The 72,089-nt window shown below is 38.7% G+C and overlaps 1 protein-coding gene across 1 annotated transcript; it reads right to left on the bottom strand.

The window, feature by feature from the left end:
- Window positions 1–17,925: 17,925 nt before the first annotated feature.
- Window positions 17,926–60,181, bottom strand: TMEM26 (transmembrane protein 26; the record flags this gene model as incomplete). Its single annotated transcript, XM_079705319.1, has 6 exons — window positions 17,926–18,350; window positions 21,122–21,198; window positions 35,301–35,521; window positions 37,176–37,289; window positions 41,352–41,430; window positions 59,991–60,181. The coding sequence occupies 6 exons, from the start codon at window positions 60,179–60,181 to the stop codon at window positions 17,926–17,928; spliced, it is 1,107 nt and encodes a 368-aa protein (XP_079561445.1).
- Window positions 60,182–72,089: the final 11,908 nt, after the last annotated feature.

The raw sequence follows: 72,089 nt of genomic DNA, 5'->3' as shown, positions 1-72,089 counted from the left end.
AGTATATTTTAAAATATGTAAATCTGGGCTTCCCTGGTGGCGCAGTGGTTGAGAGTCCGCCTGCCGATGCAGGGGACATGGGTTCGTGCCCCAGTCCGGGAGGATCCCACAGGCCGCGGAGCGGCTGAGCCTGTGAGCCATGGCTGCTGAGCCTGCGCGTCCGGAGCCTGTGCTCCGCAACGGGAGAGGCCACAATGGTGAGAGGCCCGCGTACAGCAAAAAAAAAAAAAAAAAAAGTTAAAATATGTAAATCTGTCTGTTGATTTATAAAGGCAGTGTCAAATGGAGATTAATGGAGAGCCCAAAGAATCAGCAAAAACCAATAAGATCAAGATGATGTTTAAAATTCTCGTATAGTTTGATGATATTTTGATGACTTCAGAAATGTTCATCAGAGAATCAAATTGCAGTCAGGATAAAAAGGACAACTCACAAGTGATAATCACTCTTTCCCTGAATTGGGCTTGCAGCCCACCCAGACTTATGAAACTCCTCACTGCATTTATTGTTTGCATGTTATAGAGGATGCTGTTCCTAACACTGTGTACAGTGTAACTTTGTCAGGTGCAATGGGAGAAATTCCTGTCTGATCTTAGTACCAACCACTGTGGTACTTCTGAGTAGTGGGTTTGTTTTTTATTTAATAGGCCCTGGGAACTATGTAATTGACCACATTTCCCTTTTAATAATGGCAGTGAGAGAGCAGAATTCTCATTTATAGCCTTCCCATAGCAGTGTATAGGTCCATATAGGAAGTCTTTTCTCATCATTTCTGAATCCACTTTATGTTACTATAACACGTTTTATTATGTTTAGTTAGCTTTATACATATGGTTAGCTGCCTTACCTAAATCCTTACTGAAAAGAATATGGGGCTTAGGGAGGAAGAGAAACAGGGAGAAAGTTGAACATTTTAAACTTAGACATAAATATAATTTTCTATTACAAATTATAAAATCTAATTTTTCTGTATTTACAAAAGAGATAATTAAATTCATCTTATGGGATTCATATCTCTAATGCTGAATAATAAATAACTTTGATAGTAAATATCAATTTTCATTTATACCATGTTCATGGGTATAACCACATTAATCCACATTGAATATCACCTCAGAGTTTAATACTGTGGGATAGTTGCTTAATAGGTTTGTTCATCTCTGTTTCAATTTATTCATCTGCAAAATGGCAGTAATTGTGCGTACCTTGAAGGCTTGTTGTGAGAATTAAAAAGAATCTCTATGAAGAACAAGTCTTAACCTTCTTGTACCTCAGTGTTTTCATCTGTGAAAGGGGTATAAAATAGTACCTATATCACAGCTAGGTTGTGAGGATTAAACAAGCAGGCATAGTAACATGTTTAGGAAAATTCCTAATACAGTATAAATGCTATTATTATTGTTGTTATTATTTCTTACATTTTTATTTTACAAAGGCTTTATAAATATCCAAAATTAATTTCCCCAACTTAAGGGTTGGAAATATTGGTCTACTGAAACTGAATCCATAGTAGGCTTCTTAAATGGGCTTAAAATGGCCATTTTTTAAAAATCACATGGTCTGCCAGTGCCTCCGTGGGATTCTCTGTTTATATTGGTCCTAAATACCATAAGATTAGTGACTGTAGAGCAGTGGTTCTCAACTGGGTGATTTTGACCCCCCCACTCCCTAATGCTAAATAACTTTGATAGTAAATATCAGTTTTAATTTGTATCATGTTCAGGGTGCATTCAGCAATGTCATTTTGGTTGTCGCAACTGGAGGGGGTGTGCTCATGGCATCTAGTGAGTAGAGGCCAGAGAGGCTGCTAAACATCCCAGAATACACAGGACAGGTCCCACAACAAAAAGTCACCTAGCCCTAAATGTCCATAGTACGGTGGTTGGAAACTCCTGGTATAGAGTTTCATGGCCAAAAATGGAAAAACAGAAGGAATGGTTAGAGAACTGGTGGAAATCAAAATCTTTCTTACTTAGTTGCTGCTGTTTCTGCATTTTCCCCCCAGATTTTAGCTTTCCATTTAGTTTTGTCAGAAGCCTAACAAATATGGTAAGAAAATTAGGAAATGTGACATGGTGTAGTTTAAAGAGTCCTGGAGACTGCCATTGCCCACTTGCCTCTAAATGTACAAATAGTTCTATTTTCAAAAAGTAACTTAGGCCCAAATTAAGAACTCAGGAAGATCTGTCAGAGTCCACATCTAGCACACATCCTAGAGAAACTCTTGTGTGTGTGAGCCTGCGGGGCTGTGCAGAACAATATTTTGGTAATGGTGAAAAGTTAGAGACAATCTAAAAGGCCATCAAAAAGAAATGAATAGAGGAAATAAATTTAAAAGTGAGTGAACTAGATATGTATCAGAGTGGATAGAGGTCAAACATAATTTGAGTAAAAAAAAGCAAGTTGTAAAACAGCTTGTTAGGATATCACCATTTTAAAAATCTTAAAAACAATATATCAGCAGTTAGGATTGTGTTTGGTCGCATTTGAAGAAATTTAATGACAGTGGCTTAACCAAATAGAGGTTTATAATTTTGTCCTGTAAGAGTTCAGCTGCAGGTGATCCAGATGAAGGTGGCTCTAAGAAGCCATCAGTCAGGTCCCACAAAGCGAGGGATGGGCCACTTGTACAATTAACCAGGTCTGGTGGTCCAGAAAGGGGATAGGGTATATAACATGTAAATATGTTTAATTAGTCCATCTCTGGTGGAGAGCTTGAAAATTGTTTTTAGGGGTCCTCAAACCTGCAACCAGGGTTCCTTCCCCAGAGCTCATTCTATCTTTCACTCTTTCATCCTCAAGATGACAAGATGAGAGCTTCCACGCCACACAGTTCATCCACGCGTCAGGTCCATAGAGAGAAAGGGTAGAAGATGAATCTGAACCTAATCTGAATATACCCCCTCTTACCAAGAAAATGATGGTTTTTACAGAAGCCTCATCTTCTGAACTTCTGCTTCTACCTCCTTGGTCAAATCTAGGTCACATCGTTCCCTACCCACCCCTCCACTCTTTAGCTGCACCAGAGCCTGGGAGGGGTGAATGAATAGACTTCTTGCTCTCTGCTTCCTGAACAAGAGCAGGGTCCTGATAGAAGGGAAGAGGGGAATGACAAGGATTAGGTGGGCAAACAGAATCGCCTGCCTCAAGTAGTATAAAATGTTTAAAGATGGGTAGTAAAGATGTAAAAACATGGTCTGGGAGAATATATCCCAAATCGATGAAAGTGTGTGCCTCTAGGGAGGGAGAAAGAATACCATTGAGTAGATGTACAAAGCAGATTTTCCTTAATTCCTATTTTATTTTTGTATTTAATATGAAAAATTTCTGAAGCAAATATGATATGATATTAAATTTTAAAAATCTGGGTCTTCGATGTATGAATCTTTTACTCTGTTCTTTCATGTAATTTTTCTAAGTTAAGGAAAAATCTCATAACTTTTGCCAACTTACAGAATACTTGAGCTAGTGGTATGTGTTCTTTTGTCTCAAGAGAAAGAGAGATATGAATGTATCTGCCCAAATAATGAGACAAGAGGCGACTGAGATGAAAATTCCAGGGAGCAGCATTCCCACCGGCCACAGAGCTGGACAGTTCTTGGAAGCTCTAACTCCCAAACCCATGTTGCATATGGCTTCCCCCAGGTGCATACTCTGAAACAGTTAAACTAGGATTTAAGCAGGACCGTGGGGAAATAATTTTAAGTATTCATGATTCATCTTGTTCTCAGTGAAAGTCAGCATAAAAGCTTGCATGTACAATGTTTCCAAATAGCTGACTGTCCTAACATTTTCTTTCATAAGAAATAGGTCACACAGGATACTCATACAAGAGGTACGTTTATGAAAGGCACTTTTATCCACCCCACCACCACCAAAAAAAAAAAAAGTGTAATGAATTATTTTCCAAAGCTGATGGTTTTGGAGCATTCATTTTCATGAAAGTCAAAGTCACCGCCACTCAGTAATGAATTCCTTTTGGATGCAATTCAGACTTTCCAAGGTTACCAATTCAGGTTTTACAGAAAAAAATTATACTGGTCTGACAAGAGATATGCCTGACAAGTTGAGGAACAAAAAGTTAAGGAAGCAGAAGGCCCAGGATGAGGTGACTGGGCACTTCATGAGCACCTGAAGAACTTATTTTTGTGCCAAAGCAAAGAAGCCAGTTTAGAATAGGTTTTAATTTGTGCAGGTGAAGAAATCAGAGAAAGAAGAAAAAGGAAAATTTAGTGTTTTCGTTTCACGTTTACTTCCTGCAGACTTCTGACCCCCATGACTTAAAGTGCTTCTGTGAAAGAGGAAGAGCTTGGAAGGGAAGAAGTCTGTGTCAGGGAAACTCAGAAGGTCTTCTGTAGAAGAATCCCACATCTTCCCTGTAACGGTGTCTTTTATTAATTTGCCTAAGAAAATATTGTAGGGGTTTCAGCGTGGGAAGGAAGAAAAATGAGTTTTATTTTCCCTAGCTCCATTAAATATAGAAAAGTAGACAATAAACGAAAACAGTCTGGCATAATTAATCTCAGTACCACAGAAACAATGGCAGGAGTTTTCTTTGAACAAATCTGCACAATAAAAGTCTCTCATTGGGAAGAAGCCGTCAAATTATTTTGATATTCCTGAGGATTGAAGCTGTTGGGAACAAACCAGTTTAGGGCCCAAAGAAATAGAGTGGTAATTTAATTCCATTCTGACTATTCTGACAGATATTGTTGTCATCTTATGGAAGTGTCTTTGGACCCACTTCTGGGTACGGCAGGACAATTTTGCTGGTCAAAGCTAAGTTTGGAAAATTACAGACCAATGGGAAAAAGCAAATCTATTTAGATGTTTAAGTTGCTGCTCGCTGATGGGTAGAATCATTTCATAATGCATTCCTGCCTGGGGATCTGAACCTTTGGACGTGAGCCCCTGTTCAGACTGAAAGACATGATCTTTGCCAGTCTTTTGGCCACGCTGAGTGCTCATTTCCTCATTTGTTTAAGAAAAAAAAAACTTGCATCCAGAGTGGTTGTGAGGATTAAAACAATTTATGTGAAAGCATTGCATAAACTCTAAAATGTTGAGCAAGGAAGATTATCTTAAGGGTATTATAGATACTGTGTTATTGGCAGAAAACTTTAGTTTAATTTTTAATTAAAAATGTTTAATTTTTGTCTCTTGTATGTATTTTGCTTTTGTGCACAGGTCATTTCGGTCTTGATTGTGCCATTCACTAGAGTAAAAGTAGGACGCCCCTTCTCTTCTTCCAGCTTTCATCTCTTCGCCTTCAAAGAGGTAAGGAGATCTAACATTCCTTCAAGCTCAAAGGCTCCAAAGGTATGTGACTCAAAGTACAAATAAAGAGCAGAATCTGTCCTGAGTAAAATCCTTGTGTAGGCAAATCTGAAAGGAGATCAACAGCATGACACTAAGTGAAAGAGCATTTTTGAGGCACTTGAAACTGAAAAATAGAAATTATAGTAGTTGATGTTTGCTTTGGCTTCTCCAAGAAGTTGGAGAAATGAGGTCTGTATTCTTTGGAAGATTCTGATTGAAAAGAGGATTTTTATTAAGTTTTAGAAAAGCCATAAGGCAAGGATGAATCCTCTAATAGCTGCTCACACAGTTCCTGCACATTATCCCTTTCGAGGGACTGGAGCTTTGATGAATGTGGCTGTCACCCCCAGAGGTGTCATGCACCGTATAATATGCACCCCGGATCTGCACTGCGGTGTTTAGTCTTCTGTGGAAGAACACAGAACACACAGATTTGAGGGGAAGCTGATTCTGCTTGGTGCTGATTTTACATCTGGGCAGGTAGGTATGCAGTTTTAAAACACAAATTACCAGGAGGCGATAGATCACCGGCACTGAGGCTGTGAACAGGCGCATGTGTGCAGCAGAGCCAGAGATGTCCGTGAGCTCAGTCAGGTCCCCAACTCCACAGTCTCGAAAGTAGAAGAAACAGCAGATCCAGAAAGACCAGCCATTGCCACTCATGCTTCTGCCTCTCAAGGCAAAATAAACCGGGCTGAATAAACTTTTTTGTCACATCTGGTTCAGCAGCATACAGCTTAATGGGCTGCTTCCCCAGAGAGAAATGGTGGACATCTGCTCTTAAATATGACTGACATTTTCAACTAGCTTTTTTTTTAATGCTTTTTTTTTTTTTTTTTTTGCGCGGTACACGGGCCTCTCACTGTTGTGGCCTCTCCTGCTGTGGAGCACAGGCTCTGGACGCACAGGCTCAGTGGCCATGGCTCACAGGCCCAGCTGCTCTGTAGCATGTGGGATCTTCCTGGACCGGGGCACGAACCCGTGTCCCCTGCATCGGCAGGTGGACTCTCAACCACTGCGCCACCAGGGAAGCCCTCTCTAATGCTTTTATGCCATATATTGCTGAAGTATAATCTTAAATTTTTTGAAAAGTACTTGCAAAGAGTTAATGAAAGAGGTTGTAATCTTCAAGTAGAGATCAAGTATGTCTTCCTTCTAAGATTGTTTTTGCTGTGATGGAAATTGCTAGAATGTGATGGGCCCACGTAGTCTTCCTTTCAGCCCAGTGAATCTGTAAAAGTCAATTTCACTGCTCCCTCACATGTGCCAAATGAGCATCTTCTGTCCTGGACATGTACTGGGAACACACTTTAGATTATTCTGTAGGTCCATATAGTGCTTTCAAGTCTTCCATGGTGCTTTCACATGAGCAGTGTCCCACTACTTTGAGCCTAGAAATATGGCTGAGTTCAGACAGAAGCCTCTCCAGAATAGCTGCATCCTTTGAAAAGAAGACAGCAGATTATAGCCAAAATGATTACAGGTCCAGGATGAGATCTTGCAATGTTTGAGGGATCCTACAGTGGCCGTCCCACAGTGATCAAGAGCTATCACCTACAAAACATGTTTTCAAAAAATAAACAACTTTCATTTCATCTAAATCGTCCCTCTCAGATCTCCTTTTTTTTTTTTTTTTTTTTTTGCATCCCCTCTTATGTGTCAAAGTGTATGTTGGGAACAAGGCTGGAAACTTCAGGTCCTACACAAAACCCAGAGAGAACCAAAATGAGCTCTTCACAGGCTTGAAGACAGGTGGTAGGGAGTGAAGTTTATGGAGTTTATAAACATTTTTTTTAAAAAACCATAGATATAAATTTCCTCAAAAGCAAGGGCAATGTCTTATTCATTTGTGTATCTCTCACATAGCTAACAGTGGCTTGTATGTGGTAGGTATTAAAAGGTATTTGTTGAGGCCATTGATCATTCATAGAGCAAAATATTATTCTACATAGACCATGAGAGTCTCCATGGAGCATAGAAAGATGAATAAAACAAGGTCCCAATTCCAGAATTTCCGCAGGGGCACCATTTGGTCCAGGCTTCAAATTCACAAAAACCCTAAAACAGACACTCTTCATTTCTCCACATGAGGTTATATATGCCTTCATAAAGGTAATGCTGACAAGATTGAGAGCTGACATTATTCATCATACAAATTTAAATTAACCCACAGTTTTTGCAACTCTTTTGATGTTTTCTTACCTTTAAAATTTTTATTAATATATTATCCTATTTCTATAAACTCATCTATCTACCTAGCTAGATAGCTGTCATCTATCTGTCTATCATTTTTCTATCTGAAGTAAAAGATTCATGAAAGAATGATTATTATTAATGATGAACATTACAGTAAGGTGGGATCCCACATGATTTTTCCCCTCTTTTCTATATGTTTGAAATCATTGCATTGAACACATATGACTTGTGTAATCAGAGAAAAGCAACAAAATTATATTCAGTATGCAAAAAAAATGAAGTAAGATTCAGCAAATGTGTGAATGAGTAGAGTCAGTCAAAGATGACAACTTAGCTTAAGGCAAAACGACTGGAAGGATGGTGGTTTTGTAGGCATTGAGCGTTCAAGAAAAGGAGCTGATTTGGGAGAGGACACGTTTTGAATCCAGTTTTGGACATGGTGGGCTGGGAGTGCCAGGAGACCATCACCATGGAAACGTGGAGGAGCCGCTTGGGGAACAGCTGGTGCTCTAGACGTAAGGGATCATTGACGGGAGTGGAATTGCAAAGGGAGAGATTAGTCCAGATGGACGAGATGGAACTTGTACATTTAGAAAGTGAAGGAGTAGACAGACCCACGGTTAGAAGGAACCAATAGTGAGAAAAGATGAGAACCAGGAGGTGAGGATTTTCATATCACCATGGTGGTGGCCACAAAAAAAAGGCATTCCAGGCACCCAAAGCAGAGTGCTGAGGAGGAGGATGGCTGGGAAAGCCTTGGTATTTGGTGATGAGGTCTTTTTTTAAAATTAATTTTATTGGAGTATAGTTGGTTTACAATGCTATGTTAGTTTCTCCTGTACAGCAAAGTGAATCAGTTATACATATACATATATCCACTCTTTTAGATTCTGTTCCCATATAGCTCATTACAGAGTACTGAGTAGAGTTCTCTGTGAAAAAGACAATGATATCACTTTTATGTGGAATCTAAAAAAATGGTGTTTAGAACTTTTTCTACATTCACACAAAAGAGTAGCTGGGCATTATATAAAAAATGGTGTTTAGAACTTTTTCTACATTCACACAAAAGAGTAGCTGGGCATTATATTCTCAAAGAATAATTAACATTAGGAAAAGCTCAAGAAATGATAATAAATGAACAAAGCAGAATATACATGTAAATATGTAGTTTGATTTTAGTTTTATAAAAAAAATTATAGGTATAAATACGCACAGAAAAATAATGTACTCAACAATAGTTTTTGAGCAGCTACTATGTGCTACCCACTTGGGACACAGAGATGAACAAGATAGGTACCCTTGACCTTTACATTTTCATTATAGGTAGGATAGACAGTAAACAAATAAACATATAAAGTAGAGATAATTTCCACTAATGATAAGTGCTAGGAATGAAGTAAAGACAGTTGTGATGGAGATTATCGGCAAAGGGAAAAAGTGATGGCCTCTCTGGGGACCTTGCACTTAAGCTGGAATCCAAATGAAAAGAAGGAGCCAGCTCTGGGAAAATGGGAGGTGGAAGTAGGAGTTGTCCCAGGAAAAAGCACCAGCGGGAATGAAGTCCCCAAGACAGAAAGAAGCTTGGTGAGTTCTGGGGACAGACAGACTTCCAGTGTGTCTGGATCTGCGTGTTTATTATAATAGAGTCTAAGACATGGCCAATGCCCTCGGACAGCTCATAGACACATAAACAATTCATTGCATATATTATTGTAACCACTGGGACAGAGACAAGTACAAAGTGCTGTAAATACACAGTAAAGGAGGAGAGTCACTCAATCTGGGAAGCAGGCAAATGTGATCTTTGAGCTAAGCCTTCTGAAGCTTTTGTGGGTTTCTGCCATGGTTGGTGATCGCTAGGTGAGAAATACTGCTAGAAGGAGGACTCTTCATAAGGAACAGGGGAAGACATCTCTGAGGCAATATAAATAGAAGCTGTTAGATTAGTAAATACAGGAGAAACTGACTAGTTCAGCCAGATCTGAGAAGAAGAGGGGAAAACTTCTGGGGACCACTGACCCATCACTTCTCCTGTAGATTCTTCTTCACGATCATGATAAGTGACAAATCCCATAGCTCTGCGTCCATGTGGTCTTACCTGGGGTCCTCATCAGCTCTGCTGCTTCAGAGGAAACTCCAGAAATCAGTGACCCAGGACTGGAGGATGTCTCTGCTCCCAGAGGAGGTCTGTACTTAGTTTCCTGGGTGCTCTTAGGGTGCAGAATAATCTTGGATGATGGGATTGTTCTTCCTCCCCTAACCATTAACTCAGGATGGGGAAATGGGCTGCCCATGAGAAGTGAGGAGTGAGTATACCAAGGTATCAGTAATGGAGTATTGGCAATGGAGAGCATCACTGAAAACAAGAAATAGCATGGTGCACAAATACATAGCAATGTAAAGGATAATGACAAGTTTAGGGGGGCATGAGTAGTATATTATGGTGGCAGGTGTGTTTGTGTGTGTGTGTGTGTGTGTGTGTGTGTATGAGTGCAGTGATTGCTGGTAAAAAAGACTGAAAAGTCAGGTTAGGGCCAGCTTGTGAAAGGTCTTAAATGATTTCCTTGGGACTTTATGCTTGGTTTTGTTGAAAGCAAGGCATCACCAAAGTGTTAAATAGAAGAGACATATGATAAACTGTGCATTTTAGAACAGCTCTGAATTCAGTTTGGGATGTTATTATGGGGGATTAAACCAGGAAGTTGAATGACCAGTTGGGAAATGACTGCAGTCAGTGAGGCAAGAAATGATGAGACACTAAATTAGGATGGTAGCAGTTGAAATAGAGAGGGCAGGTTAAAAATGGAAAGGAATTATAAGCAACATAACTGAAAGAATTTGGAGATCACTTAGGTAGAAAGGATAAGCAAGAAGAACCAAGGGTCAAGGATATCTCTGGGTTTTTTTGTGTTTTTTTTTGCGGTATGCGGGCCTCTCACTGTTGCGGCCTCTCCCATTGCGGAGCACAGGTTCCGGACGCGCAGGCTCAGTGGCCATGGCTCACGGGCCTAGCCGCTCCGCGGCATGTGGGATCTTCCCGGACCGGGGCACAAACCCGTGTCCCCTGCCTCGGCAGGCGGACTCTCAACCACTGCGCCACCAGGGAAGCCCTCTGGTTTTAACATGGGTGCCTGAGAGGCTAGTGGTGCTACTAGCCATTATATGGAACACAGGGAGAGGGGCATATTGCATGTTAAGTGTGGTACAACTTGTACTCCATGTATACTGAGTGCATATGCTTGCAGAATATCCAGGGGCGGGGGGAGATGCAAATCCAGGCATGGAGTCCAGGGAAAAGGTTGACGTTAGAGGCCAATAGCTAGGTAATGGTAGGAGTTGATTATTGATAAAATAGAGAGCTGATGAAATAATTATAGCTTTGACCCAGCTGTTAGCTGTCACTCAGGTCATATGGGAGCCCTTGAATACTAGGGACAAACACTCGTTGCCAGAAGGTAGAAACAACCCCCAAGATCCCAGAACCACAACCATCTGAATTCTCCAGCTACGCACTTGGTAGAAACTGAACAACACCTTCCACAGAGAAAACATATTTTGTCTTGCAGATCCAATTTTCCTTGCCCGAAATTCTTAGTTTAGATACAAAGACTATATGATATCTGACATATAGTTGGTTGAGGAATTTTTGTTTTCCTCAATTATTTGATCAGATTTGCATATGATCCATTTGATCACTTATCACAATCAATTATAAATTTAGTAAATATTTGGCAAAAATCTAAAAAGTTTACATAAACAAATTAGATGGGCTGTAAATATGGACTGGGAAACAGATGCACAGATTCTTTCTGAAGTTTTGTGTTTCAGGGTTCCTTTAGTTCTCTCTCTCTCCTGGGGAAATCAGCTTGACTGTGTAATTCAATATGAAATTCCGCTATGGTTTGTCTTCCTCTATGGTTTTCACACTCTGTGGAGTGTGAAAGTGTCAGGCTGGCTCTTGTAAAGTGGTCTCCATGGTGTTCATCAAGACCCAATGAATCATTTTGGTCAGTTTGATTTTTCCAGGTTCTTTTAGATCTATTCATTATTTCATTTCCTAAGGTTTAACACTTCGTAAGGCAAGCAGAATTTGATATGTTTTAAACCTTTGATTTATCTAAAGCATCCTTAGTTATAATGGCAAAGTCTTTTATCTTCTTGGGTGAAAAAGAATGGTGTGCTTTTCCTTTATTTGCAAAATGATATTAGAGTATCTGTGCATAGCAGCAGGCTCTATAAGTTGGTGAGATTTCTTTTTGTTAATAATTGTCTTTAAAATTACAAAAGTAACGCATACTTAAAACTTTCAAATTATAGAAAGCATTAAGGTAAAAAAAAATGTGGGACTGTCCATGATCATTGGGAATTCGAGCATCATTTCCTCTATTCCTAGCCACCGGACAAGGCATGGATAACATTTATAAAAAGAGTGACATGCTCACCTCATGGTTTTCTCCCTTACTTTGATGTAATAAAGTATCTAAGTGATTGTTCCTTATCAGCATTTATGGACCTACTCCAGTCTCTTTAAAAGCTACATAGTATTATGGAGTATAGATGTTCCCTAATTTAATAATGACCCTATTGATGGAGAGTATGCTGCTATTGTAGAAAATACTGAGAAAATACTGCTCTGAACAGGCTTGTATACATATTTTTGCACACATTTATCTGCAGGCTACATTCTTAGAAGTTGAATTGCTGGGTCAAATGATAAATGTACCTTTAATTCTGACTGATATTGCCAAACTGTCTTCCAAAGGATTGTTCCAATTTACATCCTCACCACCAATGAATAAGTATGCCCGCTTCCCTTGATCCCCTTTAATACAGCATTCTAAAAGTTTTTTGGATCATTGCCAACCTGCTAATTGAAAAATGGTATCTTGTGGTTTAGTCTGGATTTGAAAAATGGTATTTCATTGTGGTTTGATTTCCATTTTCTTAACTATATCTTTTTCAGTAAATCATATATATAACCTCTTCTGCTCCTTTTTCCAGTGGGTATTTTTTTTCTTATTATTTGTAAGTACTGTTTGCTCTGAAAACTAATGCTTTGTTACATTTGTTGCAAAAATATTTACCATGTTCATTGTTCAACTTTTGAATTGATTTATAGTATTTTTAAGATGTAAAATGTTTAGTTTTACAAGTTGAAATGTATTACGGTTACTAGTTTTATATCTTGCTTTGAAAACATTCTCACCATTGCAATTGTAAAAGCAAAGTTCTCTGTGTTTTTTATTTTTAATGTTTAATTCTTTGATCCATCTGGAAATGTTTTGGATACAAAGATTGAAGTAGGGATCCAGTTTGATATTTTTCAGACCTGAAACCACTTATAATAGTCTATCAATTCCAGCCCCATGATTTACCATGTATCAAAATCCTTATGTATTTCAATTTATTTCTTGACCTTATTCTGTTCCATTTTTCTTCTTGACAGAATCAGATTCTCTTGCTTATTGTAGCTCTTTAATATGTTTAAACATGCTGAAAGCACTCTCTAATTTTTTTCTTCCTTTTAGTATTTTCTGGCTATTCTTTCATAATATCTTTAGAATCAGCTTGTGTAGTCATTAAAAATTAAAATCTTGATTCATTATGGAGATGGTATTAAATTTATAGATCAGTTTAGGAGAAATTGATACTTTTTAAAATATCAAGGCTTCTTACCACTCCCCAGTAGAATATGTATTTCTATTTGTTAAATTATTCGTTGATGGTCCTCAAAATCATTTTAAAGTTTTCTTCACACAAATCTTGCACATTTCTTATTCAGTTTATTCCTATGTAGTTTATGATGCTAGTTCGTATTATAATGGAAATCTCTTATTCAGATATATATTCTATGTGATGTTGGTTTGTGTATAGAAAAGCTATTGATTATTGTGTGATTTCAGATTATTTGTAATAGTTTCTTAGGTTTTCCTATGCTTTTCCTGCATATTCAAGACTCAGTCTTCTAGAAGTAAGCGATAAATTTCGCTCCTCCTTCCTAATTTCTTTACCTCTCATTTCTCTTGTCTGAGCGCACTGACACCTTTCTCCAGAAAAGTAGATAATAGTGATGTATTCCTGATACCTTTTGCCATTTCGAAATTTTAAATCTTTACATAAGAAAATGTGTCATTCTTTTCTTTCATAGCTTCTGGGGTTTATATCTTGCTTTGGAAGATATTTCCCACTCCCCAAATGCTAACGAGATATTCCATATTTTCTTCTAATATTTTATAGTTTTCACTTTTACACTTAGATCTTCCATCCATCTGGAATTTATCTCTATGTATTGCATGAGACAAAAATCTAACTTCATTTTTTCCAGATGGTTTGCCAAATATCCCAACATCATTTATAAAATTGGTCAGTCTTTCCTCACTAGTTTGAAATGCCACTTTAGTCATATTCTAAGTAGATCAGTTTTCTTTTTAAACCAGAGCTTAAAAAATAAATAAACTGAATTACAGTAGAGAACAAAGACAGGAAATGCAGGCAAAAAACAGACATTAAGATAAAGTTGTACACAAACTATTTAATGTATATAATACAAATGTCATTCATAGCAAAATAGTATAAATATAAATAATTCACAGAAAATTTTCTTATAAAATACTTTTGTAAGAAAGATTCAGAGAATGGACACCCATGAAATATAAGACTGCAGGAGCTGATTATTCAAACATTGTTTAGAGTTACTCCCATCATATAGAAAGTTATTTAAGCCTCAAAGCCATAAACATCGTCCAGCTGCCTAGTTTAACCCCAAATCAGATGTTTCTGAGAGTGGATCAGAATGTCCATTAAGTAAAAAGCGAAGTCTGAAATTAGAGGAAGAAAAGTAACAGTCTCTTCTGTTCTTATAATTCTAGACAGTTTGATTTTTCATTTACATCTCTCAGGCTCTAGATGTACGTCAGCATGTATGTCACATTCCTGGCACTGGAGTAGAGTGAAGGTGGACATGGCCCTATGCAATCCTTTCTCTCTTTTAACAGGAGAGGTGATTGAGCCATTGAGGTCGAATGCCAAAAATAAGAGTCAGTGTGGATCTCTGAAACCTGTATGGAAATCCTAAAACGTACACTGAAATGCATGCCTTCCCAGGGCTTTGAAAAGTCCATGAAATAACAAGTTAACAGTTAATATTATGATAGTGAATTCTGATCGTTATTGGCCACATCTTTTTGGTCTTAAAAGGCCTGAAGTGCTACTACATGTTAGTGGAACTACAACAGAGCCAATTGATGAATTTGTGTAACAATCTTCATTTTGGAAGATTAGAAAGAATGTTACTGGCCAATAAAAATTTCCATTTTCTTATGTTATCTGTTCCAGTTTAAATAAAAATTAACACAGTAGTCAAAGAGAAAGACAGGGGCTTCCCTGGTGGCGCAGCGGTTGAGAGTCTGCCTGCCGATGCAGGGGACACGGGTTTATGCCCTGGTCCGGGAGGATCCCACATGCTGCGGAGCGGCTGGGCCCGTGAGCCATGGCCGCTGAGCCTGCGCGTCCGGGGCCTGTGCCCCACAACGGGAGAGGCCACAGCAGTAAGAGGCCCGCGTACCGCAAAAAAAAAAAAAAAAAAAAAGAGAGAAAGACAGTTCACTAATCTTGCAGTGTCAAGTCATGTCCTCGGAGACTCCTCTAGTAAGTAAAGAAAGCCCACAAGATAGTTATGAGGTGTGTTTCTACACAGCATCACTAAAACATGCACACTGTGTTTTCTCACAAATGGAATGATAGGTTTTTAGGAAGCACATTTGATTGAGCTTTAATCAAGCAATTAAATAACAACAGTAACAATAATGATAACAATAGCACCAGCAACCACAAATAAGCCACTTTCTTCAGTGGTTGGGGATATGCATGTTCTGTGTCTGTGGAGGCTGGTAGAGAGGTATGGCCTGCATCGCATTATATAGATGATCTAAGTCCATTATGTTATTACAGGTAAAATAGAAGCCAGTCCCAGAATGTCAGCCTCTGGGAAGTAACTACTGTCCAGGGCACTTTATAGCAGACACTTGGATGTTTTCAAACATTACAATATTTAGCAATCTACAATAAAAACATACAATTAACTGAATCGATTTTGAACTTTTCATCAGGGGTCCTAGGCATACAACCTGGACTTAGGTTTTATTTTTCAATAAACTAAATGAATATAGATTTTTTTTTTTCGGCTATGAAAAGGGTCCAAGAGAGTGGCAGTCCTGGCAGTGAGGTTAACAAATGCTGTCCTTAGCAGATTTTCCTGGAAAACCTTGCAAAGCACATGTCTGTTTTGCCACCAGCACTTGCTGAGATGGTCTTGGGCGCTCTTTGCCTTCCTGGCACTATAGTAAAGCTAGACTCTGAACTTTCTATTTCCCAGGCCTTTAGAGGAGTGCTAATTGCAAAATGCTTAAATACTAGAAACTCATTCACAGAGCCAGGCCCAGTCTTGGATTTGAAAACATTTAAAAAATATCCTTGTAACAGCCATACTACTTTATACTTTATCTATTTTTAGAGGCCCAATATTTGTTTGGCTGGAAGAAAAAAATTGGAACATAAAAAGTATGCCCAGGAGCAAATCTGCAAGAATAAGCAGCACATACATGTTGTAGAGGAAAACATTCAACATAAGACAGTCAACATAAAAACAGATTCTGCTGAGGCGTCTTTATAAATAGCAGTTATTATTTTGCTTTCAGTTGCTAAGCGTTCTCAATAGCATGCCCTTAAAAGTTGTCAAGTTCTTTATATAAATATAATTTCCTGATCTTAACTTTCATAAAATTATTATGAAAAATTATAAATGTATTCCATTAGCTTCATGTGTAATTTTACAACCATCATATTGTTAAAATTAGAAACACAAGGAAGAAAAAGAAAGAAATAGAAACACAATCAGGCACTGGAGAAGCTATTAATTGGAAAACAGTAACTTTTCTGTATAAAAACAGAGTTTGCCTATGCAACTCTTTATTAAATTGTTTGAACAGATACCCTCTCACACAGATTTATAGTTGAAATTTTCCCAATTGGTTGTCGGTAGGTCACACCCAATTTAAGGTCATACCCTGCCTTATCTTTAATGTTCCTTTCAATTCCTGAGCATAACAAGGAAGAATTTTGCTTTGAGCCCTAAAGGAACAGTTTTGGAGCTGTTTGCTTTACATAATTACTGCTATAAAGCCAGGTAGATTTTCACACTGTACCTTTAAAAGCAAAAAATCATTTTAAAAGGTTCTGAATCGCCTCCATCTGGAAAGTACAGAGGCATATCAAGGGAACGTATGGCTATTTCAGTACTTGGGAAATGCGGTTGTAATGCAGGGAAGAAAAGCGCATTTCCTGATTTCCATGATGCTGGGGCATTTTCTGATCCCCATCACTAATCCAGGGCTGTTGGCCGTGAGTAGGGCTAATGCAAGTCTCCATCACCAACATCTTCCCTGAGACCAAAGGCCGGCTCCAGATGTGGCAGTTCAGAGGAGCTACCTTGACAGCTGGCAGACACCAGCGACTATGGTAACACTCAAAGGGCCTGAAACACCTTTAGTCACTGCTGCAGTGCTTTCTTGCATCAACCCACACAATTCGACTTGGCAATATAGAAAATGGTGAAGTGGAGTTAAGGAAAATGCTAACGAATACTGCAAATCATGTTTAGAATGGAAATTGTGACTTTGCTAGCATTACAAGTATTTCCTGCCTCTCAACCAATAGATCCGTAACCAGAACGGCTTGCTGTGAATTTTGCAGCACCCAAGCCAAAGCAGTAACACTTCCGTAAGAGCATATGCGCCATGACAGAAGACTACAGCAGCCCAGGAAAATGATTTTTCCTGGGAAGGTCTGTGCAGCGATGAATAGGGCTCTTGATGCTATGGCAGCTGGGCAGAGATTTTCACTGCTTCCAGCCCACAGTGAGGTAATTTTAAAGGCACTTTTCCCTTCATTTATTCTGCATTCACTGAATGTACATTTTTTGATGTCAGAGGGACATTGCAGGAAAGATCAGATGAGATAGTCTGACAATAGAGCCAAAGTTCAAAGCTTCTCTATTCTCAGGTAACAGCCAGGACAGTTTGTCTGCATTAAATGTCTTGAGGGCATGTGTCACTGTAACCCTGTCCACAGCTTTTCAAACAGTTCAAGACAAACAAATCACTTAGCGGTTGAACAACTGTAGCATCTGATGCCATCACACAGACGTTGTAGCGACAGCCACTAATCAAAGTTCTTTTCATTCCGTTGAAAAAGAAGTTCCTCGGCTTTGGTTTAAGATCACTTTTTATGTTGTTCTTTTGAAAATTATTATATGCCAAGGTTAAAAATAAAAGAGAGAGAGAGAGAAGATTCTGTCTGTAGGAACTGGAAAGTCAAGCCTTCTGGCGGCATGCTGCTCTCGGTGACTAACTATGGGGTCAGGGGAGAGTCGTCAGAGGTGACCGGCAAGGCCTGTAAAGGAATAGCCAAGCCCTCCTTCAAACCACCTGCCCAGGCCCCAGGTGAGACCCCACTCTCAGCAGGTACACCTGGGCGTCTGTGCTCTCCTTTCAGGCGTTCTTGCTGACTTCGCAAGGAAGCATGGACAACCAAGGCCAACACCACCAGGCGGTAGAGCTGTAACACCACCACCAGGAAATTCTTGGCAGCAAAGAACACCAGCATCTGGTTGATCACTTTGAAATAGGTCATCAGTATGAGTCGCACAACAAGGAAGGGACCGTCTTGTATGAAGATGCTGATTCCAATGTTCCACAGGTCGGCACTGTATTGGCAAAAGAACCGGCTGGGGAACCCCCTTGTTGTCATAGACACAGGGCACACAACATGCTGTACTGAAAACGCAAGAGAGACCAGTTACCGTAGCTCTCTGAAATGCAGAAAAGTAAGACAGAGTGAAGCGGGGACAAGTCATCAACCATGGGGGTTGCGCTCGTTCACAACGGGAGTGATTCTGTAATTTCATTCTGGAGGGAAACAAGTGTAACCACCCTGCCATTTTACATCCTTGGTCATTTTATATTCAAAATGGATCATCTGTTATAAGTCCAATGAAACACATGAAAAAAAGCCAGCCTCTAGTTTCTATCCACGAAAAAAAAAATCAGCTCATCTTCAAGTCCTCACTCACACTGGGGAAAGCACAATTAACTAGGCTAGAAAGGATGAAGAGCAGAAGAAGCCGCCCTGTCTGTCTTTGAAGTCTGCAGAGTAGGAAGGCAGCACAGCAGGGTGCTCTCAGCCTCAAGTCAAGGAGCCTGGCTTCCTCTCCTGGCTTCCTCATTTTCTAACAGCGAGATGCAGGCCAAGTTACTTAGGCTGCCTGGACCTCAGTTTCCTCCTTTGAAAACTGGAGAACAATGACAGCTTTGAGGAGAGGGGCCCCTATTCCCTGACTGTTTTTGTTTCCATTAGACTAACACCCCTGGCACCTCTCCTTTCTCACTGTCTTTCCCTGAGGATAATTCATGACTTACCTGGCTGCTAAATTTGGGAGATGAAACAGAGTGTCGGTGGCCCAGAGCTGTCGGCATCCTCTCTTTGGTACCTGCCTATTTACTGGTTGACTCACTTGGCCCTCTATGTAAATTGTGTTGTGAAAATTCAAGCCCTTATCTTCACATTCAAACTGAAGTCACGTTAAACATATTTCTCTAGCAGGGGTGGGGAAAGAAAGCCCAAATAAATGCCATTGTTATTTTATTTTGTCTAATTCCTTATGGTTTTGTTTCACAGTTTACAAGAAAGACTGGATATAATTACTGATTTTCCAGTTGAACAAAAGGAGGTCCAATCAACAAATGAACCTTCTTTGTTTTAATTTCTAAAATGTAAATTTAATTCAGGGTCAAGGGCAGAAAATAATCCTTTTATAATAATGAAGACTTCCATTTGGAGTTTTCAAGCAAAGAATGCCTTCGTCTACTGTAGCCTGCAAATATTACGAAGCTGCTTTGGTATGGGTGCACATAATGTACCGTTTGTTGGAAAATACAACAGTGATTTAGTCAGAAGTAACATTTGGTCTTTGTTTTTCAAACAGCTGCATAACATTATCACCCCTGAAAGTTTACAGAATTTCTTTCTTAAATAAAAATTTTCTAAGCAAGGCGGTAAACCACAAGATATGGGAGGGTGAGGACCAGCAGAGGGAATGACAAAAGAAAAACCAATGTAAGATCAATAGTCCCCGTTCCTAAGAAGTTAGGGTTGGGAAATGGCTCCCAGAGGACCTCCTAAAAGTATTATTTGACAACTAAACTGAAGGTGCCTCAGAGGACACCAGCTGATGAATGGTATAGAGTACCTTCTGGGGCACATTACGACAAAATCTGTGTGTGTGTGTGTGTGTGTGTGTGTGTGTGTGTGTGTGTGCGCGTGTGTGCGTGTTATTGGCATGCATTTGTTTGCAATTATTAACTAGTAATTAGGTTTGGGGCATTTCCAAAAAGCCACAGCCACTCTTTCCTTCTGTTGACAATTTTGTTTTGCAAAGTGGATGCTAAGGTCTAAAATGGCCTTTAAAACCTCTGGGCCTATCGAAGTGGACCAAAAAAAAGATGCAGAAAAAAATTAAATATCTCTGTACAAAGATGAATTCTAACCCTGAGGCCATCAGGTAGGGTACCATAAGAAAGGAGTCAGTCTTCAGGAAAATGTAACTATTCAATCCTAGAATTTCTTCAGAGTGAAGTGGCATCCAGGAGAATTTCCAAATCAAAATTCCAGGGCTCCTAGAAGTTATGGGATAACTCCAGGTCAATGCATTCCAATGGAACCATCTGTGTTAGGAAAAACGTTCTATATCTGTGCAGTCTGACATCATAGCCGTATACAGCCACGGAGCAGGCTAGTGTGACTGAGGAAGTGAACATTAAATTTTATTTAATTTTAATTAATTTTAATCTAAATAGCCACATGTGGCTAGTGGGTACTGTACTGGATAATGCAGCTCTAGATCATCAGTATGAAATGCCCAGAAAACCGTTTACTTCTTGCAAAGTCTTGGGGGTTTACGTCTTTATTAAAATAAGCCCACTGGGAGTATAAGAGCCAATACTGAGGAAAAATCTAATTTCCCATGTGGCCCTGAAACTGCTCTTATTCCCTTTGAAGTTCTAATACAAGGGTCTGACAAAGGAATGAAAATGGCCCCTTAAAAAATCAGGAGATAACATTTATATGCCAGTAAGTGTGCTGAAGCAATTGCTACAAACTATGTCTTATTTTTGTCATCACAAGAACCCTCAGTCCTCACTACAATAATTATCATCCCCATTGCATGGATGAAAAACTGAGGCACTGATGTGTTAACTAATTTGCAGAAGCTTTTACAAATTGCAAGTGATGGAACCACTGTATGAAATGAACATAAAGCTGTGCTCTTATCAACTTAATTGTGTCAGGCTCACCCTGTACCAGAGTGGATCATGGCTTTCCTAAGTTTCAACCTAGTTTTCTTCTAAACTGCACTGGAACTAACACTGAGATATCGAAGTGATTAAAAAAAAAGTGATAATCCTCTCAAATGCTTCCTTAGTTTCACTGCAGTTCATAATCAAGAGCTGTAATTTTCTGTTTCTTTGAGCAAACATCAGACACTTACCTGCCAGGTCAAGTGGAAACTGCAGCATGCTCCAGGTCCATATAACAAGGATGGCATAGACCAGAGCAGGGCTATTCCTAGAATGCAGACAAAATTTTAAATTAGTGATGAAAAATACGAACACATGCAGAAAAATCTTGTCTCTTTTTGTTCTCATATTTGACTATATCCTAATAAACCTCTTGAGAGTTGTCAGAATATCTTGGTGATATAAGATATCCATGAAAAATTCATGCATGATTAAAATGGAATAATGAAAAAGAAGTTTAAAAAAATCTGGGACTTAAAACCCAACTCCCACATGTGCCAACATCTGTGTGAATTATGGCAAAGCCTCTTGGTCCTATATTGCTGTATTTAGTTTTACAGAATCATGGAAACATTATGGGAGGGAAATGCTAGGGCAAAAGTTAGACATTAACCTGGAAATTCAGAGGACTGATTTCAAGAAATCTCAAGGAGGGAAAGTGAAAATTGTTCCAAGATCCCAAGACTCTAGCTTAAAAGTACATCTCAAAAGGGCTAGATGAGGCTCAACAATTAAGAGCTTAGCATGTAAAAGAAAGTTATCCTCAGCTGAAAAAAAAGTAGGAAGATAAATCCAATAATCAAAGATATACATTGGACACTAGGATGTAAATCAAAAATGTGATTGTTTCATTCACCATTGGATTCCCCCAGTGCCTATAACAGTGCCTGGCAAATAACAGTCACTCAACAAATATTTGTGGAAGGAATTGCTGAACGAATAATCAAAGGATCTGTACTTGGAAGAAATACAAATGTCATAGACCTAGGAAAATGGTCTTGAAGACTAAAGTCAGAAAGGAGAGAGGTTACAAAAACGCAAAGGATCCGAAAGAAGTCTCAAAGTCACTTTTTTACAGCAAAAACCCAAAGGAAATTATCAATTTGAGGTTAGTGGTGTAATAACAGATTTTATTGCCAACTTCTCTGTCAAGGGGGATTTCCAGAATGGAGAGGGATAGAAAAACATCAGGGAAGAGTAACTGAAACCAAACTCAATGAGGTGATTGTAAGGGATATCTTTAAATGCTTCGAGTATTGAGGCCCTGAAAAATTAGATCTTAAAAACTCTGAATTTGTAAATGAGATTTCTAAGCCATCATTATCTCTCCTGGCAGTTAATGGTTAAGAGAAGGTTGGTGACAAAAAAATGAAGTCTTAACTTTCAAAATGAAGCAGAAGTGTATCTTCAACTGTAAAGGCACATATACTCTTAATCCCTAGTTAGATTATATAACTGATTATTTGAAAGATTTCTGAGAGCCCTTATTGAAGATGACAGTAATTACTAGGAATCAGCACAGGTTACCTGGGAACAACAGCACTCAGCTAAGATTATTTTCTCTCTCTCCCCCCTCCCTTTTTTTAAATAGAGTTAGGATTACTAAGCAAATAATGATACATACATAATAATAGACACTGGATTTAAACAAGGCTTATGAAAAAAGCCTCCCATAATGTTCTTATTAGCAAGATTAAGAAATGTTCTGAGTGTGAGTACAGTTAGGTGGATTCCTAACTGTGTAAATGACTCAGGGATTTGTAAAGGGAGCTCTCCAAGGGTCGCTGCAGGCTCTGCCTTTGATTCTGTTCTACTTCACATTTCATCACTGAATTGGTTGCCAACATTGATGGAAGGCTTCTCATAATGCACATATGACATTGGGGGCTGGATGAGAAACCAATACCCCAGAAGACATAATCAGGATCCCCAAAGATCTTGACAGGATGTAACTGGGTGACCTAGAATAGGATGGAAGACGTAGCACTTCACAGCAGCAGCCATTAAAAAGGCTCAAGGATTTCCCCTTCCTGTTATCTAATTATGAGTCCACAGTGCGACATGATTTATGATTTTCCAAAATCAAATGCAATCATAGGTCTCTTCCCGAGAAGTTTAAAGTCTAGAATTTTAAGTGAAAATGCCTAGGGAATGCAGTCTATAACTTTTCCCTCTTTGCAAAGTCAATGTCTCTATATAGTAGACCTTCAATAAGTGCCTGAATTTTAAAATAATCTTGCCTGCAGTTTCTGAGCTCATACTATGTGCCAGGCAGTTTTCTAAGTGTTTAACTCTGCAATCACACTTAATCCTCATACCAGCTTGACAAAGTACGTACACTTATTATCTCTATTTGGCCAGTGATTTCAGCATCCATCTTTTTAACCTTTCCATGATAGTATTTCCATGAAGGAAATGGAAAGTTTTAGCCCTGCTCTATTCTACAATATTCAGAGTGTATCTGACATATTATGTGTTGTTCTTCATGTTTTAGGAGGAACACTGAAAACATTTTTGGTCCAAAAAAGAGAGACTAGGATGGTGCGAGGACTCAGAGCCATGTTAGACACGGCATAGTTCAAGGAACTAAAAACTAGAGAAGACTGCTTTAAAACTTTATTTCATACATTTAAAGGGTTATCATGGGGAGAAGGAATTAAACTTATTTCTTATGACTTCAGAGGGCCAATTCAGGTTCAGAGGATTTGAGCTGCACCTGTAAGAATCCAAATTTCATCACAATAGAGGAAAGTACTTTCTAATAATATTAATTCAAAATAGAACACGTTGCCCCTGGGGTTAGTATATTCTCTATTAGTGAAAGTTTTCAAAGAAAGTCTGGACAAAAACTTGAGAAATTTTTGGAGAGGATTTTGTAACAGATGTAAAATAGGTTTCTCAATAGATGGTCACTTTTGAAGTTTCTTCTCATCTCAAACTTCAGTAATTCTGCGAAAAACTCATGTGCAATTTGTCTGCAAGGCAGCAGAAAAAAGTGGTAAAGCATGAGCTCTGGTGCTAAGTTGCCAGAGTTCAAATACCAGCTCTAACCCTCACCAGAGAGACAGGATGTGGGCTTCCAGTCCCAGACTAATCATTTACCAGCTACACGAATATGAACAAGTAATTTAATACCTGTGTGCTTTAGTTTACCCACCTTCAATGTGAGGATGACAGTAATAATAGCTATTGGATTTTATATGATAATTTTTATTAAATATATTGTTTAAATATGTTAAACATATAAAGCTCTTAGAACAGCACTGGATAAAGACTAAGCATGGTATACTACCACAAGTTAAGTATTATTATTTTTTACCACGTAACCTTGAGACTTTTGCATTCTCTTGCCTGCCATTGTTCAGCTTATAATATCGTGGTAATGACAGTATCTACCTCATGGTGGTGTTGTAAAGACTAAATAACTTATCTCAACTAAAACCCTTAGAACAGTGCTTGGAACACAGCGAGAGATAAATCAATATTATCCACTACTACTGTTAGTAGTAGTAATAGTATTTTTATTTTTATTATGTGAACATATTTCTTAAACTCTTTGTGTTTTAATTTTATTATGATACAAAACAGGGATAAATAATAAACTGACCTTAGCCCTAAGTAAGTCAAACTCTAACCCTCTAATACCAAATATATGTCTTTTGCATTCACAAGTATTATTATCTGAACACACAAAATGTGGGAGAATGTGGGTGTTGAGAAACCTATTACTAAAGTTATCAAAAATAACTTTGGAAAAGATGGCCAGAAAATCTTTGGAGCAGACAAATTTGTATTATTAATTCAGACAGTAAAATTTACCCAGGAAGGTTAAACGCTGGAATATAAATACGTCACTGAGCTTAAATGGCAAACACTCCAAATTTGTGAAGGCATTTTGGAGTGAATTTCTCCAGCATTGTCTCTGTTGTGTAATTGTCTCCCCAACTTGTCTTGCCCCATTTTCTCATGTGTAATCTGTCTTCATAAATGTCAACTGAGAAGCATGTAAGCAGACAATGGGCTCTATTCATATAGAGACAAAAGATCATTTGAAGTATAATTATATGAGTATCACTTCTCTGCTTGGAAAACTAGGAGGATAAAAGACTGGCATTTGGTAAATCAGTGCACCACAACTATTGGGTGAAAAGTAAAAATAAAGTCATAAATTGCTAATTTTTAAATTAAAGTATAGTTGATTTAAAATGTGTTAATTTCTGCTATACAGCAAAATGACTCAGTTATACATAAATATACATTCTTTTTTATATTCTTTTCCGTTACGGTTTATCCCAGGACATTGAATATAGTTTCCTGTGCTATACAGTAGAACCTGTTGTTCATCCATTCTGTATATAATAGTTTGCATCTACTAATCCCAAATGTGAGGATGACAGTAATAATAGCTATTGGATTTTATGTGATAATTTTTATTAAATATATTGTTTAAATATGTTAAACATATAAAGCTCTTAGAACAGCTAAGGGCTGTTCCCACCCCACCCCCACCCAACCTTGGCAACCATAAGTCTGATCTCTATGTTTGTGAGTCTGTTTCTGCTTCATAGATAGGTTCATTTGTGTCATAATTTAGATTCCACATATAAGTGATATCATATGGTATTTGTTTCTCTTTCTGACTTACTTCACTCAGTATGATAATCTCTAGTTGCATCCATGTTGCTGCAAATGGCATGATTTTGTTCTTTTTTATGGCTGAGTAGTATTCCAGTGTACATTTGTACCACATCTTCTTTATCCATTCATCTGTCTCTGGATATTCAGGTTGTTTCCATGTCTTGGCTATTGTGAATAGTGCTGATATGAACATAGGGGTGCATGTATCTTTTTGATTATAGTTTTGTCCAGATACATGCCCAGGAGAGGGATTGCTGGATCATATGGTAATTCTGTTTTTAGTTTTCTGAGGAACCTCAAGACTGTTTTCCACAGTGGCTACACCACCTTACATTCCCACCAATAGTGTAGGAGGGTTCCCTTTTCTCCACACCCTCTCCAGCATTTGTTACTTGTAGACTTTTTAATGATGGCCATTCTGACCAGTGTGAGGTGGTACCTCATTGTAGTTTAGATTTGCATTTCTCTAATAATTAGCCACGTTGAGCATCTTTTCATGTGCATATTCGCCATCTGTATGTCTTCTTTGGGGAAATGTTCACTTAGATCTTCTGCCCACTTTTTGATTGGGTTGTTTTTTTGTTGTTGAGTTGTATTGGCTATTTGTATATTTTGGAAATTAAGCCCTTGTCAGTCACATCGTTTGCAAATATTTTCTCCCATTCCATAGGTTGTCTTTTCATTTTGTTTATGGTTTCCTTTGCTGTGAAAAAGCTTGTAAGTTTGATTAGGCCCCATTTGTTTATTTTTGGTTTTATTTCTATTGCCTTGGGAGACTGACCTAAGAAAACATTGGTATGATTTATGTTTTGTCTATGTTCTCTAGGAGTTTTATGGTGTCTTGTCTTATATTTAAGTTTTTAAGCCAGTCTGAGTTTATTTTTGTGCATGGTTTGAGGGTGTATTCTCATGAATTGCTAATTTGCTTAACTGTTTCTTTTTGAAAAAATACTCCTATAAATAAGAGATAATCAGTGGATAGAGTTGCTCTAGATTTTTAAAAAGCATCCCACAAACCTCTTCAGAGGAGCAAAAAAATTAAGGAGAGAGAGAGAAAAGGAAAGAAAGCAAGCAAATGAGCTATTAAGCTAACCTGGAAGAAATGCTTCATCAAGCAAAAAGAGCTAAACTAAAAGAACACACAGTGTAAACATAGAAAAACTCTCCTTTGTTTGGTTAAATATTCACAGTGAAGTAGCAGTAATGCTACGGGAACATCTTACCAAGTGTGTTTTTTCTTTTTAGTAAATGATCTGTGTTCAGAAAAAGACTGCAGAGAGTGATCTCCAAAGGTGTTATCCTGGCAATTATACTGAAATTCAGACTTGTTAAAATGTTGGAGGGTGGCTGTAGCAGAATGAAATGGTCAGCAAATCCTCTCCCCAGCAAACATACATAACACTGGACAAATTGTCAAAAACAACCACTTCAGATCTCTGGAAATAAACCAAGGCAAATAACAAATTGAGTAACATTTATTCATGAAGACCTGGTAGAACTTCAGTTAAGAACAGTGAGCGTCTAAGGCATTCTTGCCCATGGGATGTTCCCTTAAACCTCCAGCTTTGCTATGTGAAGGAAAAATGGCACCAGACAGTTAAATAGGCAATGAAGACTTTATTGAAGTCTACAGTAAGGGAGAGAGACTGAATTCACCCCCACTGAAACAAAAAGCAGAAGAGTTTTTAAACACTGGGGTGAGCTAGTGGAACAGTACTAGAGGTTGTTAGAGAGGGAAGTTGGTCAATGTGATTAGGCCATCTATGTTTGCTAATTGGCACTGATATAAGTTAGGTTCCTGTCGTCCCAGAGAGACTAGGAGATAGGGGTGTTATCTTTCTTGATGATCACATTTCAAAGGGATGGTTCTCACATCCTTGAGAAAGATATTCCTATGCTGTAAAGCTGGAAAGAGTCTAAGAGAAGACTTGCATCTCAAAGGGACATAGAAAGAATTTACAGTTGCAAGTTTTCTAAAATCAATGCTCTGAGGAAAGGGGGAGCAGAGGCTTATATTCAGGAATAGACTCTTTTAAAGTTTAATCAAGCTGAGGAGAATGTTAAGGCTGCCTTGGTCAGTTGGAGTGGTGGTTTTACCAGGGAGAGCTTAGCAATGAAAACCAGAGGCCCCTTGTGACCAGAGTATGCTGACTTGATTTGGAGTGGAGTGTGAAATCCATGGTTAAAGGTGTGGTCAGTAGAAGTAACACATTTAGTTGGAAATGAATGGGGAAGCCCATGGCTTTCCTACTTTGAGGTTGCAGTCCCAGTTGGGGTGAGGGGCAGACTAACTTAACATTTAATGGAGAGATTCCAAAAATAAGAGAGCCACAGAAAGGCTAGATAATGTCTCTAAGTGTGCCAGACATGTGCAGGGACGATCCAAGAAGGCCCAGTAGAAATTTAAAACTGGTTATATATGAAAACTTTATGAACTTGAATGTGCGATCCAGCTCATACACAGATCCATCAGCAGAGGGTGGAACTCAAAAGGGCTCAGAGTGTTTGATCACAAACCCTGCTCAAATCATTGGCTGACCATAGGTGTGACCCTAATAGCCATGCTAAAGACAAAAATAAGAATTAAAAAAACAAACAAACAACAAGTCCGAGCAGAAACATCAGTGACTGCAATCCAAGGGAAGATAGAGTCCTCAGATTAAGTTCAGGCAATTTATTGAGACAACAAAGACAACAAAAAGACTCCTGAGGCATGTGGGGAAGCCTGAGGATAATATATTGCTACAAAACATAATACAAAATGTTCAGTTTTCAGCAGAAAAGTATGAGACATACAAAGAAACAGGAATGCATGACCCATGCTCAGGAGAAAACAACAACAATCAATTCATCAATAGAAACTGATTCTAATGGGGTCCAGATATTGGATTTAGCAGATAAAGACATCAAAGCAACTATGTTAAATATTTTCAAAGAATGAAAGAAAACTATGTTCCATAAACTAAAGAAAAATATGATGACAGGGACTCAACAAATAAATAACTGAAATAAGAAATATAAACTAAAAAGAGAATTAAATAGAAATTCTAGATTTGAAAATATGGTAACAGAAACGAAAAATTCACTAGGTAAACTCTACAGTTTGACTCTACATATGGATTTGAGATAGTAGAAGAATCAGTGACCTGGAAAATAATCAGTGAAAACTATCCAGTCTGAAGACTAGTAGGTAAAACAGATAGGAGAAAAATGAACAGAGTCTCAGAGACCTATGGAATGCAACTAAGCATTTCTATTTGTAATAGCAGTCCCAGAAAGAAAAAAAGACAATGGGTCAGAAAAAGTGTTTGAAGAAATGATGGCTGAAAATTCCTCAATTTGAGGAAAAGCATTAATTTACAGATCCTAGATCAACAAAGTTGTAGTAAGTTTAAGACAAAGAGACCCACACCTAGACACGTCACAGACTACTGAAAGTCAAAGAGAAAGAGAAAATCTTGAAAACAGCAAAAGAAAAATGACTCATTTGTACAGGGTAATGACAAAACAATGGCTAACATCTCATCAGAAATAATGAAGGCCAGAAGAAAGCGGAATGATACGTATAAATGCTGAAGTAAAAACTATGGAGCAAGAATTCTTCATACAACAAAACTTTTTCCAAACATGAAGGAAAAATACACACATTTCTCCACAAAGATTAGGAGAATTTGTTGCTAGCACATTTGCCCTAGATGAAACAATAAAGGAAGTCTTTCAGGCTGAAAGAAAATGACACCAGAAAGTAACTCAAATCCACAAGAAGGAATAAAGAGCATCTTCAAATATGTAAGTAAATATAAGAGAACATATAAATATACAGTCATATCTTTTCCATATGGGGGCAATCCCCATATGGAAATTAAACAGCTTACTTCTAAACAAGTCATAGGTCAAAGGAGAACTCACAGGAGAAACTGGAAAATAATTTGAACTGTATTAAACAAAACGATAACATATCAAAGCTTATGAGATGCACATAAAGCAGTGCTTAGAAGGAAACATAACTTTGAATACCATACTAGAAAAGAAGAAAGGTTTCAAATCAATTAGCTTCCATCTTAGGAAACTAGAAAAAAGAAGTGCAAATTAAATCCAAAGCAAGCAGAAGGAAGGAAAAATTAAACATCAGAACACAAACCAATGAAATATAAAACAGAATAATAGAGAAAATCAATGAAACCGAAAATTAGTTATTTTAAAAGACTGACTAAATTGAGAAGTCTAAGAAAAAATAGAGGAGACACAAATGACCAAATTTGTGGTCATGAATGAAAAGTGGGGGGGGGCATAATAAGTGACCCTATAGAAATTTACAAAAGTATAAAGGAATAATATTATGGACAATTTTATATAAAATATAAAATTAGATAAAATGTAAGAATTCCTAGAAAGAAAAATATAATCAAAACTGACCCAAGAGGAAATAGAATAACTGAATAGACTTATAAGAAATAATGATATTGAATTAGTAATAAAATATCTTCCCATAAAGAAAAACCTAGGCTTAGATAGCTTCCTAAGTGAATTCTATAAAATATTTAAAGAAGAAATAACATCAGTCTTATACAAAGTCTTTCAGAAAATAAAGAAGGAATGCTTCCTTAGGTATTCATTGAAGGATATTACCCTGATACCAAAGCCAGGAAAAATATCATTTGAAAATATTACTAAAAATCAGTATGCTCTATGAGTATAGATGTAAAAATTATTAACAAAACATTAGCAAACCAAATTCAGCAACATATAGAAAGGATTATACACCATAACCAAGTGATATTTATCCCAGGAAGTCAAGGTTGAGTTAACATCTGAAAATTCGTTAATGTAATACACCATATTAATAGAATAAAAGATAGCCACCACACAATGATCATAAGAAAAACAGAAAAACATTTAACAACATTCAGTGTCCATAGAAAAAGAGAGAGAGAGAAAAGAAAGAACTCTCAGTAACCTAGATAGGGATTTCCTCCAACTTGTCAAGGGCATCTATTAAAAATATCTGTGCAGGGGCTTCCCTGGTAGCGCAGTGGTTGAGAGTCCGCCTGCTGATGCAGGGGACACAGGTTCGTGCCCCGGTCTGGGAAGATCCCACATGCCGCAGAGCGGCTGGGCCCGTGAGCCATGGCCCCTGGGCCTGTGCATCTGGAGCCTGTGCTCCGCAACAGGAGAGGCCACAACAGTGAGAGGCCCGCGTACCACAAAAAAAAAAAAAAAAAAAATCTGTGCAAAACCTATAGCTAACATCATCCTTAATAGTGAAAGACAGAATGCTTATCCTTTGAGATTGAAAGGTCCACTCTTATACTTCTGTTGAACATTGTACAAGAAATTCTAGCTGGTGCAATAAGGCAAGAAAAAGAAATAAAAAGGCATACAGATTAGAAAGAATCAGAAATATCTTTGCTTTCAAATGACATTATCCCATATGTAGAAAGCCCTAAGGAGTCTACAAAACTAATAAGCAAGTTTAGTATGGTTTCTGGGTACAACACTGTCACACAAAAGTCAATTGTATTTCTACATAGTGGTAATAAAAAACATGAAAATGATACTAAGAAATTAAGAAAATGATTCTATCAAAAAGAAAAATATTTAGGAATAAATTTAGGAAAAGTGGTGCAAGACCTATATATTGTAAATTGCTGAGAGAAATTAAGGAACATCTGAATAAAAGATGAGATAGTTTATGTTCATGAATTGAAAGACTTAATATTATTAAGATGCCACTTCTTCACAAACTGATGCTTAGATTTAATACAATCCTTATCAAAACTCCAGCAGGATTTTTTTGTAGAATTTGACAAGCTAATTATAAAACTTACATGGAAATGCAAAGGATCTAGAAAAATCAGAACAATTTTTGAAAAAAGAATAACGTTAGAGGGCTTACAGTATCCAGTTTCAAAACTTACCATAAAATTCCAGTAATCTCAATAACGTAGTACTGGCATAAAAGAGACACAGAGAGCAATGAAACACAATAGAAAGTCCAGAAAAACTCCTTACATATGTGGTCAGTTGATTTTTGACAAAGATACCAAGGCAATTTAATAGGGAAAGGATAGTCTTTTCAACAAATGGTGCTGAGACAGTTGGTCCTAGCTGGGACAAAAAATACTGCTGGGATAATGCCAAAACACAAAATGAAACAAGACAAAACATGAACTTAGACCCTTACCTCATGGTACACAAAAATTAAGTGAAAACATTACACAGGAAAATATTTCTAATTTTTGATGAGGAGAATATTTCTTAGAATCTATGATTCCCAAAGCACTACATAGAAGAAAAAATGATACATGGGATTTTATCAAAATTCAAAAAAATTGTTATTCAAATGACATTTAAAAATGAAAAATTATATACTGGGAGAAAATATTTACATTATGTATCTAATACCAGACTTGTATCCAGAATATATAAAGAACTCTTACAACTCAATAAAAATTAATCCAATGAAAAATGGGCAAAAATTTGAACAGATACTTCACCAAGGAAGATATATGAATAGCTAATCAGCACATGGAAAGATGCTACACGCCGTTAGTCATTAGGGAAATGCAAATTAAAACCACAATATGATGCTACTATGAGCCCACTAGAATGGTTATAATCAAAAAGACTGAAAAAAAATGTGTTGGTGAGGATGTTGAGAAAATGGAACTGTCACACATTGCTGATTGGAATATAAAAAGGTATAGCCACTTTGGAAAACAGTTTGGCAGTTTTCTTAACATAAAACCCAGTCATTCTACTTCTAGGTATCTATACAAGAGAAATGAAAACAGATCCATACAAAGGCTTGTAACTGAGTGTTCATAGCAATATCATTCTCAATAGCAAGAAAATTGAAATACATATGTATATAGACTACTGAATGGATAAATAAAATGTGGTATATACATGGGATACTATTCAGCAATTAAAAAGGAGCTAACTACCCACACATGCAACAGTGGAAATGAACCAAAAAAACATTATGCTATGTGAAAAGACCAGACACAAAGACCACAAACTTTACAATCAATCCCATTTGCATGAAATTTCTAGAAAAGGAATTTCTACAGAGACATAAAGCATATCAGTGGTTGCCTAGGGTTGGCAGTGGCAGTGAGAATTGACTGCAAACAGATACAAGGAATCTGGATTCTGGTGATAGTTACACAAATCTATAAATTTATTAAATATCACTGAACCGTAGAATCACAATAGATGAATTATATGGTGTGTAAAGTGAAGCTGTTACAAAAAGTTTGCCATATCTCACAAGTCCATGTAAATTCATAAGAATTAGGAAGATGAACTTCATGTGGGCATGCGGAAGGAAGTTGATTTAGGTTAAAACAAAACAAAACAAAACTGGATTTGAGGTATTAACCAGGATGCAGGAGAAAGATGTAGACATCATTGTGATGTAGACATTATTGCAGGTTTTCTCCTAAACCTATCAGCTCAAATTATGGAATAAAATAAAAAGGAAAAGAAAGTGTTTTAATAAGTGATGCTAAGTCAGTTATAATGAAGTAACTCCCTTTGCTATATTACATGTAAACATCTTTTACATGTATATTAAATTTATACTTCATATTGTCTTTTTGAGGCCAAAGAGGAAAACTACACTACAGTGAGAAGGGTTTGATATTTCCTTTGAAGAGATGGAAATTTGCAGTGTTAATTCTTGCAGTAAAGATGGGGCCTGAGATGAAATCAGAACTTGGGAGGTGGGCCTTAGGAAGGAATTAAAAAGTCTCAGTTCTCTCTGGGCCTTGATTCTGGAGTCTTTGGGTCATGATGGAGACATGCAGAAGTCTAGTGGAGACCACAGAAGGTCACTGACACAATGCAGTTATATAAAAAATAAAATGATTTCATCTGAGATCATGAAACCTGAAAAGAAACTTAAAAACAATAACCTGGGCAGAGTTTATTCAGTTCTATTCTCAGGACATGGTATAAGTTTAAAATGAGAAAAAAAAGATTTATAAAACACTCAGATTAATGTATTGGTGGGTGAAGAAATTGCTGAACTGAAATTACCTGGGTTGGGACAGGATTGTGTGTCCTTTATTTCATCACTTGCTCACCATTTGCTCCCCAATCTCCACTAGCACTAGCACACTACCTGGCCCACACTAGATGATCAGTCAAGAGTTGGTGCATGAATGATCCATCGTAATTTTCAAGGTATTTCCCCCCCGGGTGATTGACATTTTAGTCATTAACTTATTTAATATTCAACATCTGTTGGGAAACACTGGTCTATAAAATGCCTCTTGGTGTCACTTGTGGATGGGCCTCATAAACAGGCCATTAAGGTAGCTGAGTTTGGCATTTCTCACAGTTTTATAACCAGCCCCTCAAAACATATTCCTCCTGAACCCCCTCTCCTACCCTATTTCCCATGCGTCTCACTAGATATTTGGCATTTATGTGTCTACTTCTATTTAGGTAGAATTAGTCATCCTTATGTTGTCATGTCCATATCACTGTGCCTGTAGTTATTTATTGTTTTTATGTGCTCGGTCATGATTTCTTCATGATTTTCTTGTAACCTCATCGTACTGTAAGTACTCTAATGTATCTGAAAATGTGTTATACGATGTGAAGCACTGACCAAATATTTGGTATTAAAGCTACAAAGCTAAAGTCAACATTCTGAGGACAATGGGTCAACTTAGATTGGATTCTTTTTAAAATTCTACGTCTACTTACGGTATAAGAAAACTTAGTAGAAATGGAACAGGAAATGATCGTGTGAAGGTAAGCTATGGTTACAGATACACTTCGTACTACAATTGGGGTATTAAGTTTGCTCAGTAAGTTAGTGTATTTTGCTCAGCTTTATGTTTCATTGTTCGAGAAACACAGCATAAAATGTAGAATTAAAAGCCAGCCTCATTGCAATTTATTTTTATAGCATAGTGTAAAACAACCAAAGCTGAAAGTACATTTAGGCACTGAGACTTAAATCCCTAAAGGTAAGAAAGTAGTTCCATAAGCAGCTGTGATCAGGGATTCTGAGTTTATTTGCTTGTGGCAAAAATGAAAGTACCAACTCAATAAGTTTTAATTTATAGGCATCTACACCAGATAGCCTTTGGGCACTTTGAACAAAACTGACTAAAAATAAAATTTAGTAAAATAAAACCTAATCTGCCCCATTCTGCGTTCACGTCAGGGAATATAATTCCCCAACTGGCTAGAGGAGTGATTTCTCCATGTCATCTCTAGGTTCTTCCCTGGAATGGTAGCTTTGCTGTGCTCTAGAAGAGACTCTTATGATTGGCTACATTCCTGGACACTTGAGCATGTGAAAGAGAAGCTAGGGATGGTCATTTCACCCCCAGAAGGTTTTTAGATAACCACGGCTTCACCTAATCTGTGGTCATGCAAACAGTCAGAGCTTCTCTGTTCTTACCCATGGGTAATATTATTTGCCCCTTTTCTCTAGCAGCAACATCCTTTACATATTCATATATAAAGTTTTTATATATATATGGTATATACATATATATGTATACACATATATATGTATATATGTGTGTGTGTGTGTGTTAGGGGGCTGGTACCTAACATGTACCTGAACAGCAACAAATTCTATGATTCTAGCACTGGATATATGATCTACTGAAAATCCTTATTCATGCAGAATATAAATAATAGAACAAAAAGACAGGTGTGTGGGCCTGACCTTGAAAAGGTCTTTTCATTGCAGGGCCTTCTTACCTCACATTTTCTTCTTCCAGGGTCTCACTTGTGAATTCCAGTATGTCAGCAGCTGTCCCCACAAACATAAGGAGAAGTTGAGAGAGTTGATCCCGAGTAATCCCGCCTCCAATGGGTAGAAGCCATCTTCCAATTATTAGCATTAGCAGGAATGTCTGATGGAGTCCCAAAGTCCAAACTTTCTCGCATACTGTAGATAAGTTATTTACAAAAACTTTGGCCTGTTTAACAGAAATGTCATATAGACAGAAGGATTATGAGCTACCACCTTAGAGAGAGAGGCCTTCTTCACCATGGCTGTCAATCAAGAGTTAGCTTTTGTGGAAGGTCATTTTCAGAAAATGATTCTTCACTTAATAAAGGAAGCAAAACTCTTTTCAACTGAACACTCTAAAAAAAAAAAAAAAAAAAAAAGCTAATGTGGTCCTTAAAATGGGGCAGCCTTATAACTGAAATTTAAACCTTTCACTTACTAGGGGCATTGTACTATATGATATTTAAAAACCAATTTTGCAGTGTTTTATAGATAATTTATCATTTCATCAGTCTCTGTAACCAGTATAACACATAGCAACATTTTTAAAATTCCATATTAAAAATTTTAAATTCCTGTATTTTTCTTTTATAGATTTCAAATCGGAATTTACTAATCTGGTAATATTTTTAGCATGGTACAAATCTCTTTTGATTTTTATTCCTATAAAACACTATATCAAAGGAGAAAATATATAATAGTGTTTATTCATTACCTAAAAGTAAAGAAAGAGAATAACTATAAGGTTATTTTTATTCTGAACATTTAACATATTATTCAAAAATTCATAAGCTAGCAACCAAATTTTATTCTGCCCTTCTTCTTGGGCTCTGAGAAAAATTTACATCCCATTCATGTATTCTGGATGCCATCTCTTGCCCACTTAACTTCTAAATAACTTTTAAAGTATATTATTGGCCCTATCAGTTATGATCTTCTAAAGACTACAAGGGTGTAGAGCTTAAGTGGATTGGATAGTGATTCCAACTGATGTATACACGTGACTTAACTATATTTGTGCAAAATTTATTTACCCCTCTTGATCACGTGCTGATGTCAAGTGTAAAGCTTAAGGGAGGATAAAAGACAAGGCAAGATGCTAACCTGATTGAAGCCATGAGTGAAGATCAATAATCTTTCATTTGCACACTTCTTTGAGACTTCTTGTACATTTTATTTAATTCTTGGAGGAAGCATACTAGCAGGGTTAATATTTTCAATTGTCAGATGATAAACTGAGAGACGGTGAGATTGATTTGTTCAAAGTGATCTGGGTAAGCTGTGATTGAAGCTTGAAGTAGCTCTGTTAAACCTCACAGAATCACTAGCCTGTCTTATTGTTGAAAACATGGTTCAGTGGTAGGGGCCTTGGCCTTGAGTCTCTCCAGTATATCATTTTCTAATAGGTCATGGTTAGTTTGCCAAATATCAAGCATGAGAAGAACAAACAAGCGATTCTATTTTGGCTGGAAACCTTCCCTGATTTATTAACATAAACACCTAAAAAATATATAGGGCAGATCCCAATCTTTCCATTATATCATTTCTTCACAAATGTATGTATCTCTCTTTGTACACAGACTGTCTGATCTAAGTGTTAAAGGTTCCTTAATACTGCAGGTTAAATATATTTATTAATGTATATAAGATATATATGCCTATTATGCAAGTTAAATATGTTTGATAATATTTTTAAATACAATTATCTTGTGAATTCCTGAGCCAAACAATTGGCAAATTTCCCTAGGAAAGAATGAGCTGAAAGGTATAGAGTATGTTATCCTCACCAAGTGAAAAGGTGATCTGCTAGATCCTTTAATATACAGTGAGAAAGCTCTCACCGTCTCAATGAGATCATCCGCTCTGTTGGTTTGTTCAGTTGACAACAGAGTTTGATTGAAGTCTTCTTTGGTGCTGGTGTTCTTTGACATTCCTTCAGATTGGCTACTGCAATACTAAGAAGTGTTTTAAAAAGCAGTATGTCAAAAAATGTCACAGTAGGTAGAGTTTAAGATGGCTTCAATGTGTCTAAGAGATTATGAGCAAATATGTGACGTTTCTATAGTATGCATAAACATTTCTGAAAATCAGAATATAGGCTTGAGATAGAAAACCACTTTTCAGTTAATATGAGAAAAGAGTCAACTATACATGTCTTATTTTTCCACAAGTCTATGAGGATGTAGATGCTCTGAGTGCATTGTGGAGAGCTGGAGAATTTATGGATTGATCACTGTGTTCCCTTCCTTGAACCGTGGAACAATTATAAAACAAACCAACAAACAATGAAAGCATGTATGATCCTGGTCAAAGCATTCATTCTAAGATTTTGTTTCTTGTCCAGAGCCTCTTTATCTAAAATACCATTTTGCTAATATAGATAATCCAATTACTTTCAATCATGCCTGTTAAGCACTGTAACAACCCCCCCAAAATAATAATAACTTAACATATTCACCCACCAACATATACATCTTGTGTCACTTTAGAAGTCAGTTTAGGTTTATAAAAAATTTAGCAATAGACCTAAAATAAATGGCACTTTTCCCCCTTCTTGTTCTTTCATTTTGCATGCAATTTTCTACAAGTGAACTGTGGATGATTTTTATCCAGCCAGATGCTGGGAATCTGAGGTACAGAAAGGGAAGAAAAAAGTACATAAGAGAGGAAAGGGGTGGTGCTTGAAAATGTAACTGTAGCCAATGATTATTTCATAAATGGGTAAAAAAAATATATATATATAAGGTTGATTTTTTTAAAACATCTGCAGAGCAAACATACTTTTGAAACACATACACACGCACAAACACACACATACATGATCACACATTTGGATTTAGAGAGAAATTATTTTTTAAATGCTAACATTGTGAGAAGTGTATTTTTCTTAATTATTCTGGATACTTCATCGATCATTCTATGAGCTACTTGGAAAAGTAGAAAAGAAAGTCTGTCAAGAAGCTATTTTTTTCCTCCCTTCCATCAAAACAACTAGTGTTACAGGTGAAATGACAAGAATAATTAAGAAAAATGGCCATGTGCCATAACTCTAAGAACAAAAATGCAGTTGTTTGTACCCTTTTTTTTTCTGTACAGCTAAGGCTCCGAGAAAAGATAATAAAGATAACAAATTAAATCTTTGAACCAGGCAACAAATCCTCATTGCAGAGGAGTTTTGTGACCCTATCTAAGAACCTAATGTTCAATAGGAAACAAATTTGACCACTTCTTTTACAGGCATGAAAGCAGATTGTATATTAAAAATGGTGACCCTGATATGTTTTTTTACATTCTTATCACTAAAAATCCATAGACATCTTGTTATTTTTAAAAAATCGTCATCTATACTGCAGCATAACTTGATAGCAAATAGTTTTGTAGTTCATGTTATGGTATAAAGACCTGAGTCCCTCTATTCTTAGAACTCTATTTGTTATAAATTGATGCGACTTTCCTTTAAGTGGCAGCTGCCTTAGGACTGCAAAGAACAGTGGGTTTGACTCCTAAGACCTAACCTGACTTATATTGTTTTTATGGTAATATTGTTTACATTCAGCATTGTATAAGTGAGTTATGTGGATGATCTGGGTGCCAACAAGTCACTTTTTCATGGGCTATGTCTTAAAACTTTTAATAGCTTCAAAAGTACTCCGTTGGGTCAACCAGACTGTGACACCATCAAGACCAGAAAATTTCCATTGCTTTAATTGTGCCACTTCATAAATAGACTTGACTAAGAGTTAAGGTCATAATTGTTGTCATAAGCATTTTGTTCCCATTCAGATAGACCCAGCCAGATTCAGAAATGAAGGTACAGAATTGATCATCTAGGAGAAATGTTTTCATGAAATAGGTCAGGATGTTTTTCAAATGCCAAGTCATAGGTTAGAGCATTTAGGGTATAGAGTAAAGGAAAAATGTGAAAGGAAATTAAATTATCCTTTCCCATCATGAAAAATCCAGATGATTTTGATGCAAATTCCTGTAACACATAGAACACATAATTGAGAAAGGCAGTGTGGTTTAATGCGCTAGGGGTCAAGACTCAGGTTCTAAGCCCCAGAACTGTGGTTGATTAGCTGTGTGGCCTTGGGAAAATTACTTAACCCTTCTTAGTCTCAGGGTCCTCTTCTATAAAATAGAAATCCATATACCGTCTCTAACTTAAGAAGTTGCTGGGTGTATAAATGAGAAAATGTGTCTGAAAATACTTCGAAATAAAGGGACTATATGAAAAAAGTGATTATTATCATAACCAAAATTTCCTACATGAATGGACTAAGAATTTCTGTACCTCCCTTTATTCTGCCATTTCTTATTTCTTTAAACACAATTCCAATACTTTTTTGTCTCTCTCTCACTTTTTTCTACTTCTGTCTCTGCCCACCCTGCCCAATTCAATCACTGGGCATTCGTTTTAATTCTCAGTGTCAAAATGAGTCAAATCCATTACTGCTAAAGGTCCAATTTCTTCTGTAGTATGAAAATTAGAGAGGTACTGCCCAGGGCTCAAAATTCTTTTTTTTCTTAAAAAGAGAGCTTTTGGTTGCGTGCTATTTGTTGTAATAGGATTGGACCTGTATATCAATTAACTGTGCAACGCATTTATATTATAAAAGCATTTGGGGAAATGAATTGTTATTGTGGATGATAGCCACGTCATAGAATTAGAGGTGAAGGAAAAAAATGATTCAGATCACCAGAGCTTATTTTCATATCCTTGAAAGCAGTAAGTAGTAAGGAAATTGAAACAGTCCCCTAATCCTTATGGTACAGTTTTTAAAAGCTATGATAACTTGAACCAACCAATCTACTGTGACAGAAATACTTTTGCTACAAACATATAGAGTCTTTGACTTCAGTGTTTTGTAAACAGGAGATTTAGGCAGACAAATGTTTTCTTCATGCCTACATCATTGGTACATGCTTGTGGAATTCAGAAATAGTCTACAGAACTAAATTCCCCCGTGTGCCTAAAATTTGGAGCAAGCATTTTCCAGATAAGGTTTGAATATCTGAAACATATATCGGAGGCTCAACTTTGCTATAAAATGACCAACTGTAGCAAAGAAATCTGTGAAACAGTCTCACAGATTTTACCAGTAAATGTCCTAAAATAATATTATAACTACCGTAAAACATATGAACCTGTAACCTGCACCCTGAAGATGTGAAGTCCAGGCTGCAGTCTGATGGACTTCGCCAACTGGCCCCCCCAGTGTTGTACAGGAGCATTTACAGCAGTCAATGACCGAATCCAGCCTAGAGTCTGCTACCTAGGGTTTCCCAGGCAAGAAGCAACTCACTTAAAAATCAGTACCTCCCTCTGTATCTCCCTAATATAGATTAGGGATTCTTACTGGAACCCACTGTTTGTTTTCTAGGTCATTGTGGTCTTAAAACAGAGAGCCCACCCTTCCTGACGGTGGGTCCCCTGGCTCCTCTCCTTTACCCTTATTTCGGGTCCCTAGGGTGAAATTCCTATTTTACTGAGAAAGTTGATAGGACCCTCAAAAGTGAATCTCCTGTAACCTGCAAAGCCTGTATTTTAAGACAGACTAGTTCAAATAGCCCCTCCAAGTTTGATTGTATTTGTATAGCTGAGTACAGATGATGGGGTTCCTTTTTTGTTTTCGTTGTCCCTAAAAATGTCATTTTATAGGATGCTAGATGACTGAGCCCTGCCCGTTCTTAGCACAATAACTCGTTGAAGCTGCAAGGGTTAAAACCAAAATTGTATATCCCCATGTAAACTGTAGCATATTGGAGGGGAAGTCTTAAGAACAAGATCTCTAACCCAAATTGTTAATGAATGATATAGTCTTAAATGAATGCAACATTTTCATGGGGTTGTACAGATCATGGATTCACTTCCTTTTTGCTGAGGCCTCTTAACTTACTCAAATCTTGATAACTCCAGTTCCTTAGAAAAGTGCATTTCTGACAGAAATTGGATTATAATATGAATGTAGTTTATTGCTGAGTATTCCACTTTCCTACTTTCCAAAAGGACATACCTGGGTCTCATGGTGCATTTCAAGAAGCCATAATGATGGAACAATGCTAATCAGATATAAAAATATGGCTGGTGAAAACCTGTGAAAGAGGAAAAAAAAGATAGCTCAGCTTTTACAAAATTTTTTAAAAAGAAAACAAGTGCACATACCCTGACCACACTGAGTCAGATCATTTTATCTCAAGTGTTTATTTCTAAGGGGGAAAAAGCATTATGTGATTCCTGCCATATGGATTATAGAGAAACAAAGTAACTGTAAAAGGCACTAGCAGCTGTCATTCTCACTGAATTTCTAACCCAATTAATAGATGTTAATTTTAATATAGTTTAATGGGATACTGCCAATTAGTTTCAGGCACAAAACTGGATATTTTGCATTTAATACATTTTACAAAAAGCAAATACAGCAATAGTAAATCTTGGATTTTTGAACATTGTACTATCAGGAAGATTGGCTACATTTTTCAACATTAACCTGAAATTCTGAGAGCTCGAATAATAACGTACAAAAAGACAAAAATCAGATGATATGTACTCAACGAAATCAACTGGCTTTGTGTGTTTCTGCTAAACCTAGTGCAAATAAAAATATAGGCACATCTCATTTTATTACACTTTGCTTTATTGCACTTCACAGATATTGTATTTTTTGCAAAGTGAAGGTTGGTGGCTACTCTGCATGAAGGAAGTCTATCAGCGCAATTTCTCCAACATTATTTGCTCATTTTGTATCTCTGTGTCACATATTTCAAACCTTTTCATTATTATTATATTTGTTATGCTGATGTGTGATCAGTGATCGTTGATGTTACTTCCAAGACTCACTGAAGGCTCACATGATAGTTAGCATTTTTTAACAATGAAGCATTTTTTAATTAAGGATATGTGCATTGATTTTTAAAACAATGCACACTTAAAAGACTACAATATAGTGTAAGCATAACTTTTAAATGCACCGGGAAACCAAAAAATTCATGTGACTTGCTTTATTGCAGTGGTCTGGAACTGAACCTGCAGTATCTCCAAGGTATGCCTATATGAACAAACAACAGATGAAGGGTTTGGTATTTTTTTAAAGAGCTATCTATATTAATTATTTTCAGACTCAAAATTCAGAGGGCAATTCAAAGAGAGTGCTTTTGTTTGTAGTCAGACACATCAGGTTCAAATGCTAGTGTTGCCACTGACCTCTGTTTGCTTCCTAATCCACAAAATGGGAACAGTCAAATATTAGCTTAGGCTGCCATAACAAAATACCACAGACTGCATGCCTTCAACAACAGAAATTTATTTTCTCACAGTTCTGGAGGTCAGAAGTTCAAGATCCTCACATGTCCTTTCCTAAGTGCATACATATCACAAGGAGAGAAAGAGATTTCTCTCTCTCTCTCTGTTTTTTTTTTTTTTTTTTCAGTACGCGGGCCTCTCACTGCTGTGGTCTCTCCTGTTGCGGAGCACAGACTCCGGACACGCAGGCTCAGCGGCCATGGCTCACAGGCCCAGCTGCTCCATGGCATGTGGGATCTTCCCGGACCGGGGCACGAACCTGTGTCCCCTGCATCGGCAGGCGGACTCCCAACCAGTGCGCCACCAGGGAAGCCCCTCTTTTTTTTTTTTTTAATTTATCTTTTGGCTGCATTGGGTCTTCGTTGCTGCATGCGGGCTTTCTCTAGTTGCTATGAGTGGGGGCCACTCTTCGTTGTGGTGCGCGGGCTTCTCATGGCAGTGGCTTCTCTTGTTGCAGAGCATGGGCTGTAGGAGTGTGGGCGTCAGTAGTTGTGGCATGCAGGCTCAGTAGTTGTGGCTCGTGGGCTCTAGAGCCCAGGCTCAGTAGTTGTGGTGCACCGGCTTAGTTGCTCCGTGGCATGTGGGATCTTCCCGGACCAGGGCTCGAACCCGTGTCCCCTGTATTGGCATGCGGATCCTTAATCGCTGCGCCACCAGGAAAGCCCCTCTCTTCTCTTCTTATGAGGCCACTAATCTTATTATTTTAGGACCCTTATGAACCTCATTTAACCTTACTGACTTCCTAAAAGCTCAGTCTCTATTATACAGTTACACTGGGGGTTATGGCTTCAACATATGAATTTGGGGGGAACACAGTTCAGTCCGCAGCTGTCACATTTATCTCACAGGAATTTTTATTATACAGTTGACCCTTGAACATCGTGGAGGTTAGGATCACTGACCTTCTGCACAGTTGAAAATCCACATATAACTCTGTAGTCGGTCCTCTGTATCCACAGTTCCACATCCACAGATTCAAACAACATGGGACATGTAGTACTATAGTATGTATTTCTTGAAAATAATATGTATATAAGTAGACTTGTGCAGTTCCAACCCATACTGTTCAAGGGTCAACTGTACTTTCTATAAAGCAGCGCCTGGCAGAGTTGGGCATTCAATAACAAGTAGCTACTACTAATATAATTATGGGACATTGTGCAATGAAAACATGTCCTTAAAAATTTGAAAGAAGATGAAAATTACATACTTTCCAAATTTATTTCTTCTGATTGCATTTAATTTAGATTGGAATCTTGCTTTATTTATCATCTTAAAGTCAAAATTGTAAGTCAATATAATTTTATTAAAATACTTTTAGTACACATATGTGATGGTTTAAAGTGACCTGAAAAATAGAAATGTTAATTGCTCAAAAATAGAATTGTTTGAGATGAAATGCTACTAAATTCATACTGTTATAATCCAGTGGGGGAAGAAGTGAGCAAACCTAAATGCAGGAAAATTTCTAGAATGGACTTTTTAAAGGCTGTTCACCTTTTCATTAATATCTCCTTTCAACTTCTGAGGAGAAGAAGGGAGAAAGGGCAAAAGAAAGAGAGTCTTTTAAAAAAAATCAGTATTTCATATGTATAGCTGATTTACTTTTGTTATAAAGCAGAAACTAACACACCATTGTAAAGCAATTATACTCCAATAAAGATGTTTAAAAAAATCAGTATTTTTTTTTTTTTTTGGCTTTACGCGGGCCCCTCACTGTTGTGGCCTCTCCCGTTGCGGAGCACAGGCTCCGGACGCACAGGCTCAGCGGCCATGGCTCACGGGCCCAGACGCTCCGCGGCATGTGGGATCTTCCCGGATTGGGGCACGAACCCGTGTCCCCTGCATCGGCAGGCGGACTCTCAACCACTGCGCCACCAGGGGAGCCCAAAAAAAAATCAGTATTTAAATGCACACTACCCTGCCTTTGAATTCCTGCAAAAAATAATTTTGAAACAAAGGGGTATGGGTCATGATATTATTAAAATCTGATTTAGACGATGGCTGGGCTGCAGCAAGATATCAAAAGCCCCCATGTTGAACATGCTTTCAAAAAGAAAAGGAACACTTAATTCTTTGACCTTCCATATCAAGGGAAACATCAGGAGAGAATATTTCCTTTGTGAAATTGGGAAAGGAAATGAATTCTGGTTGGAGGGACAGTCGGAATATGTAAATGTCTGTTTGGATACATCAAATGTTGGCTGGAATGCAGTTTTGTTGACTCTCTTGGAATTAATTTTGGGATTAACTCCCCTAACAATACTGTTACAATAATAATCTAGGGAAACTATAGACTGAACATAACATAGCTCTTGAAAGAGGTTAAGAATAAAAAAAAAAAATAACCCTTAACATCTTCTATGCATAAGATTTATTTCTATAACTGGAAAAAAATACTATCCTGTTTCAACATATTTCCTCTAATTAGGAATCTAGTTATATTAGAAAACAAAAAACTTCCAAATCCAGGATTTTCTGTGCTGCTTACTACAGAAAATCTAAATTCCCTATCTGATATTCAAAGCCTCCATTATCTAATCTTATCTCCCCTTCCCCTTCCTCTTCCTTTACCACATTCTATCAAGCTGAGCAACTCAGTAGTTTCAACCTGCTGTGTATTTAAAATGAAACAAAACATTTTAGAAAGTTTCCCTCACTTCAGCCCCTCTTCATCAGACCTCTTTGATGTAAGTGAAAAGGGGGTGGGAAGAGGGAATCACATTGAACACCCGAGAATTAATCATATTCAGCTCAAGAGCGTATGAGTCCATAGTCTTCTCTATTTCCCACCCTCTTAACCCTACACCTAAGAGGATTTGCTGGAATTTCCAAAGGCTTCCAGGTAGAATTACCACGAAATGCCTAGTCTGCAAAGTGGTCAATAGCAAATGAGAATCAGGAGCTTCCTTCCCTACTTCCTCTCTCTCTCTCTCTCTCTCTCTCTCTCTCTCTCTCTCTCTCTCTCTCTCTCTCTCGTAGCAGGCTGTGGTAGTTGTACAACTGAAATTTCTTTTTATTTTAATTATGGAGAAAATAAAAGTCTCTATAATCTAGAGAACTATTAAAACATGTATGATAGGTTTTATTTGGGACATGAAGAAGACATTTCAACCATATGTCGCATATGTTTTATTGGACCATGGGTCCCTGTTAAGAGCAAAGGGCTCTATTGCCCCTTCAGCTTGGTCCATCTGAGAAGAGAGGCTCTGACACGGTTTTTGGAGCAAACGTCCCTACAAATTATGACTACCTGTTTTGGAAAGCCCTCCTCTTACATCTCTACCCATCAACGTCCTTCCTGTATTTTGCAATATAGGAATTAATGGCAGCAATTAATCTTAACTTGTATTTGTCTTGTAACCCAACACATTCTCCACTGTTTTCTTGTTATGTGTATATATGACTTCGCTTTCCTAATATAGGTTCCTTGAAGACAGATCCCGAGTCATATATATCTTTATGTCCCTTCCCTCTTCCCTCTCCTTCATTTTTCCCCTCCTCAGTGGTCTCAGGTGTCTTTTTAAGTCTTTAATTAATGTTTATTAAGCAAATACTTAAATGCTTGAATGCCTGAATTTATAAATAAAGGGAGGATTGAGCAAATGAAGTGAATGGAGGCTGCTGGCATCTACAAGGACATTTTATTCCCATTTCAGCAGGTCTGGTAACAAGTATGCTCCTCTTGTTGTGTCCCTTGAGGAACTATGACACTGTGGTAGAATTTTCATGAACTTGAGAGACCCAAACTTGAATCTTGCCTCTTCTATTCATTCATCTTTGGAAAGTCACTACCTTTCCTGAGACTCAATGTCCTTGTCTATGGAAATGGGTATAATAATATCCACCTCATAGGGTGGTTGTGAGGATTAAATAAGACAGTGTTATGAGCTTAATACTGTACATGCTCAATACATGTGAGTTGCTGCCTTACCCAGGCTCAGCTCGGCAGATACACTCATGGCCACATATTCAGCACCTACACTTAAAGCGGACCCACAGTATACCTGGTTAGAAGACTGTTTCTTCAAATAACTTAAAACCAATCCCAGTTTTAAACTATGATTCTCAAAACCAAACCTATTTAAGACTCCCTGAATCAAGGGAAGTTGTTTGCAGTGCTGTGGACATCATGTCTAACTTCACGTTCACGGTCAAGGCAGTTACTCTCACACAGTCCTGGTTGGCGTGGGCTGTTTGCTCATCATGACTTATAAAATGCTGTGCCATCAGGGCCCTGCCTACCTCTTGGTCTCTGTTGCTCACATTCTTCCTCACTGTGCTCCTATAATGGTGTTTTCTTTCAGTTCTGGAAAAAAGCTAAGTGAGTTCCTAACTGAGGCCTTCACACATGTCTTTCTCCCCCTTGAAATACCTCTCTCCCTCACTGTTCACCTGATTATCTCCTTCTCAAAATTCATGTCAGCTCTATAGGACTCCACAGAAAAACTTTCCTTGTCCTTCCAGCCTAAATTAGATCTCCTTGTTACACGTGTCCTATATATAACACTCTTCACTTTCACCCCTTACAGTTTTAAATTTTATAACTATATATATGTATATGTATACATGTGTATGTGTACCTGTGCTCACTAATTGTCTCCCAGCAATTCTGAGTAATATTGGGTTGACCAAAAAGTTCGTTCGGTTTTAAGTAAAAATAAAGGATATTTTTCATTTTCATCAAGACCTTTATTGAACAGCTTATTCACTAAATGAACGAACTTTTTGGCCAACCCAATACAAGCACAGAGCTGTGTCTTGTCTGCTCAACATTATGCCCTCAGCTCCTTCCACAGTGCTTGGCACATGGTGGGCTCCCCCAAATAGTTAGTGATTTCATAAGGTCCTCGTTGATTCATAATCCTGACTTTCTTGACACACTGTTGCTGGTTTGACTAGAAATCTCTTTTTGAAATATCATCATAAATTGATTCTTATCAGAAGGAGTTTTTCTGAAGGAAACTAATTATTCTGTTCTTGTGTAAATTTGGTATTTTTTGCCACTGCGAAGGATTTTAATATTTCAAGATGACATTTAGCTGTTACTTATTATTTTGAAGGTTTGTCATATTCTTGATAGCTCATGGTCAATGCAATTCATTTTTGGACCCAAGGAGAATGTGAATTCTAAAAATTAAAAACTAAGCCTGATCCCACCTTTTTCTGGGTAATTAACCAAATTGCATGCCTTTTCTTAGGGGCTGAAAATCATTTTACTCCAGTTTTCATGTCTTAATTGTATCAAAAGTAAGTAGATGCCAACCATAAGCACTAATACCAGAGAGGGGTCTAGCCATCTCAGAAATAAATCAGGTTTCTGGTTGCTTGTTTATAAAATTATGTCACACTATTCATAGACTGACAAAAACTGATAAATATATGATTAAATGAGTAAGGCATGTCCAGGTGGGATATTTTTACAAAATTGATAATACCTGATTACTGATGAGCTACCTACCCTTGGAAACTCAGATTTATTACAGTTCTAACTATCACTACCCTATCACGATATAGAAGATGCCCAACATTAATACTTTAATGCCAAATTGCTTTCCCTCTGCTCAGCTAGTTTTTCTAAATTGAAGCCTTCCTGAAGATAATTTTTCTCCACAGAAATTTTTTTTATTTCACAGCCCTTAGCCAACACACCAATTCTCTCTAAATATACAGCAGGAGCACCATCTTAAAGGATGTTTTTTCTCTATTTGTTTACGTACTTATTTGTTCACTAATATGTTTGTAGGTCTTCCTACATGCTAGACACTGTTCTGAGCTCTTAAAGAGCTATACTTATTGCTTTATTTTCAGTTCAGTTCATCCAAATATAAAATATTATTTGTCATACAGAGTTGTCATTTCAACATGACAATGTTTTTCACAAAATGATTATGTCATGACATTTAGCAATTTAGCCCTGCAATGGATATCTGCTTCAACTCACCATTAGCCTAGAATTAGGATTCCATTTTCCTCTTCCCAAAAATGATATTTATTATTGTTTTCTTATTGAAAAAGTAACATTTATTCACTTTAGAAACATACAACAATAGAAGTAGGCAAATAGAAGAAAAATTAACCATAATATCACCCACTACCCTGTGTAGCTTTTCTCTCTGCAAACAATGAGGATTCTAATCTTGTAATTACATGCATAAATCTGAAGATAGATAATATTTAAATGGAGCAAAAATAATGTTCCAAAATTACTTTGATGCAAACTGCGATTTTATTTATATTTCACTTCTCAGTATTTCCTACTCTACAAAGGCAGCATGGAGTTGTCAGGATATACTAGACCCAGGTTTCAAAATCTCAACGTTAAGCAGCCTCGAGGGTCTTCAAAATTTCTGGAGCACTTTATATTAATAGGCTTATTTTCATGAAAATCAAGAAACTAGGTCAAGATATCCTTTCATGAGCCCCTAAACCGTGTCTAACAACTTAAGGACTGTCTGGCCTCCTTACTTGTAGACTGGTTTCTTGAAGTGGGCCTTAACAGCCACGGTTTCCATCTGAGCTGCTCAAGAGGGCTTTCTGTTAGCACAGGGGGTAAGGGTGGCCAATACGACAGCCTCCAGATAGCACCTACCTCTCTGCCACCCCTCAAAATGCATCCAGTGCTCCTCTAGAACACACGACCCCCAAATGCCTGGGAAATCACTAATCTGTCACCTCCCTCCTAGAGCCCTTTGCTGGTGCCTGCCCATAAGGGAGGAGCAGGGTTGGGGGTGGGGAGGCCGCAACCCAATGGCTGTAGGCTGGTGAGAACTCCCCACAAATGGAAAATTGAATATGGAGTGTGTATGTTTCAATAGGTACCAAGATCAGATGATGGGTTTGTTTTGTCCGGGATCTTATGGGGGAGCAGACTAATAATGAGAACAGAAGAGACAGGGAGGAACTTCAAATGGGTTAGGAATACCTATTGCAGTGGAATCGTTCTTTAGATTTCCAAAGCCCTTGAAGAATGCCCACATCTAGGTTTTGTAAAAAGGAGAATACTTCTGAAGCTGAATACTAGGGCTCTTAATTATAACTTTCTTTGTTCATTGTTGCTGATTGTTTTTTCAATAAGGTAACATTCTCAAAGTATAATATCAACCACTAGCAAAATTAGTATTACATACTTCACTTAAGAATTTCCAAGAGGATATCTAAAGCAAGAACAAACTCCATTAAAATTGAAGTTGCTCACATTCAAACCTCAAGAAAATGCTTCAGGATGACAAAACGAGCTATAGGGACAAAATATGCATCGATTTTTAGGATCTACATTACTGTTTTTCTCATAGAATTTCTGAGGCAAAGACAATCGTGACATCTTCGTAAATGAACTGGTTCCAACTGAAACCCTGTGTATTACCATCATGATATTCCCTCAACCTGAAAAGCCCTTCTCTCTTCTCTCCACTCTTGTAAAACCACCAGCCACTTCAAAGGCTAGGACATAAAGCACATACCTGAGAAATTTTCCATGTCCAATAAGTCTACCATACAGACCGTATCTTTATTCTGAAGCCTTTCTGCACTCTTGGACTTAATTTGTGGAAAAGTATTTGGTTCTCAGACTATTGTTTTGTCTTGTCCTCATATAACTGCATATGTTTTATATTCCTTCAAGAACACCATCACAGCACCTACTATAATAAATGATTGTTTAATGAACAAGCGAACTTAAGCACTAAAGACTACAGGAATTTTAATGGTCTCTCAGAGGATTAAATGCATTATGGATGTTATTTATATAACACTTCAATTTATTTCACTCTATAAAAGACAATGGTATTTATTTCTGTTCTGTGGAAGAGATTGGTTCTTCACTTCAGGACCAAAAATGAAGACACTCTAGAATTTTTCCCCTCTGCTGTTTTCTTTTGCATCTGCTTTGATTTTACAGGGATGTCTGCTTGTGCAAGTGTCTCTGAGTCGTGGCCATGTGTAGTCTGAAATTTTCTGCATTCTAAGCAAAACCATCCTAGTACTCATTAGCAAGTCACCTGAGACTTACCTACCCAATTTTGAAACAGAGTAAATACTTCGACCCTTTCTCTACTGTAGGGAATCCTTGACCCCCAAAATGTATGTAGTCGTACTGTCCACAGGCAAAACCCAGTTTGGTTACTGAATGCAGAGCACAACAAACAGGCTGATGGAGTTTAATGGAGCGTGGGAATACTTCTCTGAGTTTGGCTTCCTCATTTGCAAGTAGGAGCTAGAATAGTAGCACGAGGGCTATTGTGAGGAGTGAAGGAGGTAATCCATTCAGTGCAAAAGCCTGGCTCAATAAAAGTGAGGGCTCACCATATGCTAGGAATTGTTTTTGTGATTTATTATTACTAGTCGTGACCTTAGATAAGTGATCTAGCCTTGCTATGCAGCAGCGTCCTCATCATAAAATAGTAATAAAGATGAAAACGAATTCATGGGGTCGTCGTGAGGATTACATGAGATAATGAATGGGAGTATCATCAGCAGGCTAGGAGTATCGTCAGTACTCAATAATCAGTAACTGTTACCACCTGCATTATCACCATCACCATCACTTTCATCATCATCCTCATCTCCATTATTAACAGACTGTCAGAAAATAGCACAGCCAATTTATTAAGAGGCTATTCCTAATAATAAAATAGGTGTGTGGAACAGGAGGCTCAATCAGGGAAATAAGAAAGCAAAAGACTCTTGTAGGACCCAACCAAGGCTGTTAGAGGCATCCATTATAGAGAGGACTTCTTTTTTTTCTAAGAATTACTAATTTTTATTCTAATAAGCATACAACATTAAGCCAGGCATACACCAGCTACCTCTTGGAGGTGAGACAACCCAAAGATAAAATATAACCCCTCTCCCTGAACAACTATGGGTGGTAAGTTTATATTCAGAAAAAATAAACAAAATCAGCCCCACCTTGGCATTTTATATTAAAATTGTGGATGGTTAACGATCCTTAACGTGACTTTCAAAGAAAGTTCATTTTTTCATACCTGCATATTAAAAAAAACTACTTTATTTTTTAAAAACCACGGGTTTTCTTTAACAAAATGATTTATACACTCCAGGTCTAACACGCCTGATATTGGTACTTTAGAGGAACTTCTGGAGTATGGAGGGAAATACCCATGGGGAAAATAAACCTCTATGTAAAGGTGAATTTTCCATTGTTGTAAAAGTGAAGCTATTCAGATTCGTCCTGATGCTGTATGCATAATAATGTCACTGCTATGAGAAGGAGAAATGCTTGAAATTTAGAAGTAGGGATATACACATATACACTGACTCATGGGAGCTGCCCACACTAATTTGTACTTTGTTTTTCTCCCAGTCAAGTACACGAAGTTACAAAATATTATAGACTTAATTTTCAGTTTTAAATGTCTCACTTGAACATACTGGTGGAGAAAAACATGGGCTGGGCATCATTCAGTGGTTCAATTTCCTGAGGGTCCCATTCTAAATGCAGCCATGATTATTGATTTGATCCCAAGTTCACTGTGAAATAAAGGAAGAAAATATGACTTCTTCTTGGGAGCAAAGCATAGTACTAACTCAAGATCGGTTAAGACTCTTCCTCCTAAACCATGACTCGGATCACTAAAAGTCATTTGCTGGTAACATTCAGTGTATGCCTACAAAAAGGATGCAAATTTAAGTCACCCTTTTGCATTGAGCTCAGGGCTCAGGATAGAAAACGCATACACACAAACACATGTGAAGATAATGAATATTATAAAGCTCTGGATGTACACTGCAGGCAGTGCTGATAAGTCCAATGCACAGTGGAAAATGTTATTGGAATAACTAAAAAGTTAAGGAGAGGTATCAGGAAATCTGGACAGCAAATGTGAATAAGAAGAGAAACAGTTTATCTCCTGGGAGAATTTCCGGTGCCCAAGCTGGCCATATGGAAATCACAGGGTCTCCTTCTAAATGCCTTCATTTCATCCCCTCTGATACTCAACAAGATCAGGAGAAGAGTGATTTATTTCCCAAAGTCCTCTGTGGCATTTTTGTAAGCAGTTTTGGTAGAGGAAGATACATAGTATCAAATACAGCATTATAATCCTACAGAGCTCTTCTACACTGCTCAAAACTTGTTCAAGATCAGACTTCATATGATACCTGTCAAGTCTAGGTTTTTCATTTCCGCTGTTGAACCGTCTAAATACAATTGATTAATCAAATCAGATTTCACTGAGTTTTTTACACAATTGGTTTGAATTTGCAATCAGGTTAGGATGGAATCTCTTTTGATGTTTAATTTATCTTTCCTGTTTTTAGTTGGGGGCCAGCCAGACATTTTCAAACACATGATGTTTCAAATGAGATATGGTAACAGATACACACTACTGTGTATAAAATAGATAAACAACAAGGGCCTACTGTATAGCACAGGGAACTCTATTCAATATCTTTTTATTTTTTTTTTTTTGTGGTACGCGGGCCTCTCACTGTTGTGGCCTCTCCCGTTGCGGAGCACAGGCTCTAGACACTCAGGCTCAGTGGCCATGGCTCACGGGCCCAGCCGCTCCGTGGCATGTGGGATCCTCCTGGACCAGGGCATGAACCTGTGTCCCCTGCATCGGCAGGCGGACTCTCAACCACTGCACCACCAGGGAAGCCCTCAATATCTTGTAATAACCTATAATGGAAAAGAATCTGAAAAAGACTATATATATACACATATATGTGTGTGTGTGTATGTATGTATGTATGTGTATATAACTGGATCACTTTGCTGTATGCCTAAAACATTATAAATCAACTATACTTCAATTTTTTAAAATGAGATATGGTAAAATATAAAATTTAGAAGGAATTTCTCACTTGGAGGCAGGGGACATGGGGAGAAGAGACAATGAAGACTAGAAGAGAAAGTCAGTATTTCTCTGTCTTCTGGGAGGATGTGAGAAGTGTCCCAAAGCACGCATAGCTCTTCTTCCTCTCACTTCTTTCACCGTCTCCCTGGCTCTTCCCTTGCCTGGCTCCTTCTCTCTCTACCGGACTCAGCTCACATGTCGCCTCCCCAGCTAGACATCTCTCTTTCCACCCAGTGGAACCTTCCCCGGGGCCTCCATCCCTCTATAACCCATCCCACTTAGGCCTTCATAGTTCTGATCACTCATTTGTTTACCTGCTTATTGTTACTTATCAGCACACCTGGCTTTTTTCTTCCATTTTTCACTGAGGCACAATTGACATACAGCACTGTGTGAGTTTAAGGTTGTACAGCATTAATGATTTGATTTACATACATCATGAAATGATTATCACAGTAAGTTTAGTGAACATCCATCTCATACAGATACAAATAAAAGAAATAGGAAGAAATAGTTTTTCCTTGTGATGAGAAGTCTTAGGATTTACTCTCAGTAACGTTCATATGCAACATACAGCAGTGTTAATTATATTAATCATGTACATTACATCCCTCGTACTTATTTATCTTATAAGTGGAAGTTTGTACCTTTTGACTGCCTTTATCCAGTTCCCCCTCAGCACACTTGTTTATTATTAACTTTATTTTCTGAGTCCCTTGACTAAGATACGAGTTCTTTCAGGGCAGGATTTTACCTGCTTTATTCACCTCCATATTCTTGGCACTAAAAAAAAACATCTAACACACTTGAGATGTTCCAGGTATTTTTGCTGAATGAAGAATGATAAGGCTCTGTGTTTCCTCCAGAGAAATCTGTTATCGTTTCCCCACACTCACCTCCCTCAGGATGTCCTTTACTTACCCAGCCTTGGCACTCTTCTCTCTCATATCTGCTTTTCCTGCTCCAGCTCAAATGCTGTAAAGCCCCCTTTCTCTCCCTACTCACCATCCCCTACCCACGTCCCCACCCTGCCCCATCACCCCTCCTCACAGCCTTTTCTCCTCTAAATTGTTAGAGTCTTGACATCCCTGCTTTCCCCATCACCGACTCAATGATCTTAAAATGGTTTAACAGCTCTGTGCCTCAGCTTCCTCACCTAAAAATGGGAGAAAAAACAGAAACAGAAAATAACTACAGCTGCTGTCAGGATCAAGTGGGAAGTTCTGTAAAACACTTCAAAGAGCCCGAACATCACAAAATGCTAAATATTCATAATTATTCTTATTCCCACACATTTGAACACTTCATTGAAATGCTACGTTTTATTTTAAAATCTCAAATGTATCTGTTTTCTGTTTCTTCACAGTGTCTAGCATGTGTCATGCTTACTTAGTAGGCAGGTCAACAAATAGTTGTCTGATTCAACTTAATAGAAGAGAAGGGAGGGGACTTCCCTGGTGGGGAAGTGGTGAAGAATCCGCCTGCCAATGCAGGGGACACGGGTTCGAGCCCCGTTCCGGGAAGATCCCACATGCCGCGGAGCAACTAAGCCCGCGAGCCACAACTACTGAAGCCTGAACGCCTAGAGCCTGTGCTCTGCAACAAGGGAAGCCACCGCAATGAGAAGCCTGCGCACCGCAACGAAGAGTAGCCCCCCTTCGCCACAACTAGAGAAAGCCTGCAGACAGCAATGAAGACCCAACACAGCCAAAAATAAATAAATAAATTTATTTTTTTTTTAAAAAGAGAGAAGAGAAAGAGACAATGCAGAAAGGTGACCATATAAGTGAGGTGTTTTATTAACTCAATGATATTTACCTTGTATTCTTGAAATTTTGATGAAGAAAGCTCAGTGCTTAAAATTCTACAGTTTTATCAATAAATTCAACTTAGATTTCTACTTATTCTCAGATACCACCTGCTTTTAAGTAAACAGGCTTCAAATTTGTCACAATCTTGATCGTTTTTCTATTTCCTGAGGAATATTTTATCAGTATTAGCTAGAAAGCAACTGGAAATCTTATCTTCTGTTTGACTGTACCTAAATGGTAATTCACAGATCCTTTGGATTGTTGCCCAGACAATAGAAAACAAATCAAGAAAAAATAAAGCAGTGATACTAATTTCCATCTTAATGAAATGTAAGTGAATAGCAGATGAAATTAATAAATACTAGGGGAAAAGGGCCAAATTCCACCAGCACACATTTGTTGGACCTAACAAGGAATGTGTCGTTGGCTTACCCTCTTTATTCTATAGGATTCCAACAAATTAAGCTCCTCCAACTGGCAAGTTCTTAGTGTTGATGTAATGTTGCCTGTCCCTGGACAGCTGAGCTCAGCAGCTCTAGTTCCATTTTTCCTATCCAAAGAATAACTAAAGAAACATTCTTTGGACAAGTGTAATATGTTTGCTACGTTTCAAGAAATTTTTTTCACATTTTCCTCTATAGCACTGTTTATTGCACCATGATTTCTATAGATTTGATTTATTTGGGGCCAGGTGCAAATTTTAATAAAAGGAACAATGTTCAAACTAGCCTAGAGCAGTCTAAAGGAGTTTCATGGATCTGATATTCCAGAAAAGAAATTTTCACTTCATGTGTAAACAGAGTTTAGTCCACCATTCAGGCCTTGATTGATTGATTGATTGATTTTCAGTATGAGAGGGTTGTCCCTCTTCCTCCTCCTCTTCTTCTTTCTCTTCTCCTTTTTCTTCTTCTTCTTCTCATTCTCTTCTCCTTCTTCCCCACCTCCCTCTCCTCCTCCTCCTCTCCCCCTCCTTCTTCTTCTTGACTAGTAAATAGACAATGTATTCAATTGATACAAAGGGTAGTTCTTTGACAAGTTTGTTTTTTTGAAATTGAGGGCATAATATACATAAGTCTGTAACTTTATTCTTCTGACAACATATCATGGACATCCCTCAAAGTCAATAGATAAAATCTAGCTCATTATTTTTAATACCAGCAAAATATTCTATAGTATGGGTGTATTACAATTTTTCAACCAATCTGTTGGTGAATAATCAGGTTGCATTTAGCTTTATTTTCCACTAACAAGATGAAAATTAGTATTTTTGTATGTGTGTCTTTGTATATGGGTACTTTTGGTTCTATAGGGTAGAGTCAAAAATGTAAGACCAATGGATCGAAAGATACATATATAGGGACTTCCTTAGTGGGACAGTGGTTAAGAATCCGCCTGCCAATGCAGGGGACACTGGTTTGATCCCTGGTCCAGGAAGATCCCGCATGCCGTGGAGCAACTAAACCTGTGCACCACGACTACTGAGCCTGTGCTCTAGAGCCCATGCTCCACAACTACTGAAGCCCATGCACTCTAGGGCCTGCATGCTGCAGCTACTGAGTCCATGTGCTGCAACTACTGAAGCCCATGCACCTAGAGCCCGTGCTCTGCAACAAGAGAAGCCACTGCAATGAGAAAGCCACGCACCGCAACGAAGGGTAGCCCCTGCTCGCCGCAACTAGAGAAAGCCCACGCGCAGCAACGAAGACCCAACTCAGCCAAAAAAAAATATACATATATCTTTATATTATGTAGATCTACATAAAGATCTCTGTAGTAACATTTTCCTACTTAGAGGTACAGATACTGCCATGATTTTTACTTTATCTTTTTTTTCATTCCATCAGCCTTGACTTTCTAATGACAACTTTTTTTAACGTTCAAAAACAAAAAAAAATTATGCTTTGCCTCACTCAGAAAACTTCAATCCAGAAATGAAGTATGTCCCAAATCAAACCCTTCTTAAGTGTCACCATGTTATATCCGGGATAATTTTCTATATTTTTTTAGCATTCCACTTTCTGATTTTTTTCTCAAACTTATGAAAGAACAGCATGTGACCTTTCTCCATCACGAAAATGACGATATTTGTAGACTTGGTTTTATTTGGTAAAATCAGTAGAACAAAGAATTACTAATCACATTTCTGTTTAGATCATTTTACAAAGACTCATTTGTTCCTGAAATTTTATAATAGCCAAGTCTATCAAGGATTTTTTTTTTTTGCTAACTCTCAAATGTAATCTTGATATTGAGCCAGCAAAAATTTTTTTCAGTTAGTGCTATAATATACAATATACATCATGGGCGTGTTCTGAAATAAAGATGAGAATTATTTTCTGCTTTTTGGCCCTGAACCCTGGTTTACTGGCCAGTCTCTCAAGTAAAGTTTTTTGACTTTTACAGACAGAAAATATGTCCACTGGACACAGAATATTTTTTAATAAGAAGAAAAATAAGAAAAACTCTAGGATCTAGAAAAGACCATTTTTTTTGTATTCATTGACCATCAACATATATTATTTCATTTAATTTATAGCAACCTATGAGATAAGTATTTATAGATGAGGAAACTGAGACTCAAAAAGGTTATGTAACTTATTCAGTGCCTCACAGCAAGTAAGTAGGAAAGCCCAGATTTTTACTCCATTATCTGTCTGATTTTGAATCCATGCTCTATATACAAACATGTCCCCAGTTTCTTGTTTAATTTGCCATATTGACAATCACCAGTTTTTGGCCCAACCTTTTTTCCTCTTTCAGTTTTAAGTTACATGTCAATCTGAGTCAATCAGCGGTCAATGGTGATATGGACATGAAGGTTCCATTCCCTACAGTATTTCTACACAACTGGCATGGTATTTTGACTTAATGTGAGCTAAGCCCTCACTCTTGGAGAAGAAGGAGGATATTTCAGGGCCAATTGAGCTGGTCCCTCTTCTGAGGTTGACATTTCTCCCAGAAGCTCTGATGATGGCTGGTGGCAGGACTACTTTACATGGAACATATTTAAGCCTCAGAGTTCATCCTCATGTTACTGAAGATATTTTTTACCCTAGCACGTTAAAGCTACTCAGTAAAAACTAAATCAATCTCATGTGATCTGCTTGCTGGGTGAACACTTTTCTCCCTTTTGTTTCTTATTTGGGGAACTAATACTATTTTTCTTTGAGATTTCCGAAAGGCATACAGGAAAGTTCCTCAGATCTCTCTTGCTTGATAAGCTGTTAATGGGGGGAGGGGCAGTGACATTCCTCCAATCCTTGTTGTATTAAATTAAGATTCTACTTGAATAATTCCTTCATTGTAGTTCTAGAAATTTTTCGACAGTGGAAAATTTAAGCAAGACTCACATGATTTTAAGAGACAACGCATTCTCTCCCTTGGATTGTCGTGAAATACACAGCCTTTTGTAGTTTAATATGTAAAACTGTCCAGAGGAGTTTTTCTTTTATTTTTTCTTAATATGACATCACGTATATAATTCTTGAATTGGCTAACTATTTTCCTCTATCTCATAGCAGTCGGTATTCTTCTTAAATATGGCATACATGAAAACACAGACTCATTGTTTTAAAAAATAATACAGAAAGAGGCCTAACTCAGATAAGTTTGGGCTGAAAATTTCCTGGGAGTGGAGCCATAGAGGTAGAGGCTCTTTGTAAATGGCAGGGAGTCTTTTTCTCAATTCTTTGATTGCCATCCAAGTCTTTGGGGAGGAAATAAAACATCACAAAAGAGTCTGCGGTTTGGCTCCTTGAGGTGAAGGCTGAACCACTGCCTGCTAGTACCTTCACCAGCATCGTAACCCATCTTTTTTTTTTTTTTTTTAACGTTGTAAATGCTATATAAACTTTATATGAGCAAACAAGCTCAGAAATGCACATTCATCTCAAAAGTACCATCTTAGTACAAGTTAGAGCAAATTAAGATCTAAGCAGGTTATCTAAGCAGGTTAAGTGAATCTAAGCAGGTTAAGTGAAACCAATGTCAAAATCACACATTTATATCTAAGATAACTTCCCAAGGTGATATAGAACAAATCTAAGTGAAACTAAGCAGACTGTTTGCAACAAGCAAGAAATGACACATTTGACAAGATGGGCTGACCATTAACCAAGGCTCGGAAGCAACCAAGCTCGGAGGACACCTGAGGCTAGTGCCATGCTGGGGCTGGTTTGCGGCGAAGCGGCTGAAACCACAGACGTGCTGCGAGTGGCTTCTCACCCCGGGAAGCGCTGCCCCCAGTGCTGCCCGATGTGCACAAGCCCTTACACAAGTCGCTGATGCCCGGCGAAGGGCATTCCCATAACTGCATGCACTCAGGCTAAGCCGTGCACAACCACACCCCAAATTCAGAACGCAGAGCACATGACACCCCCGTCGCCCCACTACTCTCCCACTTTGGAGCACTTTCTGCAGAGCATGCAAGCGCTTCCCTTCTTTTTTCCCATCTTTCAAGTTGCTAGACCTGGGGTTGGGTGGCGCGTGGCTGCAACTGGAGCCTTCCCCTTTCCCGGGTTGCCCTGGTACCCTGGGGCACTCCGTGGTGTCCAAGCGACGCCCAAGCATCCCACGCTCTTTCGACGCTCCCAGCGAGGACAAAGGGGGTCCGCATCCCAGTAAAGAATCCTCGGGGAGACGGGCTCTTGGGCCGCCTGAGAGTGCCGCAGGGGACAGCGCCCGGGGACTCGGCGTGCCCGCCCTCACCCGGGGTGCGCTCACCACTTGTAGCCTCTGCCGCGCTTGAATTTGAGGGTCAGCGCCGTCTCCAGAAAAAGCAAGAGGTTGAGCAGCGCCAGCAGCCAGTACCACGGCTCCTTCTTCACCTCGGTCACTCGCCAGACTCCAACCAGCGAGTGCAGCACGAAGAGCAGCCGGGTGGCCAGGGCGTTGAGCAGGACCAGTCCCTCCATGCCGCCCGGCGCGCTCTGCCCGCGCCCCGCGCCCGCGCCCCGCAGGCCCCGCCGCCGCGAGCACCCGAGCCCGCCCGAGGGCGGGACGCGACAGCTCCGAGACCTGCCGCTGCTGTCGTCCTCCCTCACCCTCCCGCGCACAGGAGCGAGCGGAGCGCCCCTCCCCCAAACTTCCTGAGAACTCTTGAAAGAGAGGCGATTGTGTACCCAGCTTTTCGGGCTTTCCGGGGAGTCTGGGGCTGCGCTGCTCGGGCTCCCAGGCATTTTTCTCCCGCGCTTGCCCATCCCCCTCCCAATCCCGGGGAGTGGGGAGGCCTCTCTCCGTCCCTGCCCTCGACCCCCGCCGCCCGGCCTCCGTGGGGTCCTCGAGAACCTCGCCTCTCCGAGGAATTGGAAAGAGGGAGGCGGACTGAAGGTCGTGGGGCTGCATAGCCAGAGAGGGGGAGGGGGACGTCGGGGGCTGGGGGGTTCCCTTACTTTTCCACTGAAGTACTTTAATTCACTCGCACTTCTTGCAGGAACAGGCTCTCATGGTGACTCTGAGATGGGACGCAGGAGAGCCGGAGAATCTGCTGCGCAGGCAGGTTTAGAAATACGGTTCCAGCCCAGTTTGAAGAATTAAAACTTCCCCGGTCTAGAGGAAATGAGGCGCCCTGGGCTTTCCCAGAGCTCCCTGCCCCTCGCTTAGCGGACGGGTAGCCCGGGTCACTTCCACTGTTTGGACCAGGTGTTATTAGAGCAAAGAGATAATCTTTATTATGTCTCGCCCCCCCACACACTATTTTTTCTGAAAGGAAGTAAGGTGGCAAGACAAGAGGGCAGAGGGGACAGTGAGGGGGAGACAAGATAAAGCTAGGTTTAGGTTAGACGGAGAAATTCATGGAGTAGGGAACTGTACCCTTGACATCAATGACTCATGAAGTAAACTCCGACTTGCCAGCATCCAAAGCAAAGAGGAAACTGAAGTCAGCGTTTCCCAAAGCACCTTCATGATTTTTGTTTCCTTGTTTGGTCTCCTACCCCCTGTACCACTATTTACTTAACATTTTTCCTTAAACGAACTCAAATTTTTACTGAAATAGTTTTTAAAGAAATCTTTTTATCACTTGTAAATGGAAAATCAGTGTAGTAGGCTATAAATGGAAGGTAATTACCAAAAATGAATAGAATAAAATGAAGCTAAGTTATTGAGATCTTGCTAGATATTAATTATTACCTTCCAAGCCTCTGTGCCTCAACCTCCCTCTTTCTGGGAAAATAAAGAAATGCTAGTCCTGGGACTTTCCTGGTGGTCCAGTGGTTAAGACTCTGCGCTTCCACTGCAGGGGCCTCTGTTCCATCCCTGATGAGGGAACTGAGATCCCCCATGCCTCGTGATGTGGCCAAAAAAAAAAAAAAAATGCTAGTCCTCTTACTACCAACCAGGAATGCTCTCGTGACCACATTAGTAAAATTGAAAGTAAAACTCAAAGAGAATGTCTTTCTTGCTTAGGTTTATTCAGTCTAAAATCATCCCATACCTGTCTTAAATTAGGTTGAAATCTCTGACTTATACAATTACTGTCTTCATTAGGTGAAAAAACATCCAGTTACTTAAAAGAAACTTGGTTATTTCTGGTGCTGTGATTAAGGAGATTTTTTTTTTCTTCCTGTGGGTCTGCATTCTTCCAGATCTTACAGGAAACCTAGCAGTGATATCTTGGGGCTGTTTATTATAGTGCCCTTCAGTGTAGGCTGATGGCACAGTGACCAGTGACTGTACAGCAATGATTCTGTACAGCGGGAAGCATTATGGTGTGGACATTGGAGCCCTAGCACTGGCTCAACTGGCTGTCCTAGACTCCTGGCTCAGCCACTTAGTTGTGTGTAACCTTTGTACCTCAGTTTCCTCATCTATAAACGGGGTACTAAGCCTCTCAACTCGTAGGGCCATTGTGAGTTTAAAATGAGTTAATTCATATAAAGCTCCTGGCACGTCCTAAGAGCTTGGTAAACCTTGGCAATTACTGCCTGGACCAGGAAACTTAGTCCAGGGGAGCTGTTCTTTGATGATCTGAGACAAGAAATAATAGAAGTGCAGAGAGAAACTTGACATTCCTAAGACCTGTCAAAATCCTCCACCCCGACACCACCAGGAACACATCTGTTGCTGAACAAGTTGGTTTTATTACGTTTTTAGGGAGGGAGTACACACTCCATGGAGAACTGTGGGGTGTCTCACTAAGAAGCTGTCAGAAAGGTTAGAAAAGACTTACTAGAAAGGATTGGGCTTGTGTTAGGTGATTTTAAAGAGGGCTGAATACGGTGGGGCTTTACTCTAAATTGGATGCTATCAGGAAGTAGGGTTAATAATTCTACAATTGAGTGTCTTAAAGCTGATTTAGATAGGTGGAGGATGTTTGGTAATTTTTGTGGTTTGGACAACGTTCATGTTTTGTCTGTGTTCAGACGTGATTGTAGAGTGGTCCTATCTTTTGTCTTGATCCATCACGTTCACAGAGTGGCCTTGCTTGATGTGGATGTGCTGTGAAATTTTTGTGTTCACCAGGAGGAGACCAAGACCTGGCTGACAGTGCCAGACCAGTTGCCTGCTTTAGGGGGTTGCTTTTCTCTTTCTCAGGTCTCCTGAGAAGGGCTCTCCGGGGGAAGAGGTTAACAAAAAGAAAGGAGGTCAATCTGACATCTTCCCCACATCTTTGTTTTTCTCTGTTTTGAAGGTTTAGATTCAGTATAGGTTCTGTTGTCTCTGGATCTGAAAAACAAAACTGTCATTAACGAGCACTTTAAGGTTAGTTCTTTTTAATTTTCTCCTAAACCCGTTTTAGAAAATTGGAAGCTTTGAAAAATATTTTGAAACCTTCAAGCCAATAGTCCAATAATCTTTAGAAAAGCAAAAAGCATTGAGCAATTAAAAAAATCTCCTACACCTACAGTGCTAGAGATGTCCCTGCCTGATACTATCCAAAGAGTGTGCACACAATTACGGTCCCACCCACGGCGTCCCAATAGTGATGCAATCCAAAGTCATGTCTGCATCCAGAGCCACCAAAGTTGCAGGTTGGTCTCAAAAGCCACAACCTCCTAATAATGTTCATTTCTCCCATAGCCCCATTTTGATCCTATTCAGACATCACTCTGACACACACACGCACACACACAGAAGCAGACAGTGGTGTCAGTGTAAGGAGGGTTCCCCTGAGCCTCTGAGAGCTAGTGCTTAGTGTGTCTCACTCAGGCCTTGGTAGAGCTGCCTTGACTTCTCTCCTCTACCCCATCCCCCAGCCCTGGCTGCTGCCAGAGCCACATCCACCACCAAGAGTGTTCTGATTCTCTTTACACCCTTACTAGGAGTCGCACCCAGCCCACCCCCCTCTTTCTTTAAAGAACACTTCTCAGATTTTAACTTGAGATCATTGAGGGCTCTAGGTAAGGAGTAGCGATGGTCCCCAATATAGACGGTCTGAATATAGTTACTGAATAAATACCTTGAGCACAGCTGCTCTTTACACTTGCTGGTATGACTTTAGCTTCTTAGGAGCTCTCATGGAAAGAGCTGTGCTCACCTCTGTTCTCTTAGGCTGTTTTCTTCTGCTCTACTTTCTCCATTGACCCTATCCTATCTGTATTCTATCTTCCTGAAATTCCTCAAAATGCCTGGTCTGTCCCCCCATGCTTTCTAGCACTGTTTTAATTGCATCCTTTCTGGCTTTAAAAATCTTTTCTATTATTTCAAAGGTGAAGTCTTAGCTGCTAGATCACAAATTTGAACCAGAAAACTCACAGATTTATTTACGGTTCTGAAACATAAGGATTAAATAGGAGCTCTAATTGCAGCTATTTCACATTATATATAATAGTAGAGGAAAAACAGATCTTTGCTAAGTTACTAATAACTGTAATAATTACTCTTATTTTTAAAAAAGGAAAAGTCAGAGGTAATTATCAATCTTCAGACACTTTAACAGCTAGCAAGGAAGAGAAATCTGAAGTATAGGCAAAGGGTCTGGAGTGAGGCTGCCTTCAAGTTACCTTCTTCAAGCCTTGTCACCACCTCTTAAGTGATTGGCAAGTTGCTTAACCTCTTTGAGCCTTGGTTTCTCATCTGTAAGATAAGAATAATGATAATACCTTCATGTATTATGAGGATTAAATTGACTGATATTTCTAAAGTGCTTAGAAAAATGCCCAAATTATAGCAAGCACTCAGTAAATATTTGTTGAATAAATAAATGAAGATACGAGTGAGGGCTGAATAAGCAACACCCCAAAACAGAAATATGTTATTCTCCAGCTGGCATCATAGCTGAGTCCTCTTCTAAGGCCAGCTGCTTGTAAATGATGGGGTAAATAATAAAGTAGTAAATGTTATTGGTATGAGCTCAGTGCTTCATTCTATTACATGGAGGGAGATCACAGATCAGTGGAAACACTGCATGATTGGCTGTGATGATACGTAAGTCTAAAAATGCTGGTGGTTTGACTACCCTGAAAGTGTAAGATTCATTTCCCAGGATAGCTAAATAGTTAAGATTTTGGCTTGGGAGTCATGCAGCTTGGGTTTGAGTCACAGTTCCTGTTATGGGCTGAATTATGTTCTCCCTGTATCCATATGTTAAAGTCCCAACCCCTAGTACTGTAACTCAGAATGTAAGTGGATTTCAAGATAAGGTCTTTAAAGAGGTGATTAAATTAAAATGTAGCCATTAAGGTGGGTCCTAATCCAATTTGAATGGTGTCCTTATAAAAAGAGGAAATTTGGGTGCACAGAGACAACAGGAGTGCACATGCACAGAGGAAAGGCCATGTGAGGATTCAGTGAGAAGGCGGCCGTCTGCAAGCCAAGGAGAGAGGCCTCAGACAGAAGCAAACTGCTCTCTGTGATCTAGGACTATGAGAAAGTAAATATCTGTTCTTTTTTTTTTTTAATATTTATTTATTTATTTATTTATTTTTAAAATTTATTTGGCTGTGCCAGGTCTTAGTTGGGGCACGTGAGATCTTCGTTTCCACGTGCAAGATCTTCATTGAGGCATGCAGGATATTTTAGTTGCGGCATGTGGGATCTCATTCCCTGACCAGGGATTAAACCCGGGCCCCCTGCATTGGGAGCATCGAGTCTTAACCACTGGAACACTAGGGAAGTCCCAAATATCTGTTCTTTAAGCCAGTCTGTGGTATTTTATTATGGCAGCCCTAGCAAAGTAAATGCTTCAAGAATATGACCTGTGTAAACTCTGGTGTTTCTTTATCTCGCTGAGCCTCAGTTTTCTCATTTGCAAAATGAGGATATAAATCTATGGGTTAAGTAGTACTTAACCCATAGATTTTGATGATGAAATGAGATTATCATTTAGCACAGATTCTGCCTCATAGTAAGAGCTAAATATGTTAGCTATTATTATTATTGCTATCATTATAATACCAATGATTATTATTGTTACTAGTGTCTCCAGAGGGACAGTTATCAGGCCCCCTTCCTATCATATTGAAATACACACCCAAAATATTGTATCTCTGTGTAAATCACAAGCCTATTTTACAGATGAAGAAACAACTTTCTTTTAAAGATTTTTGGGGTCTGGTAAGAAGGCTTGAATCTTTCAGAAAATAAAGTATGACTATCAAACACCAAGTAATCCGTTTGAAAAAAGTTCATTCCAAATGTGAATTTAAATAATGATTAGTCGGTTACTTGATTGGTTGATTGGACATGTTGATCCATTTTGGATTTGTCCAAAGAAGCCTAGGATTATAAGCCTAGGATTATAGCTGTAGTCATGAAGATACCATGTAGCATTTAATCATGAAAATTCTTAACCACAGGAGCACTAAAATGAATGTATACAGGAAAGCATCGTAAGATGCTTCTTATAAATGCTTCTTTTAGGTGTGACTTAGAAGAGATCGTCAGGGGGCTAGGGAGAGATTGATAGGGTGACAGTCATAATGCCTTGGCTTCAACCCCCAACTCAGGGTCTTCCTTTGTAATATGGAGCTGGGGATGCCAGGCTTGTATATGCCATGATCCTTAAAAGAGTCACATGAGGTAACGAATATGAAACTGCTCCATAAAAGGACACTGAGGTTAAGGTTCACATTACAGTGATAAGTCATGTTGGTATACATTCCCTTGATATGATGTGATGAGAATAGCACTGTATCTCTGTGGTCTTCCTCCCCAAAACCCATAACCCCAGTCTAACCATGAGAAAAACATCAGACAAACTCAAATTGAGGGACATTTTGCAGGATACCCTACCAGTACTTCTCGAAACCATCAAGGTCATGAAAAACAAGCAAAGACTGGGAAACTCTCACAGCCCACAGGAAGTTAATGAGACATGATGAATGAATGTGGTGTCCTCACTGAGATCCTGGAACAGAAAAAGGACAGTGGAAAACTAGTGAAGTCCAAATGAGGTCTAGAGTTTAGTTGGTATTAATGTAAGATATTAACAAGAGGGAAACCAGATGAGGGGTATACAGGAACTGTCTGCGCTATCTTTGCAAACTTTACATAAATCTAAAATTATTATAAAATTTAAAGGTGTATTTTCAAAAAGGAAATTGATATACTAATATAAGAATTTATCTGAGTATTTCATTTAATTTGAAAGCAGCTTATAAATTCAAAAGCTCACTTTAGAAATGTCAGGTAAGGGAATAATTATGTGATAATTTGAAAATACTTTTTTTTTTTTTTGCGGTATGCGGGCCTCTCACTGCTGTGGCCTCTCCCGCTGTGGAGCACAGGCTCCGGACGCGCAGGCTCAGCGGCCATGGCACACGGGCCTAGCCACTCCGCGGCATGTGGGATCTTCCCGGACTGGGGCACGAACCCGTGTCCCCTGCATCGGCAGGCGGACGCTCAACCACTGTGCCACCAGGGAAGCCCTGAAAATACTTTTAGAATAGCAGAGTCAATTACTTCTCTGCTGTCGCCCAGGCCTAGAGCCTCTGCTTGATTATCATTGTCATCAGACAATCACCTCATTACTGAAGAGTTCACTGAGCTTACCAAGTCCGGCCTCCTCACTTTGCAAACTGAGGCCCAGAATGGGCAGGTGACTTACTTAAAGTGTATAATAGTGTTAAGAATGGAAAACAAAAGATATTTTTTATTGCATATAAAGTACTAGAAAAATTATGAATATGTATGTGTATATGTATAAATATATATATATATACACACACATAATATATGTTATATACTGCATTATCTATAAAATCTTTGTTTTTAATAGAAATGAGATGTAAAAGCATAGGACATCCTTATTGAGTCTGTTAGTCTGGTGGGGTTTTTTTTGGGGGGGGGATTGTTATGTGTTTTTTTTTTTTTTTTTGTCTAGACTGTTACGGAAACACATCCAGCTCACTTAAGGAAGGAAGTTGATCACAAAAACAAATCAGTAAAACTGTGTCCCTTTTAGGTGACAGGCCTGCACTACATTGAAGATTTAAAGGTGAGAAGGATCAGGTCTTTGACCTTGGGGACCTCCCAGCCTGGTCCAGGCAGCAAACACCTAAGCAGCTTTACACTAGCATGTCAGAAGCACGAGGGTAGCTGGGAGTCACCTGACCCAACTATGGAACCAGCTCGACAGAGCCTATCTTGGAAGAGTGACCATCTGAGATGCCTTAACAGAGGAGTGAGGAGTTAGCCGAATGGAGAGACAGGGGAAGGGATTCCAGGCAGGAGAAGAGACTTCTTGTCCTCTGAGATTGCAAGGAAGGAAGGAAGCATGTGGATTTAGATAAGGCAAAATCTGAAAGGAGACGGGAAGTTGACAGAGATCAGGCTCGAGGGGCTGTCAGTCACAGTGAAGTAAGGCGTGAGGCTGCGTGCTGGCAGGGAGGGGAGGGCACTGGGTGGGGATCTTTAGGAGTTTGGTAAAGCCTTGGGCCTGTATCTGAGGGAGAAGAGAGTGGACTCTAATCAAAGGCAAGTCAAGGGTTAATGAACATTCCAAGGTAGCATTAGCACCAACATACAGGAATATGCAGCTTCCTCTGGCAGCCTTCAACTGTCCAGCTGTAGAGAGAATACAGAGAAAGTAGGTTGTAGCCTTCATCTTCAGTTCAGTTTTCCCAGACAGGGTGAGCAGAGTGTGGGGTTCTAAGAGAACCAAGGATGGTGAATGTTTCCTGTTTGGACCTCAGCTGTAAAGGTCATGGGCAGGGCAAAAAGGGAAAGGAGGAAGTCAGCAGAATGGAAGAAAATAAAGGCACCATGAAAGCCAATGTTCCTGTAAGAATAAGAGAAAGTCACAGTCTCTTAAAACTAAATTTGTTAGAAAAGAAAACCAATCCATGTGTCAAGGTTCTGAGTAAAGAAAGGAGATGTCTAGAGAGTTAAGAGAGGCAGAAGATGTTCAACCCAGATGGCATTGACAGAGGATGACACTTAGCTGAAGGCAAAAGCTCGATGGGGTGCCAGGAGAATGCACCTGGGGTGTTGGGATTGTTCAGGGGTACAGAATTGAAGAACAGTAGGGGATAAAAATAACACCAAGGAGAGGAGATGGAGTGGCGATACCTTTTGTTCAATGACCAAGGATTGCAGAAATGGGAGGAATGGTCAGAATTGATGCTTCTAATACGGCCAGGAAAGAAGCAGCTCCTGGTGAAGGGCTTAGGTACCAAGTGACCTAACTATGTAACTATAGACAAGTACATGAATCTAGGCCTCCCTTTCCTCATTCTAAGAGTTCTGCTCTAACAGGCTGTTGTGGCACTGGAGAAGGTAATGCACCTGGACCACAGTAAGTGGTACCTAATAAAGAAGAACCAACTTTGACTGTGGCTGAGAATCCTAGGTGGTCTGACCAGTCTACGCAAGACCTGCACACAGTGGACAGAGAGAGGTGGTGATGCCCAGGTGCCAGGCAGGCAGAGCAGCAGTGGGAGTCTGATATGACCAAGAGCTTAGGTTTGAAAACCCATAGCAAGAGTTTCATGTTGAAGCCTACTTTGAAATACAAAAAATAGTGGAGGTTGGTATCCTAAATCATTACTGCAGATATGTGTTCTAAAAAAAAAATTCCCTTTTTGGCCCTGATTGCACCCCAAAAGTCTAATCTATTGTTTGTAGGTCAAGAGGAGGCATATACATGGCAGAAAATAAGTAGAGGGAAAAGGCGTTTAATTGAGTGAGGGACAGGAACAAAGAGACCAGGAAAACCTGTAGAGAGGCAACATTGTCAAGTGAACTCAGTCGAATTCCAAGGCTCTGGGCTCAGACTGTGTTCATGAGGAAGGGCCGTTCATGAGATCCATGGGGTCTTTCGCTCTCATTATTCCTAACAAGTTGGTTATGTTTATAAAATAGAATCATAACTACATCTGGAACTTTTACACAGAAATTAAGGTTGACGTATGTGCCAGAATGATTTATATTCCCTGATAAGATGGTAAAGATTTACTTTACTTGCACTCTTACAGCTTGGATTATTATTCATACTTTATTTTGCAAATTGGTAGTAACCCAACTGCAGCCAAATCAAGAGTTCACATGCCAAGTTTCGGTCTGAAAAGTTTTTGCATCCAGTATATACTTGGCCAGGAAAATAAGGAGATTGAATAAGAGAAGAGAAAAGAGAGTGTTTTATGTACTCTGGAGGTCAGAAACAGATGTGAGTAAGGCTCTCACGGAGTGTGGCTAGCTAACATCTGGTAATCCCTAATGCATTTCACTGCCCATTTATAAGTTTCCCCCAATGTTTAACATCAACAGCTATTCAGGAACATAGTGACTTGCACAAAAATAAAATTTATAGATATGAAAGACAAAGCCAGAAAATTACTCTGTTCTTGGCATTCATCCTTCCTGGGAAAGGAGTTCATATTTTCTTTCGGTCGATGCTATGTTTAATAACGCTATATGATTGGTTAGATTTTGATTGATCTGAATGTGTTTTGTTTCTTTTGTATGACTCAGTGAAAAAAGAAACATAAAACCTTAGGCTAACTTTAATCAGAGAACTCTGTTTTTTTCTGTGTAATCTGAAGAAGAATTGGGAAAATAGCCCCAGAAGGACTAGTTGTGCCTCTAGTTGGGGAGGAAGGCAAGTAAGGGTTGGTGAGGAAGGTGGATAATTTAGCCTATTTTCTTCTCTTGGCACAGTGTCTCTGATTTCTTGTTCCCTTTCAAAAAACTCTCTTCTACAAAGACAGCTCCCACGACCTGCAGAATTTGTAAAGAAATTTGCAGAGGAGAGCAGACATGTCTGTATTTACGAACACAAAGGTCACAAAGGCTGTGGGACACAGCTGCAAAGTTGGTGGCTGCTAAATGCAGCAATTAAGGTTGGACATACGTTCCTCACTCTTCCATAGATATATGTTGCATTATATAAATTAACAGTAATCTAGACATGCCTTTGGCAGGTCCATACGGCCCACAGAATTGATTAATTAATAACTAATTCAGAGACGACAACAAGGTATCCATTTGTGTGCCTACTCAGGTCCACTGGTAGTGGCTGCCAGGAATACAGGCATTAGAAGAATTCTAAAGCTCTTCCCAAGCTCAGTGGTAAAGTGCATCCCTGGTAGACTTTGGATACTGGCCAGGGCAGTGGGCAGGGAGGGTAGCAGCACATGAGCCGCTTAGTAACCATCCTTCATTTAACCTAAGATGTTTGTCATGATAAGAGATAAGGTCTGTTTCCTAAGGTTTGGGAATTTTTAATTCAAAATAAACCCACAGTTACAAATGCATATGCATGTCATGCAGTAATAGTAATACAGCCAGTGATGTGATGACACTTTGTATCTTTAGAAGAGCTTTTACGAGTCATCCCATGAGATTCTAAAGTGATCTCACAGTATAGAAAGGGGATGTATTTTTATCCCCATTGCCAAATGAGGAACTGGATTTCAGAGCAGATAATTCATCGTAGTTCGTGCAGCTGGTAAGTTAGAGAATTAAGGAAATATTTTGTAGTCATCTGAATATTTTATAACCACTCAAATTTCAGACTCAAATTAGGAGTCATAGAACTGTGGGAACTCTGGCTAGGATTGTCTGATTCCTAAATTTTGCAACAACAAAGGTGAACATGACTACACAGGAAACATTTACAATAAATGTGTGTATACATGATTAAGTGACAAGTGGGCAATAGCCAGCCTTTGAAATGCATGAATGACTATTAGTCAGAGTTCTCCAGGAAAAAAAGGATTTATGTGTGTATGTATGTATGTATTATAAAGAATCGATTCATGTGCTTACGGAGGTTGGCACGTCCAAAATCTGCAGAGTCCATGTCCCAGTTGGAGTCTGAAGAATGGCAGCCTGCTGTAGAACCAGGAAGAACAGAGGTTCCACTCTCAAGGCTCTCAAGCAGGAGAATTCTCTCGTTTTTGTAGAAGCGTCAGCCTTTTGTTCTATGCATGCCTTCACCTGATTAGATGAAGCTCATCCACATTATGGAGGGCAATCTGCTGTACTCAGTCTGCCAATTTAAATGTTAATCTGAACCCAAAACACCTGCACAGAAAAACCCAGAATAATGTTTGATCAAATATCTGGGCACCCCATGGTCCAGTCAAGTTGACACACAAAATTAATCATCACAAGTCCACCTCTTGTCAACTTGTCATCCATATACATCTCCTTAAGCCATATTTAATCTCCAAATAAGGTAAATAACAATGTCATCCTTATATGTAACATGACACAATTGTCCTGTGTACAGCCAAACACACTAAGCCTTTTCCCAGAAGAGGACGGAAAACCCTTGAGTGATATTTACTATTCTCACTGATATGTCATAACTTAAGTACTATGAGGGTGGAATGTTATGGACTGAATTGTGTTCCCTCAAAATTTGTGTACTGAAGCCCTAAGCTTCAATGTAACTGTGTTTGGAAATAGGGCTTTTAAGAAGGTGATTGGGGTTAAATG

The sequence above is a fragment of the Hyperoodon ampullatus genome (genome assembly GCF_949752795.1).
Source record: "Hyperoodon ampullatus genome assembly, chromosome: 1".
Taxonomy (NCBI): domain Eukaryota; kingdom Metazoa; phylum Chordata; class Mammalia; order Artiodactyla; family Ziphiidae; genus Hyperoodon; species Hyperoodon ampullatus.
The sequence above is the reverse complement of the archived record's forward strand: the minus strand, read 5'-3'. Positions and strand labels throughout refer to the sequence as shown.